Source organism: Onychostoma macrolepis, chromosome 24, assembly GCF_012432095.1.
Source record: "Onychostoma macrolepis isolate SWU-2019 chromosome 24, ASM1243209v1, whole genome shotgun sequence".
NCBI lineage: Eukaryota > Metazoa > Chordata > Actinopteri > Cypriniformes > Cyprinidae > Onychostoma > Onychostoma macrolepis.
In genome coordinates, this window is record NC_081178.1 from 22,962,560 (window position 1) to 23,034,648 (window position 72,089).

General features: G+C 35.2%; 2 protein-coding genes across 4 annotated transcripts; both read left to right on the forward strand.

Moving 5' to 3' along the window:
* Window positions 1–4,455: 4,455 nt before the first annotated feature.
* agtr1b (angiotensin II receptor, type 1b) lies at window positions 4,456–41,285 on the forward strand. Of its 3 annotated transcripts, none has more exons than XM_058765883.1 (2): window positions 4,456–4,569; window positions 38,959–41,285. In XM_058765883.1, exon 2 carries the CDS (start codon window positions 39,067–39,069, stop codon window positions 40,150–40,152), a length of 1,086 nt encoding a protein of 361 aa, XP_058621866.1. In that variant the 5' UTR covers window positions 4,456–4,569; window positions 38,959–39,066; the 3' UTR covers window positions 40,153–41,285. The 3 variants fall into 3 exon arrangements, with proteins under 3 accessions (XP_058621866.1, XP_058621864.1, XP_058621865.1); XM_058765881.1 differs by lacking the exon at window positions 4,456–4,569 and adding an exon at window positions 27,984–28,255; XM_058765882.1 differs by lacking the exon at window positions 4,456–4,569 and adding an exon at window positions 27,984–28,157.
* Window positions 41,286–41,327: 42 nt separating this feature from the next.
* cpb1 (carboxypeptidase B1 (tissue)) lies at window positions 41,328–46,692 on the forward strand. Its single transcript, XM_058765880.1, has 11 exons — window positions 41,328–41,594; window positions 41,722–41,797; window positions 42,317–42,441; window positions 42,634–42,733; window positions 42,843–42,944; window positions 43,167–43,271; window positions 43,356–43,466; window positions 44,329–44,419; window positions 44,613–44,815; window positions 44,901–44,985; window positions 45,834–46,692. Exons 1-11 carry the CDS (start codon window positions 41,530–41,532, stop codon window positions 46,019–46,021), a joined length of 1,251 nt encoding a protein of 416 aa, XP_058621863.1. The 5' UTR covers window positions 41,328–41,529; the 3' UTR covers window positions 46,022–46,692.
* Window positions 46,693–72,089: the final 25,397 nt, after the last annotated feature.

A 72,089-nucleotide genomic window follows, 5' to 3' on the forward strand; every position in this document is an offset into this window, starting at 1 on the left:
TTTGTCGGAGGTATCTTGCACAGCTAACTACTCTTCTAAATGAGTAGCCTGACTATTTTAAGTTTAACTCTACACAAGTATAACTATATTTAACTATGAATATCTTCATAGTAGCATTAACCTAAGCACACAAGGCAATCCCTGCAAACAATAGCCTGTAGTCTAGTGTCACATTTCTAAATGAACTAGAAAAATCAAAGGAGAGAAAGCTGTCATTTAATTAGGCCAATCTTCTTCTTATTTAATCCAGAATGCCATGGTGTCCAGCTGCGTCATTCCTGACAGGCAAAGAATGTTATAGCCTCAGCAGTTTCCTGTCTTCACAAACAGGAGGAGGGCATGACAGAGAGAGAGAGGCAATATATTTCCAATTTGCTATTGAAAACACAGTTTACAGAAATAGATGAGTTTCAAATTAGAGGCAAATAGACAACCTATTTACAGCACGGCATGACAGCGAGCAGATTGCTCATAGTGAGATTTGCCTATTGCCATGGCTGGTTAATATTTCAGAGCTGTTAACCTCGACTGTGTGTGAAGCAACTTTAGACTGACAAAATCTGCGAACGGTCTCCCATTGTTACAATATCTAAATTTCCAAAATAAAGCTGATTTTAATTTTTTTTCATGTGCTGTTGGTGATGTGGTTCCTAGTGGCCGTCAGATGAGACGCAGTCTGTGGTGCTGGGTTCGGAGAGGTGGGGCGCAGTCATGTGCACGTTGGAGGCGTTTGATTGGCCTGCCAGGAAGTCAGTGGGAAACTCTGATTTTAATTTCTGTGTTACAGCTGTGAGCTGCATGACAAAACTTTGCTACCTGCACGCGTCTTGAAATAAGGATGCTTTTCATTTAATTTTTATATCTAGCCCACTGACATGATAAAATTATATTTTATTTACCAGATGTCTCAAATTCAAAGAAAATGTTTAGTACTATGTGACAGTAAATCTATTAGATATTATTTTGTAAGTTACTTAGGTAAGTTACAGTAGCTACTGCATAAGGTATCACAAACTAAAAAAAAAAAAGCAAACAAACAAAAAAAACAAAACAATACTTTTACATTATTTATTTATGTAGGTTAAGGTTAATGTTCATTTTACAAAAAGCTAATATATTTTTAACATTTCAAAAGGTATAAACAATGCTTATACAAAATGCTATAGCCTATTTACAAATTAAAATGAATATTTAGTAGTTATTTAGCTAGCCTTACCTAGTCTACACGTAACTAAGAATACCGCAACAGTATTAGAAACTTAACTGCCATCTATTGACGTTGTTCAGCATAATGTCCGAATTTTATGTAAATTACACTGGCACTAGTGAGTTTTAGAAAGCCTCTTACACAATAATTAATTCCCTTATGTACAACAAAGAAGAAACAACTTAACTCACATAATCATTTTCTCCCTCACCATGCCGATGTTTATGCTCGTACTTTGTCGGGTTTTCTTCTGGCTTCCTACCTTTCCTGCTTCTTTTCCGCACAGGTATTGATTCTCCTGTTGTCTCTGGTGGTAAAACGTGATAACAAGCATGTTACATTGTCTAATTTTCACTAGAAGAATCACAAAACGGCACTAGCCTACTAGCGTATCTAGAGAAATTGGCGGGAACCATTGAGCGCGACGATTATGTCCGACGTGTGAAACAACGCAGGTCATGTGATTTCAAAATGCGTGCCATTGATCCGTGCCATATGTAACTACACACTTTTTACACAAAACTACACAGTAGGCTACAGTTTTCATCTCATGTGAGTGTATGCCATTCAGATGACTTTTCACAAAAACACTATTTATTTCTTAATGTGTAAAACTTTAAATTAGCATCATACTTACTGTACATTTAATGTAGCGTAAAATATACAAATATGTTGTTCATTGTTTCATGATAACTAATGCAAAATGTAAATTCCTCATTTTAATTCAGTACATCTTTTTCGAGTACAGAATTTGTTCATTTTATAATGAATATTAAAGGAAGTAGTAGCACAAGCCTGTTGTAAATCAGATTCAGTCACATTGCAAGTCACCTGAGTTTACTAGCAGCTGTGCTTTCATTGTGGTCTCTCTGGTCTTCACCGCAGACAGAGGAGCTGTCAGTCACGTCAACACGGATCTGATGGGCATGTGGCAGCTCTCAGAGGAACTCCTCAGCATCCCGGCTCATTCCCTTTGCTGGTCTCTGTAGACATCACTAATTACTGCAATTACACAGGCAGATAACGCTCAGAGGTGTGCTGATGTCACTTATGATGTTCATACAGGACTAAATTTGAATTCTTACCAACACTGTTGCTAATCGGCTGTCGTGAACAACTACGCAATAATAGCGTTCTAAAATCAGGGCCATTTTCTAGGCAATCGTCACTATTACTATAGCTTAAATTATGATTACAGATTTAAACAAACCTCTAACATTAATATATTATTATTCATAGTATTATTATTAGTAGTAGTAGTAGTAGTAGTAGTAAAAGTTGTTGTTTTTGTACATATTTGATGATAATAATAATAATAATAAATTCCTTACATTTACAGTATATATCACTTGTCTGGGCACTTGAAGCGCTTTACATAGAATGGGGGAATCTCCTCAACCACCACCAGTGTGCAGCATCCACCTGGATGATGCGACGGCAGCCATATTGCGCCAGAACGCCCACCACACACCAGCTTATTGGAAGGAGAGGAGACAGAGTGATGAAGCCAATCAGCAGATATGGGGATGGGTAGGAGGCCATGATGGTCAGAGGCCAGTGGGCTTTTTTGGCCAGGATGCCAGGTTTACACCCCTGGTTTTTTTTCAAAGGACGTCCTGGGATTTTTAATGACCACAGAGAGAGGAAATAAAAATACTGTAAATACTGTGAAATATTGTTACAATTAAAAAGACGTGTTTTAATATCAATATATTTTGACATGTAATGAATTTTTATCAAATAAATACAGAATTGGTGAGCATAAGAGACTTCTTAAATAATAATACTACTAATAATAATGTTATTATTATTATTATTATTATTAACCTTTATTGTTATATAATGGCTCGACCTATCTTGACCACCTATCTACCCAAAATGCAGTAGCCTATTTGGCAACCTTTCAAAACATTCTAGCATTTTTATAATTTTTTTTATAGATCAGTATAATGCCCATATTTAATATGAAATGTAATGATTGCAGAGATGAAGCAAATAATAGATTGATGGGGTAGTTGGTGGGGCTGGGGTGACGAATTAATTCATTAGCACAGTATAACTTGGTTAATAAATTTGCACTGAGATTTTATTACGTCTCGCACAGAGGGCACAATATCACAGGCACTTTGGAGCGGCTGTTTGTTAAAATGTTCTATTTTATTACAGCCCCTCTAATTTACTGGCGACAAGCCTGCAAGCCACCCAGTTAGTGTGTGTGTGTGTGTGTGTGTGTGTATGCACTTGGGTGTTTGGGTGCTCATGCCCAAACTGTGCCGGGTGTTGCTGGAACTTTTCCATGCATCATAATCGTTTGCTAATTCACTATGCTAATTAAGTAATTAATTCTAGAACAGGAGATCAGATGCAGCACAAAACTAAATAAATAAAGAATTAAAGTGATGCGTGTTACCGCTGGGCTACCGTTTCAGTCAAGCATTAGAAATGCAAACTGTCTGGGATGGAACACTTGATTTGCCCAAGGCCAACACTGTGATGAGAGCACACACACTTACACACACTCAAATGGAGTTAATGTGTGTTTGAGGAAGTATTCTGTTCACTTGCTAATTAGTGGTGTTGCTAAGGCAAGCATCACTATTGCTATTGCTCATACCTAATGTTAAGGTATTTTTGATTCTAAATATTAAATTATTTATATTTTAGCATGTATTTTGTTCTCTAACGGCTGAGCTACAGACTTGAATGATACCTCAAAGTGTAATTATAGAAAGTACTGGAATATACCGTCCAAAAACCACATGGATTTGCATTGTAGAAGGGACCCATTTAGGAAACAGAAAATCAGACTGAGACTCATGGGTGGGCCCTTTTGGCTTGGACCAGTAAGCAACCACCATAACAACCATACACAAATTATATAAAATACCTCAGCAACTGCATAGCAATGCTCTGGTGCCACGTAAAACATCCTAACATTTTCTTCATAAAATATAGAAATAGCCTACAGCTACTGTAGTCTCAACGCTGTGGCTGACCTATATAACATATTAATGCCTCATCAATGACTTTGTAAAATGTTTTATGAATGCTTATGAAGGTTTTCATGTTGACTTCAGTAAGAACTGCAGTCCTTCACAACTTTAGTGCAACCACTAGATGGCAGCAGTCAGTACTCTAGATCAGGGGTGTCCAATCTGCTTATGGAGGGCAATCACTGTGCAAAAAAGAAAAGAAAACAAAACACACACACACACACACACACATATTATATTATATTAAGGACACATATTTTGTACATGATCACCAGCAGGGGCTAAAGAGGCCATATAACCAGAAAACCATTCCCTCGTGCATTTTTAAGACTGGCAAAGATCTCCAGGCTACATCCTGCTCTATTTAAGGTCAGTGAAAGGGCTCTGCAATGGTACAATACATGTTCACAGTGTTTGTTTTCTTTGTGTTTGTTTATCTTGACTTTGCTAGGAGGGAGCTTGTAGAAATTGTATCAGTGGAGACCAAGAGTCGAGTGTACAACTCATAAACATCCTCTCTGATTTTATCACAGGGGATAAGATAGAATAATCACTGCAGCCATCGGTATGTCAGCTAGGACTGTCTGCACATGATGGCATATTTGTGGATATTCTTGTGTCATGCAGCGACTCCAAAATGTTGGATACTGAAGACAAAAATAATGTCATCATTCAAACAACTGAGAAAAGCTAAAGCATCATTTGTTTGCAATTTTATTATTTAATGGAGTGGCATTCAGATAATTTAAATTATGACTACCCTTAGAGAAAGTACTTTTAAAAACAATGCATCTTACAGAAGTAATATACTTTTCAATATATATATATATATATATATATATATATATATATATATATATATATACTGTATATACAGTCATGACCAAAAATATCAGCACCATTGATAGATATGATCAAAGAATGCTGTGAAAATTAATCTGCATTGTCAATCCTTTTAATCTTTTATGTAAAAGAAATCACAAAAATCTAACCTTCCATTGGATAATGAGAATTTAAAATGGGGGAAAATATCATTATGAAATAAATGTTTTTTTTTTTCTCAAATACACGTTGGACACAATTGATGGCACCCCTAGAAATTCTTATGAGTAAAATATCTCTGAAGTATATTCATATTCACAATTTTGAGCACTCCAGGGTGATTATGAACAAGAAATTATCCAGCCATGGCTTCCTGTTTCACATAAATATAAATAGGAGGGAAAACAAAGCCCAAATGCTCTTACTCATCCATCACAATGAGAAAAAACAAAGAATATATCTCTGATGTGCAGCAAAAGATAATTGAGCTTCACAAATTAGTGAAGTGGCTTTAAGAAAAGCTACAGCAGTGAAAATTCCCATTTCCACCATCAGGGCAATAATTAAGAATTTCCAATCAACATAAAATGTTAGGAAACTGCCTGGAAGAGGACGTGTGTCTATATAGCACGGTGAAAAGGGGAGTTTGAGTGACTAAAGACTCTCCAAGGACCACACCTGGAGAATTGCTGAAAATAGAGTCTCGGGGTCAGAAAACCTTAAAAAAATTGTCAAACAGCACCTACATCACCACATGTTGTTTGGGGGGGTTTCAAGAAAAATGATCCTTGCTCATCCAAAAACAAACTCCAGCATATTCAGTTATCAGACACGACTGGAACTTCAAATGGGACTGGCTTCTATGGTCAGATGAAACTAAAAAAATAGCTTTTTAGCATCAAACACTCAAGATGGGACATCTTGTTTAGACACATGGCATCATGGATTCTATCAAATACCAACAGATAAAAAATCAATAAGTGACTGACTCTGTTAGAAATCTTATAATGGGCCATGTTTGGGTGCCGTTAATTGTGGCCAATGTGTATTAGAGAAAAACATTTATTTCATAATGATATTTCTCCCCATTTTAAATTCTTATTATCCAATGAAAGGTTAGATTTTTGTGATTTAAAAAAAAAAAAAAAAAGATCAAAAGGATTAACAATGCAGATTAATTTTCACAGGCTTCTTTGATCATATTTACCAAGGGTGCCAATATTTTTGGCCATGACTGTATATATATAAAATATATACTTTTATATTTAAAAAATAAATAAATAGTCCACCCAAAAACAAAATGTTGCTGAAAATGTTCCTTTAAGTCTTCCAAGATGTAGATGAGTTTGTATATTGCAACAGATTTGGAGAACATCACTTGCTCACCAATGGATCCTCTGCAGTGAATGGGTGCCGTCAGAATGAGAGTCCAAACAGCTGATAAAAAAACATCACAATAATATCACAATCCACACCTCTCCAGTCCATCAATTAATATCTTGTTAAGAAAAAAAGCTGTGTGTTTTTATATAAGAAACAAATCCACCATTAAGGCATTTTAACTTTAAACCATTGCTACCAGCTAATGTATTCCAGTCCTCTAATTGTAATATTGCTTTCTCCAAAAAGTCGTCTTGCCTTTGTTATGCTATGCTAAATTCTCTATCTGTTCTGATAGAGAACAAACTGAGGGTGAGTACATTTTTTTATTTATTTATTTTTTATTTTTTTGTGAACTGCTCCTTTAAAGGTGAGAAACTGTCTTACAATTTAAAAGTATTACAGTGCTTTTTGACCCACGTACTGTAAGTAGGACTTAAGTACATCTTCAAATGTAATTTCATAAATATTTGTCTTTGAAATATGGATAAAGTGTACTGCTGAATATACTGAGAGCATTTATAGTAATTTAAAATATACATGGATGTCTTGTCTATTGAAACTTGTGATGCATTTACATATTTGTAATTATACATTTGTAATGATATTGTAATTTAGTACATTTAATAATGTATTGAATAACACACTACAGTTAAATTCATATTTGAGTACTTTACATGTGCTTTAGTATGTTAGTCAACACATCAAAATAACTAGGCTATACTTCTTTGAAGCACAACTAAAGTGTATTAAAACATAATTTAAAATGTATAGTAAAACTTTTGATATTTATTACAAAGTGAACTAAAGTTTAATATACAGTATATAGTCATTAAAGTACTATTTAAGTACACTAAATCAGTGTACTACAATTTTGTTTCATTCATATTATATTTAAATATAGTTGTTTTTTTTTTTTTTTTTTAAATATACGTTTTAAGGTATCAAGTATACACAGCCAATACAGTTAAGGGTAGTTAGGGTAGTCGTGGTCTAATGGTTAGGGAGTCGGGCTTGTAACTTGAAGGTTGTTAGTTCGATTCTCGTGCCGGCAGGAATTGAAGGTGGGGATTGTGAATTCTTTGCCTTTGATAACATGACAGGTGCCCTTGAGCAAGGCACCGAACGTGTGTGCACTTGGATGGGTTAAATGCAGAGCACCATTTTGAGTATGGGTCACCATACTTGACAATACGTCACGACTTAACTTAACTTAATCACATTTCTTTTTAACAAGTTAGGATTCTACTTTAATTCATTACTTATACAAGGACCTGGAACCAGCCATTATTATGCACTTCTTAGCAAAGAGAGCCATTAAAAACAGTTTGCTTTTTGACAGCAAAAATATAGAAAAACTATCTATTTGCATTGCAGCTTGTATATCACAAATCGCATTAGTTCCAGTTTATTCCTGTTCTTTTTTTTTTTTTCCATCTGCCTGTCCCAGAAGCAGCACTATTAAAGGTTATTTATCACATTTCTCTGGTTTCCAGCAGTGTTCTTCTTTGAGCTGTGTAACTGATACAGCAGCTCTTACTGGCTCCAGATAAACTCTGTGGATGTGTTTGTGTGAGTGGTAATGCACTCTCATTTAAATCTTATCTTGCTGCCAGACACAAATTTCTCTCAGTGGTGTTTTTTACGCAGTCCCATACGGCTCGGTTCTTGAATCATTACCGTTGTATATTTCAGTGTATACTATATGTCAGTAAATAAATCCCAGTATTCACATTTCCCACTAGAAAATTGTTTTGCTGAAATAAAACCTCTCGTGATGAATGCATACTTATCCTCAGACTTAGCAGGCTGTTGCTTCTCTCGCTCTGTTTTCTTTTTTTTTTTTCCAGCGAGTTCTTCTTGATCTTTCTTGGTTAATTTCAGAAAACATTTGTGTCCCCGTTGCTTACAGGATACACACTTTTTCCTCCTTTTGCTGCTTGCTCAGTTAACTCAGTTCAATTTCTTAGTTATTTTGTCCTAACAAATTTGCCAAATATAAGTAGTCAAATGTAATGAAAATGACCAAGTGTAATTTTGTATTTAAATTTGTAAAATTAATAAAATGTGTTATCATTTTAACACTTTTTTTTTTTGTAATTTATTTATTTTTCACAAAACATGGAATTATACTAGTCTTGTCTAAATAATCTATTGTATTTATTTATTTGTTTGTTTATGCTTTACTAGTCTAAAACATCAACTTTATTTTTATGCAATGCTTTTCTACTTTTTTTTTTTTTTAATACAAATAATGTGTGCTATTTTACGGCTATATAATGTATACATACAAAAGTATAATTTCTTGGAAGTAGCAACCTTTTTTTGTTGAAATCATCAGCCCCTTACATTTGTCTATATTTATCACAAAAAAGAGGTTCTTGATTGTTCAATTCACCTCTACAATCTCTTGAAAACTATATATATATATATATATATATATACACAGTATATATAAATCATTCATCTTGCATTTTAAATGTTCACCATGACATGTCAGTGCAACAAACTTAAAAATAAACAGCTCTGGCTCACATCACTGGGTGGGATTGCCAGGAAGCATTTGGATGGTCCTGTGAACAAGAAGAACGTCCCCTTACATGAGCACTATTCACAAAATCTATAGTGAAGTGAACTACTAAACAACCTTCTAGTCATAACATCCATCTTTGGTAATAATTGGGCTTTTCTGTGGGAAAATGATTATGAGTAACCAGTTTCTCCAGGAAAAGTTGCTCAATGTGACCCAAATTAATTTCTCGGAATATATTTCCTGTTATATTCCTAAAATACATACCGTGATATTCAAAAGTTGTCTCATGTGGTGTTAAAATTATAAAGAGACTACTGATGACCAGTAAAATACCATGTGATGATCTTGTAAAAACATAAAGCTTTTATATTTAGAATTGCCATGTGACCTCAGATTCCATAAACATGCCAGAACACACAAATATTAAATCAGTAAAGGAAGATGAAAACAATACAGTGTTTTTTATTATTTTTTTTTTATTTTACTTTCTAATCAGAAAGTTCAGAAATAGCAGAATGGGATGATTATAAATCAAAAACCACACAAGGGTTTTAAATTGACAATTCTTAGATTATTACCCCAAATCCTAAAATGTAAGTTAAGTACCTAATCCTAAAGCATTACATTATTTCAACCCTGTCAACATGTTTGGAATTCATATAAACTAAATACATAAATTCTGGCAGTATCACTTGTAATAATAAATTGGTTAGAACACTAGATATGAATTCAATAATTTTGCTTTTAAATTATGTTTTGTCTGATCCATATTACAAGTAACATTAATGTTGCAAGGTTGAAATAAATATTACACTACATTTTTACAGGCCATTTTTTTTTTTTTGGCTTTTTAAATACATTTTTTAGTTAATTGTAGGCTATTTCATTTCATTCTATTATTATTATTATTTTTATTTTATTAATTTTTTTGGCAATATAATTAGATCACTGTCTTTTTTTTACTCTTAAAAGTTACAGTATATGACTGTAATAGCTATATATTTTAATATAAAGCATAGTGAAATACTGATAAAGGCTGTAAGAGAAAAAAAAAATATGATATTAGAAATTAACCAGAGAAATGTATGACACAGCTAAAGAAAAAAATATGAGAAAGTGAGAAAGTTAATTGTTCTTTAGCTTCATGGTATGTTACATTTTATTGAATTTTGTTTTTGTAATAAATACGCCAAGTAAGAAATTAACAACAAATGGACAACCTAAATGCCTGTTTGCACCAAGGATGATAACTATCACGATAACAATAAGTAGTTTTAAAAATCATAGCAGAGTCCACACCACAACTATGATAACCGTAGGAACAGAGGAACAATATCATTGGAATCACTTTCAGAATGATTATTTCCAACTGATGAACAATAAAAAATAAATAAATAAATAAATAAAAACATTGACAGCCAATCAGAATCAATCCTGCTTTAAAGAAACTGAGAATTCAAAGCAGCAGACAACAAAACTGCAGCATGGGCTTAAAAGAAACATAATGTTATTGTCTGTCAGTGTGGATGATAGCGTAGTTATCATTTTAGTTATCTTTATAGTTGTAACTTGTAATTATTGGCATGAATGAACCTTTACTCTCAGGCAGGTTTTGGTCCGGTATAGCATGTCCCAGCATAATCACTAAACACTGTTTTCTAAATCAGCCTGATTTCAAGTTCATCAAGGACATTTTTGGAAATAAATCTTATATGATAAATGGAACTCATGTCTAGCCAAAACAAAATCACAGTACCTTTCAGACAGGTATCAAGAGGAAAACATTCATACATGAGACCAAATGAAGGATGGAGGCTTCGTTCATGTCAAGAGTGTCAACTCATGTTAAGTCAATCAGTGTCTGTGCCATGAGTCCAGCTCAAGCCAAATGAATCACAACTGCAATTTACATCAGCACTGCAATTTTTCTGTTTTGATGAAAACTGAGAGGAAATGGAACCAAAATAACATTCTCTGAGGAGAGAAATACATTTAAAGCTTCCTTTTACGTTCTTTCAAGTTAGATTTGCCACTGTTACACTCATTGTCAACTGTTTTTTGGAAGAGAAGATCAACAAACATGGGTTCAGCCTTCATGTGTATGACAAATGAATATGTTGTTTAAATATTGTTAGGGCTTGTTGGTGAAGAGAACAGAGAGCTGGCATTGGTAAAGCGCTCAGTACATAGATGTGTAAAGTAATTTGATTTCCACATGGCTTGTTTCTTCACAGATAGCCATGTGTGCCAGCCCCGCAGCCATCCCAGCAGGCACAGTGCCTCTGATTCAATATAAAGAGTGCTCGTTAATCTGCCTGTTCACCACAATATTTCCAATGCTTCTGTATTTTTCTCTTAAACAAGTTTGTGCTGTCTACAGATTGGCACAAATGTGGGACTGTTTCTGTTTTCAGAAACCCTGTTTCTGCCTGAGAATGAATATATATATATATATATATATATATATATATATAATTATAATTATAAAGTATGTGTCCAATAGACAAGCACGGACAGAAATGGTTGCATTACTGATAAAGATGGCAAGTATTCAGAAAGCCTCTTAAAGGTTTCATGGCTGGTCAACTGCTTTATGGAGGATTTAGATCTTGGTACTAAGCTCACACTCCTGTTGGACAATTAGGTGACATGATTTCCACATATGAGTGAAAGCTAAAATTACATAATTGACATTTAGAGGAAACAAAAGGCCAGAGATGGCACCTTCAAATAATCTCTGCAAATAGAAGAAGCCTGTGTCCCCTTACTTGAGCACTATACAATAATCTAACTCTTCTGTGGGAAAATAATTATGAATGAAACCAGTTTCTCCCGGAAATGTCGCACAGTGTGACCGAAATTAAATCTCACACAATCTTTCATTAAATCTGCAGTCCGTAAGTTTTGCCTCTTTGTCGCCATCTAGGTTTGAAAACCTGGAATTGCAAGCTGCTTGCGGAATTATCTCACTTGCTTGGGTTGTGAGTTGGCACGGCTCTAACGCGGATGAATCTAATGTTCTGAGGTGAATGTGTAGCTGTCAGTCACCGCACCGGTGTGGATGTATTTCACAATCACAGATTCTAGCCTATGTCTTGGAATATATGACCCAAATAAGAATTGTCACCGTATATTGCCAACTGAACAAGTAACAAGTCTGCCATGTTTGTTCTGACCAGCTGAGGAAAAAAGCATTACATAAATCGCGCTAAGAATGGTGATTCAATCTAAAGATCAGTTAGCTCATATCACATCAAACCGTGCAAAGTATTATTATTGTTATACTTTATTCTCAAAGTATTAATATTAACAACATCAGCATTGCGTGACTATGAGTATAGTGTGTGTAGATTTCAATTTCTGTACAGTCTAATATCTAATTGTCACGCCATTCGGATTTCATATTAAGACATTTTTTTAACCCAAAAAGCAAATTATTCTCCCTTTGAACTGGTTTTCTTTAAAATACAAATCTTGTGTAATCCCAGGCTATCTGTAATCAGAAGCACATTTAAAGCTGAAATACAATTTAATTTCATTCACATGTGTTTCATAAACGCATAATCCTTTCTGGATTACAATCCTCCATCAAAATGATACATTTAATTATACCAGCTGCTGTGAGAAATGGCTATAAACGATTCTCCACCTGCAGGATCCTCACATACTATAGCATACTAGCCCGGGTAACTTCTTTATGTTTACAGATGTGACGTAATGACGCAGTCCCATGCTCGAATTTCCTGCGAAAACCTACCCGTACCACTCAAATTACAAAACATTATTATAAGCTAACTGTTGAGAATCGGGCTAAAGTAAGGTGATAGTTTTGAACACTGGCTGGTTATGTACTTGTTCAAATATTAATTTTGGATCATTTTTAACCAAAATAAATTACGGACTGCAGCTTTAAGTTGTATTCCCGAAATTACATACCCAATGAAATTTGCATTGTCTTATGTGGTATTTAAATTACTCAAGACCAGTAAAGTGCCATATCCATGTGAAAGCATAGGATTTATATAAATAATTGTCATGTGACCTCAGATTTCATGTATTTCATGCAGACTGAAACACTATCAGAGCATATAACAACATTTTCGCTCAAGTGCGAAAAGGGTTAAAACGTGCTTTTTTGGGGGCGGTAAATAATGCACAGATACCAGTAAACTGAATACCGCAATACTTAGTAAATCATGCTGCATGATTCATTTAAATAATCTCCTCCCGTCTGAAAGGGAAACTCCTACAAATGCATATAGGCTGCAATAAGGTCAGCAATTTTCATTTTCAAAGGCTAATTTTCAACCTTTTCATCACATTTTTTTCACTAGGCACATTAAAGGGGTCATGAACTGCCTTTTTTTTTTTTTTGTACTATTCTCTGATGTCCACTTATAATATTATATATATATATATATATATATATAATTTATAATATATTATAATTAGGGATGCACAATATGAAATATTTTAACTGATAACCGATAATGAAGTCCTTCTCATGGCCGATACCGATAACTGATACAGTTAAGAACTGATGAAACTGATATTTTAGTATGCTCTAGCCTAACTATAATAGCAAACCATCAGTCCTGACTCTTCAAATGTTTTTATTTTTTTGTGTAAGGCACCACAATACTTAGTAACAGAAATGGTTCAACAGAACTATGACAGAACTATGGTTTATCTGCAATTAACAACTAATTAACAACAAATTTATATTCAAATATTTCATGCATAAAGAAATGCATCTATTCAACCTTTTTAGTGCATGAGGATGAGGAAGTTATATAGTAACTTTAAGCAACAGCTGCGAATGGAACGGCTACGTTGACCGGAAGCTGTTACACCGCCGTAGCCGAGAACATAAAAATCATTAAGCAACCTAAACAAGACGGAGCAACGTGACATTCAGTCATTTCATTTAAATACAAATGTTGAATTATGAGGAGGATGTTTAGGCAATAATTACATTGTTCTCTTAACATATCTTTAGTCTCAGTGCTACTTGAGGTGCTGTTGCTAACAGCAGACATATCTTTGTACAAACTAAAAAAATCTTTAAAATTAGCTTAAGTTTAAAACATAATCAACACAGATTAAATGAAAGACTAATGGTAGAATCGTATACTGATGGAATTAAATGGTATATATACCATAAAACACAACATTTAACTACATAAGCTGTCACGTTGTAATGACTACGGCTAAGCAGCTGTTCTCCGCTAGTAGACGGTTACAGTGGAACGCCACGAAGTAGCAGCTGAAGTCGCGAACACACAATATGCCGTTGCAATGCCGTTGCCGTTGCAGCAGTGGAGGCTGCTTAAAGTCCCTAATTATTATTTTCTTTTAATACAGCTTCGCCGCGATGTCGACCTTTCAAGTGAGATATAAGATTTGTTGTGTTAAAACTTGATGCCTTTTTCCCTCCTCCCGGAATCCTTGCTCAACATGCGTTGCAAATAGCAATGGTATTGTCCTCCTCTGCCACAGAGAAAAACTTCCAGACCGGCGAAGACATGTTCACAAATGATGAGCGCGACACAAGCTGAGAGTCACTGCAGTTTAAAGCTGCAGTCACTTGCACTCCGAAAGTGGATGACTCTCAGATAAATCAGACTGATTGATTCATTTACCAGCAAGCGTACTTTATCGGATCTAGTTATCGGATTTCATTTATTTATCGGAGCGATAAAAATGATTTAATTTTCACCCATATCGGTCGATAATTTATCGGTCCGATAAATATCGTGCATCCCTAATTATATTAATTATAATTTAGAAGTAATAAGCTATTTTCTGTCCTGTTTTTAACCCCCCTCATCAGAACGCTCTGTTTGAATAGGTGTGGTGGATTGTAGACTCTGAAGTAAATGCCCACTGCTATGAAACAATCTGTAATAACAGACAAAACAATAGTGGGGTCACACTTTATATTAGGTGGCCTTAACTACTATGTACTTACATTTAAATTAATAATTTGCTACAATGCACTTATTGTGTACATACATGTGTTTACATTGTACTTATATTTTTAAAAATACCTATATGTAATTACATCTGTAATTAATGTCTGTAATTACATTTAGAATTAAACTGTTGACCCATCCCTTACACCTTAACCCACCCTTAAACCTACCCATACCACCAAACCTGTCCCTTACCTTACACGTATCCCACCTCAATAGCAGAAAATGTGTTTTGCAATACAATGTGAACACAATAAGTACATTGTACTTATGTTTTGATGTAAGTACATAGTAGTTAAGGCCACCTAATATAAAGTGTGACCCAATAGTGACCACGTAATCAAAACAGTTACTCACACTTGTGTTGTGACATTACTGTCAGATCCAATATAGTCGGCACAGCATTGTCTTTTAGTTTCAAAGTTTTTGAAAATCTTGTGTAGAATTGTGCATTTTTTTTTATAAACGAATCCACTTTAAAATGAATGAACAAAGGACCGAGTTCTTACTGACACAGTCTGGATCTTCATTAAAAATAAAGTTCATTCACTCATGGGATCAGAAGGAAGGAAACGCAAACACTGATTTTCCACAACTTGGCACTGCAGTGTCTTGTCTTTGGAGCCATATTTATTGCTTGGTTTCTGCATAGACCTGTGCGTTCACCTCTCTCATAAACACTACATTTAAACACTACACACAGTTAATTTAGATATTACCATTTTTATTTTCAGTGTAATCAGAACATATACAGTACAGATCAAATAATGAAATGGGATGCTTAGAAATCATATATATATATATATTTTTTTTCAATTGCTGATTCTTAAAATATTATCTTCAATCAATCTCATTCAATTTCTGAATCTTTTGAACTTGCTATAAAATGTGTATAAAACATGTTTGATGTATTTTATCCCTAGTGAAAAAGTACACACAAAAAAAAAAAAAACGCCTTATTACAAAAACAATTCGTTTTAAAATATTCTTGAGTGCAAACTTAACATAATATTTTTGGACACTTAACTGCATGTTAATTACTATTTAATTAAAATGTATTATAGTTTAAATTCATATTGAATGCAATTAGCTAAAAATTACAGTGTTTTTTGACCTATAAGTAGGACTTCAGCACATCGTTATAAGTAATTTCAAAATTACATCTATTGTCTTAGAAATGTGGTTTAAGTGTACTGTTGAATGTACTGACAAGCTTTTTTTTTTTTTTTTACATTATTGAAATGTGCTTTAATTACATTTCTATTGAAACTTGTATGTAATATGTAAATATATTTGTAATTACATACATTATAATGATGAAGTTGCAGTTTAGTACATTTTATATATAATATTTTAATGTAATTTTATAATCGGAATATCTATTAATATAATTGTCAGTCCTCTGTCGTGTGTCATGTGTTCCCACCTCTTGTTTCCATATTTGGTCATGTTCCTGTCCTTGTTAAGTGTGATTATTAGTTAAGTCTTGTCCAGCTGTGTTTTAGTAATTATCTGTGATTGTCATGTGTATTTAGTTCCTGCCTGTTTAGTTAGTTTTCTGCTGGTCTACTCGTTATTCCCCGGGTGTTCCTGTCTGTATAAGCCTTGCCTTGCCTTGCCTTGCCTTTTGCCTTTTGCCTTTTGCCGTCATCATTAAAGACTATTATTTTGAAGTTTATCCTCGTCTGTTAAAATTAAAATGAAAAAAATTTAATATTTGATCCCCTGCTGATTTTGTATGTTTGCCCACTGTCGTGGATGGGTATTCCAGCATGACAATGACCCAAAACACAAGCCAACAAAGGAGTGGCTCAAGAAGTATATACAGTATAAAAAATACTGTACTTGGGGATAATATACAGTGGGGGGAAAAAAAAAAAATATATATATATATACTGTATATATATATATATATTTATTTATTTTTTTCCCACTGTATATTATCCCCAAGTACAGTATTTTTTATACTGTATATACTTTTAAGATTTGAAGTACACAACAAGTACACATTCAATACTTCTTTTTCACAAGGGACATAATGGTAGCTTAAGTTGTTGCGTATTTAGAGACATGCTAATAACCACTACAACATTCTGGCAAAAGGACACAACCCAGACTCAAACAACATTTCCCATGTGCAACATCTGCCTGGCCAGTCTCCAACAGCTGAGATTTAGGGTTGATTTCTAGTCTGGCAGTTATAAGGGTGCTTCAAAATCTACAGTGAGTAGATGCAAAACAGGCTCTCCAGTGTTTGACCTTTGACCCCGATTTGGCTGACTGAAGTTCTGCTGGGCTTCAGTGACTGTCTGTAATGTGTGAGGGAGGGTGTTGATCAGAATAGCAGTGGTCCTCCCCTGGTGTCCCATCACTGCTGTCCTGGGCTGACACTTCCTTATAGTGTCTATGCTTAATTAGAGAAAGTGAGCTGAGGCTTGAATCGGGGGATCTGTTGTGTCTGGAAAGGGAGGGTTGATAATGTTTACTTGAATGGTCTGCTTGGACTTTTATTAAACGTGCCACCAAACACCCTCTCGCCATTGCACTGCCATGCCAACCTTGACTGGGAGGAGTCTGGATGCTGGATCTTGGGTGGCTCAAGGATAAACCTCAGTTCAAAGTACACAGTATGTACACTTTAGGTACAATATGTACTTTTAAAGTACTATTATGTACCTTAAAGTACTAATATGTGCCATTTAGGTGTACATAAGGTACAAAGATGTACCTTAGACAGATAGTTTTATTTATTTATTATTATTATAATTATTTATTTTTTCTCGTAAAGACACTCTGGGGCATCCATTCGAGCGAATATATATGGATGCTACATTCCTAAAAAATATTCTATACACTACGTTTCATTGATAAATTTTTGTGGATTTACCTGTTAAATTGTTATATTTTAAGGTTATTTACATGAATCTGATCTATGGGGGGGGGGATCTTTAATACATATATTTTTTATAAAGATCATTTGACCTTTTTAATGGGGGTAAAAATGTTCCACCCATTTATTAAAAATGTGATAGGACTTAATACCCATGTGTCAGATAGTCCAAATTCAAATTTTGAAACATTATAAAGTGATGTCACATCTGATGTCATAAGGCTGGCAAACAGCATTACTGTACGTACAGTAATAAGTTGCAAACCAAAATAGGACACACACACCTCTTAATTTAGAGAGGCTTAATTTGTAGTATTTTCAGTTGTGTACAGCAGAGTTTCAAAAGGAAAGGTGAAAAATGAGGCCTTTTTTGTAAAAATATAATGACATGTAAATATGATCGTCTTATAAGCTATTTCTATAGTTAGAATATTTTCAATTTAATATAAACTGATTTTCCTCTGGGACAGGCAAATAACTAACTAACTAACTAACTAAATAAACCAACATGCTAAACTGCAATATACTGTATAGTGCAATTTATATTATTATGACATATGAATTGAGTAAACTTCTCAATATTATCAAGCCTGTTAAGAGAACATAGTTAAGTTAATGTCACGACCCTCACTGTCTGATTGACACGTTGCACTGTGTAGTTCTGTGAGATTTCCTGACCAATTGTTCCCATTGTCTCCTTTAAACAGGGTTTCATAGACCCTCCTACAAACAGGATATGGGATAGCATCCTTCTCCATTCTTGTGAAAGTGGGCACCAAACAGTGTCCAACAATTCAGTTAAAATAATTTCCGTTGTCCACAAATGCAATGTTTGGATTCTTGTGCATCTCTGCATCTTTTGCAGAAGGTCGCCATCACTGAGCAGAGACACTAACGCTAAACCTAACAACACTGAAAGAATGTTCTAGAATGACAATGAAAGCACTGTCAACAGGATACGGGACAGAAATAGTTAGCCAAGGGGGGGTCTGTCTTGAAAGCGACACAACATTTCCTTTTGGCAAAATCCCAAATGTCCTCTTAAAGTGAAGACATACTGTATCTCACGTTCACTTTTCACATTTCTTTTTAATTACACTGATTCATTTTTTAAATGCACTGACAAACATTGCAACAATATCAAACACATAATATGCATGCACATGACATTGCCGTTTTCACAAATCAACATTTTCATAAAAACACTGTAACGATGATGGCATCACTTTCAAAAACTTTTTTTTTAGACCCCAAAAGCAACATTGTTGTGTAATGGCCAAATGGCCAGAACACATAAAAAGTTTTCCATAAAAAGTCCACCCTGAGATATAGTGAATGGTCAAAGCCAGCATTCTTTGTTGTATAGATCTGATTGTTGCTCTCCTGCAAAACATATCTACATTTTTCATGTGTAAAGTAACTGTTCATTCAGCCTTTAAAATACTATTTTAGCTCTTCACAATTAAGTTGTTTTTCTTTCTAGTCAGGCTTGGCCAAGCAGTTTTCCCATTTGTATTGTTCTAACCATGTAGTTTAATATGACTTAAATGTTTGTTAAAGCGATGAGTCTCTCACAGCCCATGGAGAAGATACACGAAGAGACACGTTCCCTCTAAACCACGGTATTCTGGTTGGATTCTGTCGATTCAGCTGAGAGGAAAACTGGTCCAGAGGCCCAGTAAGAGGTGGTGGACATGTGAGCTGAAACTGAGTAGGTCACGGCTGAAAGAACCAATTCAATGACCCCACTGTCCTGCTCTTCTCAAGCATTACAGAAAACAGGTTGGGAAACACAAACACATACTAAGATTTTAACAACATGGCCTGCCAAAAACACCAGAGTAAAAATGGCAGTGTACTTCATTTACAGATATTGTTTTCTCAAAATATGAAACAATGCTCAGAAATGAATCTAATAAATTAATTAATGCACTGAATGAATGAATGCATCAAATTAATGAATTGCACTGAATAAATTCAAGTATAGGATGCATGAATGAATGTGTCAAATGCATCAAATAAATTAATGTATTGCATCAAATGAATGCATGCATTGCATGAATGAATGCTTGCACTAAATGAATGAATGCGTCAAATTCATGAATTATTGCATGAATGAATGAATGAATACATGCATTGATTGAATGAATGCATCAAATGAATGCATGCATTGAATGAATAAATGCATCAAATGAATTGCATGCAAGCATCAAATGTATGAATGAATGTATGTATGAATGAATGCATGCATGCATGAATGAATGAATGAATGAATGAATGAATTAATTAATTAATGTATGTACAGTATGTATGTATGAATGAATGATGCCCAGTTGGGCAAAATGTAATGGCACATCAACTTCAAAACTTTCCCAAACTGTGACCAGTAAGTTGAAAAGTTCATGATAAGGTTAAGCTTAACTGTTGACCTTACAATGTCACAACATCACAAATTTATGGATATTGCTTATAAATTTACATGTAGTAGAGTCCTCCTTGTTTATATAAACATCTCAAAGAGAGATGCAACATCCAAACATTTTACTAGTACTAGCAGTCATTTTTGAATTCAGTATGAACAGACAAATGTTTGTTACTGAAAATGGTTACATCAAGCCTAGCTAGGATATGGGCCTCCATATACAAGTATAGATGAAAGAAATCCTTATTTTCTCAGATTTAGGCTTTACACGTCAAATTACACATAAAATTACACATATTTAGTTATGTTTGTCATGGCACAACATGAAACACAACGGTAAACATAGTGGAATTACATTCTAAATTGTTATATCAATCATTTTTCAGTTCAGTGAACCACATGGATTATCTATAAATATATGCATGAATTATAAAACCTCAACATCCATCATACCAAACGAATATGATTCATTTTAAAAGAGCCACAATCATAGAGAAAGTAGTGGTTAATTCTCTTCTCCTTCCCAGTGTCTTTCCCACCATTTCCCCCAATCTCTCTTTCCTGTTTGGGATAATAAATTTGTGTTTTTTTGACATTTGGGAGACTGTCTCTGCAAGCTTTAGTGTTTTAGAAACATTTGTTTTAATCTAGGGTCAGCGATTTCCATAAACTAGAAGACTTGTTTCAGCCTATTGCACAGACTGTTGTGGAATACTGACCCTGAAGTGCGCGGATATACGCTGTAATATCTCAAATGTCACTGTTCTTCAACCCAAGCTGACTATTAGGAAGGCCACACAAATACAATCACTTTCTTTGAAGATGTGTGGACCTGGGATTTGGTCTCTAATTGCCTTTCATGTTGGTTTATGGGTCGTAACACGTGGCTTGATATGAGCCATCTGAAGATAATGCATCATAGTAACACGACCCAATAAAACATTCCAGTTACCGTCCGTTACAGAAAATAACGGATGTCAGGCAGCAGCAGCTAAGCTAACAACCTCTTATGAGCCCCCGGTGAAAGTGGTTGTAAATATTTTCAGAACCTTGGTGGCTGGAATAGGACAGAGAAAAGTATGTGTCCTTTGTCATTAACATAACACATAAAAGTAACAATGGAAGATTTCCAAACGAGTTATACTGCCACTAAACAGACAGCTTTCATAATGGTGATAGCATATAAATGCTTCCCATATTCATTGCCAGGAAAACAACATATCGTTTCAATGAGAAATTATAAGAAGCATAGTCACCCAAGCTTGTACTCGTTTTGCCTGTCTCATTTTAATAGTACAACTGCATATGGCACTTTAGACTTTAGAAGCAATAATAATAATAATTTATCTACAAGATGGACATTATGACAAGATGACAATTAAATAAAATATGAACTAAAATGCTTATGGTTCAGCTGATTTTTATTTTTTTTTCTTCACATTGTATGTGAAGTTTTCTTTTATGTAACAAGGGTTGTTTTTAGGGCACAGGCCGGGGTCTGATCAACCTTGGTCGGGTCGCCTGGGCGAGGGTGTATAATATTTGAAAGACCCGAAAAACACCCTGTGAACCCAGGTAATATCACTGATGATGTGCCATAATGTAGCATCAAAAGATGTTTTTAGAAGAGTCGATGCTCTCATTCAATATATATATATATATATATATATATATATATATATATATATATATATATATATATTAGTGCTGGGCAACGATTAATATAAAATATTAATCTAAATAAAAGATTAAAATAAAAGTTTTTGTGTACATAATATATGTGTGTGTATTGTGTGTATTTATTATGTATATATGAATACACACCCATGTATGTATATATTTAAGAAAAATGTGTTATGTTTATATATTAAATATATTTATATATCATATAAATTATATTAATAAATATATACATGTAAATACATGTAAATCTTTTCAAAATATATACTGTATGTGTGTGTCTTTATATACACATAATAAATATACACAGTACACACAGATATATTATATAAACAAAAACTTTTATTTTGGATGCGATTAATCGCGATTAATCGTTGCCCAGCACTAATATATATATATATATATATATATATATTAGTGGTGGACCGTTATCGGCGTTAACATGCTGCGTTAACGTGAGACTCTTATCGGGCGATAAAAAAATATCGCCGTTAATCTATTCACAAAGTTGGGTTGGGAGCTGGGTCTATACTACGCAAGCTATGATGACTTTCATCTTGATATTTTAGCGCGGATGTATACCTAGCCGAATTGCACTGTAGGGGGCGAGAACGAGTCTTGAACCTGTGTGTATGCGTGCTAACATGGATGCAGCTATGAAGCCGGGTTTGCTTCAGGAAAATTTATTTTAAGAAGCTTCCCAATGGAAATCGGCAAGTCATTTCTGTCTCTACGTTACATGGTGGCGCTCTCTGTATCGCGCACAGCGGAGTTCCGCCCGGTTCGCACACACACACACACACACACAAACAAACATAAGCGCACACACAAGTGAGCACACTCCCTCCTATTTGTAAATATTAAGCCGCAAAACGTCTATTTAAATATGACTTCTGTGTGTCTCTGTGTTAATGTATGGCGCAGACGCGGGTTTGTTCACTACTCATACAGAAGACCGCGTGGCGCTTGCGGCGATATTAACGCGTCTTCGTCTCACTAAATGAGGACATAAATACATGAACAACATCTCCAGAACTGCTCTGAGAGTCACTTCATGAGCATTCGAGCGTTCATTTGAGAAAAACTATCCTCACGGCAACCCGTCAAAATAAAAGTTCAGTTTCACTTGAAGATATTGGGCAGAACGTAATAGGCTACTACTACTAAAACTATTAAAACCTTATCTTTAAGGAATAATCATACAATGTCTTCGATGTTATTATCAATATTAAATTCTTGATGACTGCTAGTTGTTTACTACTAGTAGTAAACTTATTCTGATCTACTTGGCAGAATTCAAATGAGCCATTTTAATCTCGATTAATCTAGATTAATTCCAAGATTACAGTGAGATTAATCTAGATTAAAAAATTAATCTATGCCCACCACTAATATATATATATATATATATATATATATATATGTATAGACAGAGAGAGAGAGTAAATTTTAAAGCATAAACATTAGTGTAAATTAGTGTAGCGTGTCAAGCAAACAAACAAACAAACAAACAAACAAAGGTGAAAAAAAATGGAGTATTCATATCATTTACCTGTGTTGGCAAATATTTAAGCATGTGCCTTATCGAATCTTAAGCAAACTTGTCCTCATTGTTTGAGCCACTGACCTCATTGGTTGTTTCCTTTTTTCTTATCTGCTATCAACTGAATCCACACCACACACACAAGTTAAGAGAGATACGTTTGCATTCAACTACACTCATGAAGGGATGTGAAAAACTTTTGGGAAGGTGATAAAACCAACCTTCACATCCTTGCAGAATTTATTTTGGCTGGGTTTAATGCAAAGTGCCAGTCTCCTAAAATGCAATTGTTTGTAATATGCAGCTGCTTTTTCTCAAGATTTGCCATTGTTGATATACCTTGTTTTTTGTGAGTTTTTGTGTCAGAAGAGACCATATCTTGTGCAATCCACTCTGTTGCTGTGCTTTGGAAAACTGAATCTTATTTCACACTTTAGTGTGGAAGAAAACAAATATATTAACATTAACATTTTCAAGTTTAAAAAAGTAAATAGACATCATAAAAAGTCTTATGGATTTGGAATGGCATGAGGGTCAGTAAATGATGACTGAATTATTATTTCTGGGTGAATTTAACCTTGAGATACCTGTTTCCTGGAAAGAGAGCCAAAAACTTGCTTTTCTTCGTCTAATCAAGTTGTATACTTCGGTAATTAACGTGGGATAAAATTAGTCAAATTACCATTCATAAATTAACACTGATGTCAGTGGTTGTTTGGTTTTGGTTTTGTTTGGTTACCAACATTCTTCAAAATATCTTCTTCTGTGTTCAACAGAAGAAAGAAAGTCCTACACGTTTGGAACAAATTGTGAGGACAACATTTTCTTTTTTGGGTGAATTATCGCTTTCAGATCTCCATAAAATATCAAATTTATTTATGTTTTTTATTTATTTTATTTATTTATTTTATTTTTTTCCCAAGTGGAGCATAATTATTCTAACATTGTTGTAATTATTTTAATTATTTGATTATTCTACCATTACCCAAAGGTACGGAGAACAAACTGCTGTGATTATCCAATTATGTCACACTTTAGTTTGGGGACCAATTCCTACTGTTAACTAACTAAAGTGTGGGGGGGGGGTTATTTGATCCCTTGCTGATTTTGTACCGTTTGCCCACTGACAAAGAAATGATCAGTCTATAATTTTAATGGTAGGTTTATTTGAACAGTGAAAGACAGAATAACAACGACAAAAAAAAAAAAAAAATCCAGAAAAACTTCAAAATTTCAAAAAAGTTATAAATTGATTTGCATTTTAATGAGTGAAATAAGTATTTGACATCTTCGCAAAACATGACTTGGTGGCAAAACCCTTGTTGGCAATCACAGAAGTCAGACGTTTCTTGTAGTTGGCCACCAGGTTTGCACACATCTCAGGAGAGATTTGTCCCACTCCTCTTTGCAGATCCTCTCCAAGTCATTAAGGTTTTGAGGCTGACGTTTGGCAACTCGAACCTTCAGCTCCCTCCACAAATTTTGTATGGGATTAAGGTCTGGAGACTGGTTAGGCCACTCCAGGACCTTAATGTGCTTCTTCTTGAGCCACTCCTTTGTTGCCTTGACCGTGAGTTTTGGGTCACTGTCATGCTGGAATACACATCCACGGTGCAGTTTTCCTGTCCCCTTAGCAGAAAAACACCCCCAAAGCATGTTTCCACCTCCATGTTTGACGGTGGGGATGGTGTTCTTGAGGTCAAAGGCAGCATTCCTCTTCCTCCAAACACGTCGAGTTGAGTTGATGCCAAAGAGCTGGATTTTGGTCTCATCTGACCACAACACTTTCACCCAGTTCTCCTCTGAATCATTGGCAAACTTCAGACGGGCTGTACAAGTGCTTTCTTGAGCAGGGGGACATTGCGGGCACTGCAGGATTTCAGTCCTTCACGGCGTAGTTTGTTACCAATTGTTTTCTTGGTGACCATGGTCCCAGCTGCCTTGAGATCATTGACAAGATCCTCCCGTGTAGTTCTGGGCTGATTCCTCACCGTTCTCATGATCATTGAAACTCCACGAGGTGAGATCTTGCATGGAGCCCCAGTCCGAAGGAGATTGACAGTTATTTTATGTTTCTTCCATTTGTGAATAATCACACCCAAGAGAGTGCTCCTAATCTCAGCTCATTATCTGCATAAAAGACACCTGGGAGCCAGGAATCTTGCTGATTCATAGAGGATCAAATGCGTATTTCACTCATTAAAACGCAAATCAATATATAACTTATTTGAAATGCGTTTTTCATTTTTTTTTTTTTGTTATTATGCCTCTCACTGTTCAAATAAACCTACCATTAAAAATACAGATTGATCATTTCTTTGTCAGTGGGCAAACATACAAAATCAGCAGGGGATCAAATAATTGTTTCCCCACTGTGTTAACTGTGACTTTTGCCTCAATAAAATCCTAATTTGCTGCTTATTAATAGTAAGATAGTTAAGCTTAGGTATGGGGTAGTATTAAGAAATTTAAAATATGGTCATATAGAATAGGGCATTAAAGGGGACATGAACTGAGAAACCAAAATTCCCTTGATCTTTTCACATATAAGAGGTCATTGTACTATAAAAACATCCTTTACTATTCAGAACTCAAAACTAAAAACAACTTATATTGAAGGCAGTTTGCCAAAACAACAGCTTGTGGAATGTACCACTCTATGATGTAATAGTGTGGATAAGCACTGCCCCCGCAGAAGAAGATCAACGCCTGCTTTGACATCACTGCCTGTTTAGCCCCGCCCAACGATTTGTGCATGTAGTGTAAATAACAAGTGGCGAATGCAGGTCTACAAAGAAACCAAATGATCAAGATGGCTCCGAAGACAACAAGTTGCTGTGCAGTGCCAAGTTGTGGAAAAAATAGGCATTGCCTTCCTTCTGATCCCAACGTTAGGAAAGACTGAATGAACTTTATTTTTAGTAAAGTTCCAGTAGGAGCTTGGTCTTTTGTTCACTTCATTTCACTGTGGGTTCGTTTACAAACAAAGCACAATTTGACGCAGGATTTTCAGAAAGATTGCAACTAAAAAATGATTCTGTGCCGACTGTTGGATCCGACAGTAATTTCGCAACACACAAGTGTGAGTAACTGTTTAACTGTCTGTTAAACAGATCATTTGATATGAGTATTTATGCGGTTTTAACCTAAACCACCACAGCATCCATCTGTGAAGAACATACGCTGTCAAACATACACAAGTGTTAGCCAATCATAGCAGTGGTCGTTTACTTCCGAGTCTACAATCTGCTATGCCTATTCAAACAGAGCGTTCTGATGAGGGGGGTCAAAAACAGGACAGAAAATAACCTATTACATCTAAATTATGATGTTTTTTTTTTATAACTTTCTTATAAAAAGAAAGTTATAAACTTGTTATAAAAATCTTATGACATTATGAGTGGACCTCAGAGAACAGTACAAAATAAAAGGCAGTTCATGACCCCTTTAATATGTGCTTAATACATACAAATTAACAGCCAATATGCTATTAATATGCATGCTAATAAGCAACTAGTTTATAGTGAGAAGAATTTGTCCCAAAACTAAAATGTTACCATAAAGAAATTAAAATTGTGCCATTAATTACTCACCCTCCAGTCGTTCCAAATCATAGACAGCTACACAACTGACACGTTCAAGGCCCAGAAAGGTAGGAAGGACATTGTTAAAATAGTCCGTGTGACATCAGTGGTTCAACTGTAATATTATGAAACTACAAGAATACTTTTTATGTGCAAAGAAAACAAAAATAATGACTTTATTATCCTATGGCCTGGGTTTAGGAAGACATGAGAGTGAGTGAGTAATTAATAACAGCAAATCCATTTAATAAAGAAAGCAACTTATGCAATACTTCAGAAGAGTCACACGTCTCCATCAAGACACAAAAACTCCACTGTGTTCAGCAGAATCAAAAATATTTTGAGAATACAGTTCTTAACAGAACCAACAAAACCATTTTAAAAAGTTTTTTTTTTTTTTGGATTCACTGATCTGAAATCTTAGCACACTCAACTTCCTGCCCACACTGATCATGCAAAAATAGAGGTAAACTGGATTTGAACTGGCATGAAAGAACATCCACCGACTGCAGAATTGGATCAGATGATCTGACCTCAAAGGTCAGTCCATCTAACTCTCACAAACAAGTTCTCCATGTTCTTTCTCATGTCTACACGCAGCCAGCTCCAACCTTCCCAACAGACCTCTGCTCCCCTACTTTGTTTTCTTTTCCTATCCTTCTCTGTCTCAGATGTCAGATCTGATCATCAAGCCTTCCAGTTGACGTTCAGTGACGTAACAGCCATATAGTATAGAGTTTGTACTGCATGTTTTTTTTGCGGAGCCCGCAATGGAAAAAAGTCACATTTGATCTTGAAGGACAGAAGAGGAACAGGAGACAACCAATTTCCTCTCCATCTCCGATGTCTCATGTTGGTGACAGTGCTATTAATATATCTTTGGGGGAGGCCAATTAGAGATGTCATGATTTGCCTTTGCACGATTCATGGCATGGGAGGATGACATGAAATAACTGACCGCTGAGCTGGAGATGTGCCACTCAGATGGGAGGAGTGTTAAAGCTGAGTGGGTGTATGCTGGGGGTGGTGGTCTTAACAAGCAGATTCTGTGGAAATGCATGAGACGTGATCCATGTTTTCATCAGTGGGGGGTGGACATGCTGTGTGTTCGTACATGCTGATGTGTGTGTAAGTGTCAATAGCTTTGACTGGTTCTCGTCTAGTTTGAACAGTTCATGCACTTTGGCTCACACTCTGAAACTGTGATTTCTTATCCACTGCATCAGGTAGGACCAATTCTGGTTTATTTAGAGTTTTGAATGTGTTTGTATGTCATTGTAAGCACGTAAAACGTACTAAAAGCTAATCATGTTTATTGAGCATGTTTGAATACTTATTCATTCATTTGGATACTAAACTAAATTCATGAGTATGCAGCACAGATCAAAAATCCTTATTTAGATGCTTTATTTGGTAGCCATTTGTAAAATCATGCATATTTGAATCATTATTATTTCCATTGCATAGTTAAGATTTTGCCATACATATTAAACTTGAAGAAATAATTTAATTAAAACATCTCTTCCCGCTACAGACATGAGTAATACTGAATAATAATGCAGTTTATTAAAGAGAAGTGTGCTATTATTTGTGGTTGTGTTTTTAGCATGGTGGATGATTGGGGGTGGACCTTTTGGTCAGTTAAGCGACACCTTAAAACCACCCTGGAACATCCTACACTGAAAGATTAATCTTAATTTGTTTGTTTTTACTTAGAAACTGAAAGAAAGAAAAAAAAAATCTCTCTCTCTCGCTCTCTCTCTCTCTATATATACAAATATATTAATATTAAGAAGTGATATTGTATATGGGGTCATGAAAAAGCCATTTCTTTGAATTTTGTTGAATGAACAAAGTACTTGCAGATATGATGGTTACAAAATGATGCTAAAAGCCTGTTATGAGACTCAAAGCACTTTGTTTAGTCTGGTGCGTTGTTCCCATTATGCTGCACATACAGTAAAGTATGGCATGGCTCATTTAAGAAGATGGTCGTTAACATACACATTTACCTTGCTATCTAAATGAGGACATACCATAGTCAAGTTTATTGCTATTCTAGTCATGTACATACTGTATAAAGAAGAACAAAATTTATGTTTGTTGCTGGAACAAAATCCATCTGCGCTATACTGTAACTTACAGACAGTGTGATCAAGACTGACTCAACGCTATTGCTTCACTGTAACAATAAACTACATAAAAAAGAAAAGAAATAAGTAGTCATTTTCAAGCCGCGTTCATCTGCAACAAAGTGACCAGTGGCCAGCTTCATAAAACACTTAGGCAAGTTAGTTATCTATTAATAATATTATTTTGTTTTTCTTTAAGACTGGTCCTAGTCCACCTTGTCGAGTCCGAGTCTTTAACCAATTGAGTTTGAGTGGGAGATGTTTATAAATGTCTTCTCAATTTTATGTTGTTTCTTCTTCTTCTTCTTCTTCTACTTCTTTTTTTAATTATTTCTCATCTTAAATGTGACGTAGATCCAACTGTACTTCTGAGTCCAAAAGGTCAGAGTCCGTGCCACCCAAGAGCGTCCAAGTCTGAGTTCATTCATAATTGCAGTCCAAGTCCAAGTGCCCTGACTCCACTTAAAACAGTCTTAACATAGAGGCTAAGTTTATGTAAATGGTCACTGAACCCATTTATTTTCAGCTGAAAAATTTCACAGATGTTACATTAACCACTGCTGATAGGATGCGGTCATGTTCAGTTACACAACAAAACTAAGAAATGATTAATTTTATGTTGGAGCCGATAGCCTCGTGGTCAGAGCTTGGTAGAGATTTTGGTGAGAAAAGTACAAGCCCCAGCTTCTTTGTGCTCTATTATTTAAATACATTTTTAAAAAATGGGGGGGGGGGAGAAAACTATCTTTTTTTTAAGTTTAAGTTTAACAAATACATAGTGATCTTGAGTCAGTGACAACCAATGGGATTGAAGGACATGGAGCTCACATGGCATGACCTCTGACAGCAACTGTAGTCGAGAGTCCGCAATATGGTGTTAAAGTTAGCCAAATCAATTTTTGATAGAGGATAGAAGAGTACCACATTTCTGATAAAAGTGCCAATATTTGGATCAAAATATATATTAGGTGAAAAGCAGTAGTATATACAAATTCACAGCCTTTATAAAACAGTAGGCAAAAGGAAGCTGGATGATCTACCACTTCCGGCGAAACTCTGAAGTGCATATCTGATGGACACTTTACTATGCCATGAGGCCATGAGGAGTTGTGAATAGCAGTATAGCGATGCAATGGATGTTGTATGTCTGGATTACATTCAAACTACACATATTCATACTATATAGAGCATACTTTTTAACGTTATAATATATAATACAATACCTAATCTTTAATACAAATACATTAGCTGGCCTAGCCTGAAAATGTTTTGCGCGTGATTTAAGAAGCACAATTTATGATACCAGTTGTCAGATTATATTCCCAATTTGAAATTTCATTTAAATGCAACAGTGATAGAACAGGTTCATAAAAAAGCCCACAGACATGGCCACCAAGTTAACCTTCTTTCTTTACAAAGGACTTTGATAATCAGTACGCAGTACTGCCGCTCCCTATATGCAGAGTGTGTAGTTTGCGTAGGGCACCAACTCCCAGCGGGGGGCCCCATCCAAGTTGCTCCAAAATAAAAATAAAAATTACAAAAAGGGACGCGCCGTTCCCGCATCTACACCTGCGACCGCTCGCACCTCATGTTTGTGGCTGAATGCAAATGATGAACAACTATGCCCTTGAAAAGACATGAGCAATCCGGTGCCAAGAAAAGAAAGGAAAAAAAGCAACAACAAAAAAAAAAGCCTGTGCGTCACTTTCAGGTAGGCTACATTCATAATCCTGTGAATCCAACGCATCTATTCTCTCCGAGTTTCAATGTTCACTAATGAAAGTTATCCATGGTTTTAACACGAAAAAAAACAAAAAATAATAATAAAAAATCATGGTTCTTGTAGCCATGGTAACTGCAAATTAATCATGGTTTTGTTACTTCAAATTATAATATACAACGAAGTATTAAGATAATATTTTTTCAGAATGAGCTTTATTGCCAGGTATGATTACACATACGAGGAATTTGTTTTTGTGACAAAAGCTTGCACAGTGCAACAGAATGACAGCGACAGAACAAAAAAAAAAAACAGAAGAAAAAAACAATTAAAAAATAGAACAAGTAAATAAGGAATAAAAATATACAAATTGACAAATTTCATATTTTGTGGTTATAAAAACAAATCGAAGCCAACAACAGCCTTAAAAATGACTTAAAATGCATTATATAAAAACAATGAGGCAACCCTGCAGAAAAAAAAAACAAAAACAATAGAACCATCACAGAAAATCCTAATACCATCACAAATAAATCACAAATACTATTACAAAACATCAATTTTTATGTGAACCGTGGCACGTTTTTATTACGTAGATATCCGTACATATTGCTGTTTTTTTATTACGTTGCTTCAGATACATATTGCGGCGGTTCAGAATTCAAATATCCGGGGACTGTCGCTAAAGGTTAACGCTCTATCGTGTTGGAAATATGCCCTACACCAAATCCAACCCTAAACCTACCTGATAGTGTTAACAATTGCAAAACTGATATAAAAAGTATTTTCTGTTTTAACTGTGCCAATTGAACTTCCTTTTACACAGATTTTAACTGCTTTGCCGAACCGTAGTAACCCGGGATTCGAACCGGTGTTTCTCGTCTCCTAAGTCCGTCTCCGTACTCCGTGAGCTACCGCACAAACTTGTCATTTATGAAAACCCATACATATGAAGCTGGATGTGTGCGATCTCTCAGCATATTAGTATTGTTTTGAAGTCACAGCATGATATTCTTCAAGTAATTGTGCGAAAATTACGCTTTATTAATCGCAACTCTGTAAATTTGTGTGAAAGTGTTCATTTATTTTGGAAACTGCAGTGATATGTACTTATTGGTACGTATTTCATGTCACGCTAAAAAGTGCACCCAGGTACGTAAATGCCATGAGACCAGGTAACATATTCCATTAGGATTTATTGGTTTTAACAAGCCACCAATAGACCAATTACCAGTAGAGACCAACAGGGTCCATTACAGTTTCCAATAAAACCAATACAAGTCCCATTATAACCAGTAAAACCATTACACATTTTGTGATGGTGTCTATTGTTTTTTTGCAACATTACATGTTATTACAAATTAATAGGCTATTGACCAAACATTTAACTCAAATATCCACTTAATATTTAATTTGTTGCCACCTTTTTGCTATAGATGACTCAGCCTCTATAATTTATTCAACAAAAAACATGTAGACATCAAAAATGAACCATGGTTTTCGTAGCAAAACTGCTTAATTTTCTTTTGCGTGATTTATGGATGCTTTCCCCCACTCTACCCTACTTTATTATGTTAGCACATCAACACATCAAAATAAGTGTACTTCTTTAAAGCATGATGAACGATTATTAAAACAGCAAAAACTGAATTACATTAAAGTGGCATTTTATTTCATTAGGATATTATCTGCAAGTACAGACTTTTTTTTATTTTAATTAGTTTTTCTTTTAAGATTTTAAGTGGACTACAAGTGCACACTCAGTGCAGTTCACAAAGCATAGGATAGCATAGCATTTAGGATTGTCTAATCCAAAAATGATACATGTGATGCTACCTTTGAATTAGCACTGCAATTATGCAACCCGATCTCACGAAAGTGCGTACAAATACCACAATATTCTATTTCTATTTGGAGTACTATTTATACGCAGAAATTGACTATGGCGTGCATATGATATGCAATGGTTAGGAATAGGGGTGTGTGCGTATTACATGTATATGCATGCCAAGACATTGCGTATCATATGCACGCGAAAGCTACGTATTACATGCACGTGAAACACATGCGTACCATATGCACGCCAGAGTCAATTTCTGCATATAAATAGCATGCCAAATAGAAACCGAAAATCGTGCTATTTATATGCATTTTCATGAGACCAGGCTTTTAGAACTAGTTTCGAGAATTTATAATGCCTTAAAATGCTGCCTCTGCAAGCAGCTCACTATTTCAGCACAAAGTGATTGTGCTATCTCTCATTGTTAAAAATGATCATCTCTTCAGCTCAGCCTCAGACAAACCCTATGTGTTATTGAGCTGCAGTCTTAAGGCTGACTAATATTTGTTGTCCACAACTCCCATGGCGGCAGCTTTCATCTATCTGCTGAGAACTTAAACACGATAACAGAAGCTAAATTGCCGTGTTGGGCTTATGTTTGTGCTCGGCTAAACAAAATGTCCGACAGATGTCCGTGTCATTCCATCTGCTGTTAATCCAAACAGCCGTTTTCTTTAAAAGCCCAGTCAACAGAAATATATAAACCCTGTCTCTGCTGCCCCAGCGGGAGAGGAGAGAAGATAATTGTTTTTTAGTGGCCACAGTCGTGCTGATGAGGTGAATTTGACATGGTACCTCTCCGAATTGAGAGAGAAGCAGATTGAGTGAATCTTTAACTAGATCAGAGACGACTTTTAGTGGGCAGTTTAACGCTCTGCCAGATGGTGGTGCTCACGCTACACTTCTGATTAAACAGAGCTCATTTTAGACAGCTGCAGTTGTTAGGTAAAGTAGCAAGTGAATAGTTGAATCCAATTAAAGATACATCCAGGTGACACGAAATCAATCTCAAAATAAAAAGAAGAAATGAAGAGTGCCATCTGAAATGTTCATCTAAAATTAGCATTTTTGAAGAAAATTTCAATGATCACTTAGAGCACTTTTGCATCTGAACTCTTCAAATTATACCACACATCCATGATTCTCAGCTTTTTGAACATGCATTAATTGCTTATTTTAAGTATATATGCATAATTTATTGTATATTTTACCTTAAAATACAACAATCCTTCAGCAATTAATCTTTCTTCAGATGTTTCTTTTTAAATTCCTTAAAGGAATCTTTCACCTAAAAATTAAAATTGGACTTCAAATCAATACAACACCATTATGTAGGCACCATTATCACAACATAATAACTACAGTAATTGATCATTGCCCCCTGGGGGCGTTTTACTCCACAGACTATGTTGAAAAAAAAATCATTCTGAAAATATTATTATATTTTTTATTAAATAACATGTACTCCCTATCTACAGGCCCTACTGTTCTCACATCAAATATAAATGTGATGTTCCACAAAACAACAAGGTTTAAAACACTTTTTTATTATTATTACTGCTGAAAATGAGATCATTTACTGTGAAATCTGTTTTATCTCCGGTACATCACCAGTGTAAGCTTCATGGTGAAAACTGCTACATCACTCTCGTCAATGTAATCCATAGTTACAATTAAAATGTATATTGACTTTGTCTTGTGGTTATTTTGGGAAAAACAGGGAGGCATTTTACCCCACTCTACTGTTTAACGTTTAATAAAGAGTTTCAGCAAAACATCCATTCAGTTTCAAAATATGTTCCTACTCTGATTGGTTCTGGTGAAAACAACTCTATATCCGTGCAATAAAATCATGGTAAACATAATTGCTCTCTCGTACGCCATCCCACACTAGTCCATTAAATGGTGAAATGCACCAATGTTCTTTATCTGCTATTTAATAGCATTTGGCAAGCTAATATAAAAGTGCATTTCTGCCTTTTACAGTCTCCATTTAAAGTCCATTTGCTCTCTATTTAACATAATGCCGTCTGGGAGAAACAATTAAGATTATTATCAAATTATGATCTAGTTTAAGAGTAGTTACGTTGGTGTTGTGTGTTCCTGTTTTGTGCTCTTGTGTGTTTATGTACAGTGCGTTAAAGTTCTCCTGCAGTTCGAGATTTACGAGTTGGAAAGTCGTAATTAAGACATTAAGTGCATGCGCTCAAGTCACTATGGTTGCAACAAAATGGCAATGCATCTTTTTCAATAAGATTTTCAAACTCTGCTTCAACAAAATGACAAATAAAGAATGTGCATGCATGTGCTTATGATGCAACTCGTAGACAATTATAAAAATTTCATTCATTTCAACAAATTTACCGTCAATGCAGACACTGCATCCATTGAATCTGAAATGTTTTCTCGCTGATACACTCCCAACTAGGAAACTCTGAGCTTAAAGAAAGTTCTGAGTTTCCCACTCATAATGCTGTCTTTGTGGTGTTGTTCATGTGAGTTCAACTCCTAAATATGATCTTTCTTACATGACTTGCATCAATATTTGTTGTATTGCATTGAATCTTGATTCTCAGTAATGTATTGTCATGTTATTAAAGTGAATCCAGAGAAACAGCATTGGAACACATGCACAACTAAAAGTGAGCCTGTCTCGCACATTTAGCTTCTGTGTTCCCTGTACAGTCAAATGTACAGCCGCCTACTGATACACTCATTTAAAAAAGAAAACAGGACTAAATCAAATGGTGACGTGTGGAACTGCTTTACTGCAGCAGGCCTGAGGAGGAGAAATGCAGAGGTGATGTTTCATTATCCTGTTACCCTCGGCACCCTGATGTTGTGCTCCTTTCACAATGAGCGCCACATCTGCAACTGATATGGATGTTCCTTTTACAGAAGAATGCATGCTTTTAAAATGTCCCGACTGAGAAACTAATGAAACCTACATTCACTTTACATATAAATCAAATCCCTCTAGAATGTGAGGCGAGTAAATGATGAATTGTATGATCAAAGAGTGATGACTGATTGATCCTGAACAAATTCATTTATTTCAATATTTTAGATGTTTTACATTATGTTTTTCGACAGGGCTGTGCATACTTTGGAACTGAATTGATAGACTTTTACATTGCAATTCAATTCCTGAATCTGGTTAGAAACAAGGTATAACTATAATTTAAGCATTTTATGAAATTAAATCATTTGTATTATTGCCAAGCAAATGTATGTTCAATGAACTGTTGTGCACTATTCAGAATGTGATTAAAACTTAATTGAGAATTCATTTAAAAATTCCAATTCAATTCCTAAATTTGTAATTCAAATTTGAATAAAGAAATGTATAATTGCGATTTGAAAGAATTAGAAATTAAATTGAAGGAAGTCTGCATAAGTGATACAAGTTTTTAATTAATGTTTGTTCTTTATGTATTTACTTTTTAATGAATTATCCATGAACACAATACATACACAACATATGGGATATTTCCAAAAAAAAAAAGTCAATATGATACATTATGCCCATAGTATTTGTTATTTATTTAAATTATGTACTAATTATATTTAATAAATTAACTTTTTGCACCAGAAATGCTCTAATTTATACCAAAGACTTAAAAGATATAAGCTTACAAGTTAAAAATATAAAGGATATAGAGAATATTCCTGAATATAGATGAATCTAACTGATAAACATAAGAGTGAATAAATAAGTAAAATTAGTGAAAATCAGTTTCTATCAGTAACAAAATTTCTCTGACTTGCAGTACATACAGTAAATTCCTCTTTTTGTAGTGCTGGAATAAATTGAAAGAGAACCGCTTCCTAAATTTGGATTTTTTTGCACAATCCTGGTTTGTATTTAGATTTTGTTTAAATTTGCTGCTGAAACCATGTATTGTGCCCCCTTGTGGCAAACCAAAGCTTATATTGCATAGTTAATTAAGTATGCAGAATGTGTTTTACTATTGTAGTTTTGAACATTTATAAACAATGTTCTAAATGGATAATTGTTCCTCACTCTATCCTGGTAGCAGCAAGCTTATTTTTTTTTTTTAACCGCAAACAGGTTTGATTTTCTCACAGGCACTTTCCACAGCCTAGACCCCTGGTGACCTGTTTATTTAGGTGTGTGCTGATTAGAAATTCTCATGCTGAGCTCCTTTCAGCACGCTGTGTATGGAACATAACAACTCTGCGATGCTCTAATGCACTCCTCTCTCTCCCTCTATCTCCTACATCAATTAATGGTGTAGTTAGAAAAGCACGTTTACTGCCATGCCACCTTCATGAGCACAGGCTCTGCTAGTAAGTACACTAGCAGGTAACGGTTTCCATCCATCTGCTTATAGTATGTTCAAGACACACACTTTGATAACAGGGCGTCCTGACTTTGAGCAATGAATTTCCTTGACTTTTCCGTGACATTTAAATTTGTTTGTGAGTACTGATAACAATTTTTAGGTGGATTTCCATATGTATGCACAAATGTCTCAAGAAAAAGACACTGCGAGATGTGAAGGTGATTCAGGACATGATTTGCCTTTCAGAGCCTCCATGCTCCCTTCAGTTGTGAGGACAAGCTTCAAAATTCATTTTTGAGATGTATCTTAATTGAAATAAAGAGCAAACACAATTGTACATAAATTTTCATAAAGGTTTTACATACACACACACACAAAGAAAATGTTATTTTACAGATTTTTCCTTGTTTCAGTTATGATATTTTACTTTAATTTTACGGTTTTTGTTTGGCAGCTGTAGCTGCCAATCATTTGACCATTTTTTTACAGGAGTTTTTTTTTTTTTTTTTACAGTGGTTCATTCATTCATTCACTAATTCATTCATTTATTTTATGTGGCACAACCTATAAACCATGATTCCACCAAAAGCAGAACAAAATAGAAATACATTTGTGATATGCAAATTCTGTCAGCTGAATTGATCTGTTTGAAACAATTATTCATTCATTGCCCTTTTTCTTTAAATAATACTCATAAACATTTGGCATAACACTGCATATATATATAGCGATGCCAAGATCCTTGAACGCAATGTAAGTTGCTGTGGATAAAAGCGTCTGCTAAATGCATAAATGTAAATGTATTTTTATTATTATTATTATTTTGTTTTATTTTTATTTATTTTTATTTTTTTTATGTTTATTTATTTATTTGCATCTGAGAGAATTGACCCATAACTTATTGAATGATGATTAAGGGAAAAAGTATTCTCTTATTTGAGAAAATGTAAAAGCAGGTTTCACTTCAATGTAAATTAATACCTCTGAACTTAATTAGCATCTAGCCAGTTAAATATTGTATCCGAGTAAAACATTTGTGGGCCACTCAGAAATTAATTAAATTTTAATTAAGAATGCATTTTAAATTAAATTTCAATTCCTGAATTTGCCATTCAGATTTAAAATGCACAGCTATAAAACAGGAGAATAACAATAATAATAAAAAAAAAAACATTCACATGACATATTTTAAGGAACAAAGTCTTGTTTGACAGTTTTGCGAAAGGAAGAAGAAGAAGAAGACAAAAAAAAAAAAATTATGGTCTTTAGACAGACAGAGCTTTAAAAAAAGGTTTAGCATTAGATCAAAGATGAATGTCAACTCCGATTGTACCTCTGGTCTGATCAACCCAACAAGCTCCAAGAACAATTTAGCATCCACTGTTAAGACATCTTAAGTGCAAAATGCATTGCTGAGATTCTGTATTTATCTGTGTTTTGGGATTTTCAAAAGGTCCTACAAGATATTTTTTGATCAGCCAACATACTTGACTAATGCACTGCCACACACAGTTCTGCTAAAAAAACAAACAAAAAAAAACAGTTAGATGTGTTACCGCATCAGCAACAGTGCTAATTAATCAAGGGAGCAACAGACAGACAAACAGAAAGACAGTATCCCTGAACTTTTTGTTCCGTGTTCCGTGACAAACATCATTTTAGAGAGCATTTTAAGGGGTTCCTGGTGGACAGATTAAGTGTAATTTCAAAGGGCTGATTCATCAAGCATCTGTTTTTAAGAGCATCTTATTTAGCAGAAGTAGCGTGATGAGTGAGGACAGTTTTAATGTGTAGAGCTTAATGAGAGTGCGTAGCAGGAGCTCTTTCATGGCCATGTGTCACGACCACTGTTTACGGCCTTTGGCTGTGGTAATGATGCCTCTTCCCCTGGACTGTGGCTGATATTTTTTGTTGCTTTCCTTTATAGGTGTCAGTGAAGCCTTTACCCTAAAGCTGGTTTGGGTTACCGCAGACATACCCTGTGGATAGTGGAACCCATTTGTAGTCACATAATCACCACAACTGGAGACCAGAAATGGAGAACAAAACATCAGGAATGAGCGAGGGCCTCCATGTGAACTGCAGTATGTCTGGAAGACACAGCTTCATCTTCACCTTCATCCCCGTCGTCTACGGATGCAATTTCGTCATCGGGATCATTGGCAATAGCATGGTGGTGGCTGTCATCTACCGCTACATGAAGCTGAAGACAGTAGCAAACGTGTTTGTGCTCAATCTAGCCATATCAGACCTCACCTTCCTTATTACGCTACCTTTGTGGGCCACCTTCACAGCTACGGGGTACCATTGGCCATTTGGGACCTTTCTGTGCAAGGCAAGTGCCGGATTGGTCATCTTCAACCTCTATACTAGCATATTCTTCCTCACCGCTCTTAGCATTGATCGTTATCTTGCTATCGTACATCCAGTGCGCTCCAGACGCCAGCGCACGCTTTTCTACGCCAACCTCACGTGTGTGCTCATATGGCTGTTTGCCTTGTTCCTCAGTGCACCTACAGCACTAAGCCGGGATGTGTACGACATTGGGAACTCTACATTGTGCGCTGTGTGGCACCGCAGTGAGCAGATTAACTTGCTAGTTACCCTTAGCGTGCTAAAAAGCGTGCTAGGTTTCCTTGTGCCTTTCCTCGTCATCATCACCTGCTATTGCCTGATCGGTCAGGCACTTATGGGTTCCAAGGGTCTGCTGAGGAAAAATGTTCGCTCTCGGGAAGACGAAACTCTCCGTATGATAGCTGCTACTGTGCTAGCTTTCTTTGTTTGTTGGGCTCCTCACCAAGCTTTCCACTTCGTGGAGCTGCTGGCCACACTTGGCGTAGTGGAAAACTGCCAAACACTGGATGTTATTGACACAGCCATGCCATTTACCATCTGCATCTCCTATTTAAACAGTTGTGTAAACCCCATTCTTTATGGGTTTGTAGGACACAACTTTCGCAAGAACCTACTGAGGTTACTAGGTTGTGGGTCTGGACAATCTAGCAATAACATTAGCATTAGCTCAAAGATGAATGTCAGCTCCCATTGTAACTCTGGACTGCTCAACCCAACAAGCTCCAAGAACAATTCAACATCCGCTGTTAAGACATCTTTAGTGTAAAAGGCGTAGCTGAAATTTTGTATTTATCTGTTTTGGGATTTTGAATGGTACTATAAGATATTTTTGATTAGCCAGCAAGATACAGCACTTGGCCAATGCACTGCCAAAGCATAGTTCTGATAAACATGAGTTACTGTATCAGTAACGATCAAAGGAGCAAGAGAATTGCATTCAAATGTCAGTACCATTAACTAAGATGTGTTATTCTGCTATAAACATATTCACTTTAACTAACTTACGTTTCAAGATTCTTCATCATGACTGCAGATAAAACTGAACGGTGTATGCCAATATCTATAAATAGCAGTCTGCTTCTCCGGTAAGTTTTCTTTTTCAGGTCAAGTGTACTTTCATTTGACATATTTATGAATGCAGACTGAATAATGCAACTAAATTGGCATTTGACTACATGCACTGAAATATTTTTTGTTTAAAATTTTCTTTAAAATAATTTATTTTCATAAAAACTGACCACATTTAACACACAAAACCATAAAAATACCAAATAAAATTATTAGAAAAAAAAAAAGAAAAAGAAAAGGTATTGCATATTGCAAAAACTATGTATAGGTGATACTGTGTGTATACTGTACTTATCTCGGTCACTCTTTTTTTCCCCACTTTAAATAATGTATTTTACTAAAACCACAATGTATATAACATATTTTTGAATGCAGTACGACAGTTTGAAATGCTAAATTATAGTTGTGATCTAAGTGACCTAATTAACTCAAATACTTTGTGATAGTGCAACTGCAACGTTTCAAGACTTTTTCAAGAGTAAGAAAATGTATTGATAACTGTAGTGAGATATTAACTTCTTCTATATGAGATATGAATATGAAAACCATACACACTGAACATAAAAAAAAAAAAAAAACTTTTAAATTCTTGAATGTTTTTGTTTTGCTATATAATTTCTAATTTTGCAAAGACGTTATATAATAGCATAATACATATTTGTTTGTTTGTTTGTTGTGGTATAGAATTTACCCTTTAAAAATACATTATTTTCTCTCTCTCTTTCATGTTCATTCCATATTTGTACTCATCTACACTGAACATTCAAAAAGCACTAAATGTGTTTAGGACTACTTAAATAAAAGCCAGTTTTTTTAAACGATGGCCCCGATAAGTTTTTCTTTTCTTTGTTAACATTTTGGTATCTGCCTTTTACCAGGTTAATGATTGAAAATAATGTATTTGAAGCTGTTGTCACCTCAAATCATAGCTAAAAATATCTTCAAAAGCATGTGCAACAGGTGAATTATAAATGATGCATATGAAGGCATTCTGGAGAAGGTCAGGACTGGGCGGCCCTTAAAGGCCTGGCATTATAAAAGAGATCTGTGTGGAGAACATGAACATACTGGCAAAATGAAGGTCCTTTTGCTCTTGGGATTGGTGGCTGTTGCTCTCTGTGAGCCAACCAAATTTGTGGGGTAAAATCTTGTATATATTTGTATCTCCTTAACCAGAAAGATTACAATATGTGGAGCTAATATCTAAGATGGTGAAAAAAAAAAAAAATATATATATATATATATATCTCTCTCCACACTTCTCTAGAGATAAAGTCCTCCGTCTGACACCTGGATCCGAGGAAGATGTGACAGTCATCAGGGAAATAGGCCACAAAATCAAGGTAAAATTAAAAATACAAACTCTTATTTAAGATGTGTTACATAATATGTTTCATTTTTTTTACTTTGTTTAGTATTTTCTATAGAAGCACTGAGCGGCAAGGTTAATAATAATAATAATTTGTAACTTTTGAAAATTATTATTATTTATTTATTCATTCATTCTAAAACATATTTTCTAAAAAAAAAATAGGCAAGACAAAAATGCAAGCTAATAATTATCATGTAAGACCAATCTTGGCCACCAGATGGCACTATCAACTAATTCTTAAAAGGCATTAGAACATTTTCTTTTTTTTTTTTTTTTTTTGCAAATACAAATCTAGAGAAAACGCAGCCTAACAGCATCTTCTAAATATTTCAATTAATTAGATTACAGTGCACTTTTCTTAGACACTGCTTGAAAAAAAAAAAAAAAAGATAATATTTGTTCTATACAATGATTGTAGTGATTTGATTTTCATTAAGACACGTTTGCACATGCACTATTTCAGTAAGTGTACACGTTGCACCCTCTGCAGGTGGATTTCTGGAAGCCTGACAATCCTGACGTTGTGACCATTGGCATGAATGTTGACATTCATGTTCCTGCAGCCCAGCTTGACATGGTCTTTACCATTTTACAGCAGAGTAGCATGGAAGTTGAGTAAGTATTTCACATATACACACAAGTTGCATTAGGCTTTGAAATTAATACAGTATAACATGCGGGTGCTCTACCTGGCACTTGTATATTATGGTTCAAAATGAATATCTTGATATACCAACCTATGTTAGATAGTCTTAGGATTTTTTAACTAGTATAAAGTTTTAAAATAGGTCATCATTGTCTTTGCAGGGTCATGTTTGAAAATCTTCAGGAGGCTGTGGAGGCTCAGATGGACGACAAGAGGGCGACAAAGGCCCATGACTACACAAAGTACAACAACTGGGCAACGGTACGATTGCCAGTGCACTCATAATAACCTGTAAATATAGATATTTTTATTTATTTATTTATTTTTCTCCATCCCAGGTGTTTCAATTAGTTTTTTTACTCACCTACAGATTAATGATTGGGTAGTCTCCATCAGCTCCGCCAATGCAAACCTGATCAGCAGGCAGGTGATCGGGAACACTTATGAGGGACGTCCTATGCACCTTCTGAAGGTAAATCCCTGCCTCTGCTAGTCACTTAACAGAACTCTGTATACCCTTGTGAAAAAGACATACACTTGAACATTTACAGAAATGTTCTCTCTTCAAGTACAGTTAAGTGGCCTTTTGTTTTCAAAATGACCTGCAATGATTACCAGTACAATAACGTTGTTTAAATAGTTATATATGGTTGGTTTTGACAATAAAAACACTGTAATTGTTCATTTTCCACAGATTGGGAAGAAGACAGGCTCTACTAAGCCAGCCGTCTTCATGGACTGTGGCTTTCATGCCAGAGAATGGATCACTCATGCTTTCTGTCAGTGGTTCGTAAAGGAGGTACAGGAAAAACTATTTATTTGTAAACTGATGTCTTTCATTCAAGAGATCTATGAATTTAAACTTTGTTTTACTTATGTTTAGGCTGTGTCCACCTATGGCAGTGACTCTGAGATGACCAACCTTCTGGATAGAATGGACTTCTTTGTTTTGCCTGTCTTCAACATCGATGGCTATGAATACACCTGGACCAATGTATGTTCACAGCATTGCTACATGTTACAAAAATGTACAAACATACATTATTTACATTGTTCACTACTTTCATATATGTTCTAGCTACACACACACACACACACAGTCAACATATTGAACGAACTTAACTGAATTTATGTTTCTCATCTTTAAAAATAACTTTAAATGCTCATGCTTAAATGTGCTTTCAGGTTTTTTGGGGGGGTTCTTTTTTTAGCTAGCGTTAGCACCTCTGTTCTGTTTCGCTTTTGTCTTTTGTCTGTGTTTCTTTCTCATGGCTTCAGCTTTTTCTTCTTCTTCAGTTGTACAGATACTGATTTTCCTCTTCTCTCTGGTGGAAAATGCAATAATAAGTTTGTTCAGTTATGTAGTTTTTACCAAACAGCTACACTACTAGCGTATTCAGGCGGCAGCCAATGAGCGTGAGGATTCCCTCTGACGTTTAGTGTAACAAGTCACATCGCTTTAACATAGCAACCCGTAACATACATAATTAAATAATTTCATATATATATATATATATATATATATATATATATATATAAAGAGTGCAGTTTTTATTTGAGACAATCTTGTTTTAGTCTACACTATTTCAATGACTCTTCTCAAAACGTATTTCTTAATTTTGTAGACAAATATAAATTATAAATACTTGTATTATTTCATTGAAATATTTCATACCATCTCTTTCTTTCAATTCTAAAATGCGGAGGGAAGAATTAATGTCATAGTGTGCATCGATTTAGGCGATATTGTCAATTGGCATTACACAAAAACAGACATAAATATATAATATACAATATGTATGGTCAAGAGTAAAAACAAAAAATATGATCTGAAAGGTCTTGTTTTGATCCAACAGGACAGGATGTGGAGAAAGACCCGATCCAGGAACAGTGGTAGCAACTGTATTGGTACTGACCCCAACAGAAACTTTGATGCTGGATGGTGCAGTGAGTACTTGCTTCCTATTAAAGCTATTAAAATCAACAGCATATTAGAAATTAAGTTGAGTCTCCACACCACATTGCTTAACTAGCTTAACCAGCAACCAATCTTGGGAAGTGGTCCTTTTTGACAATCACAAATAATGTCATATTTCCCTGTTTCATGAAATATGTTTGATGTATGTCATTCACTTCCCAGCCATTGGAGCTTCCAGCAACCCTTGCAGTGAAACCTACTGTGGAAGCAGCATAGAATCTGAGATTGAGTCCAAGAATTTGGCCAACTTCATCCGCTCCAACAAGTCCATCATCAAGGCCTACCTGACTGTCCACTCATATTCCCAGCTGCTCCTTTTCCCCTATTCCTACAAATATGGGCTGGCTGCTGATCACTCAGAGCTGGTACGTTTGCATTGAAGCACACTACAAAAATGGCATGTGCCTTTGAGGTTTCTGACTGACATGTGTCTTGTATTTTCTTTGGTAGCTGAGTGTGTCTCAGGGAGCTATTGCAGCTCTGCGCTCCCTGTATGGAACCAAATACACTAGCGGCCCTGGTGCTTCGACCATCTGTGAGTATAAAGAGTCCAAGATAAGCTCTTACATGTAGTGAACTGCCTACATCCTTCTAGGCATCTATCTTCAGTGTTCTCACTGGAATGGACTGATTTGAAATGCTCTATAGGCAGCAACTCGCAAGGTGTGACTCACAGTTGTTTCCAAAAGAAGCTGGCATGTTCCTAAGATAACAATGTAATGCTCTAAGTATGCTGCAGTGAAGTTTTTATTTTTTGTTTTGTTTTGTTTATTGGCTTTTGGATTATAGCAGAAAATATGCTCTATGACCAACAAAGATTTATGATTCTGACAGTTTGTTCAGAATGATAATCTTTACAAATGAACACACACTTTTATGAAAGTTGAAGCCTAAATACAATCGCCAGAAGTAAAAAGCTAAGTGTAGGACTATAAATGAACTGCTTCACAGTTGCATGACTTTAACATCACCATCACTAAGCTTAGGGCAACTCTTTCAGTCTTTTTAGCATGAAATATTTTTTACTGAAAGTTTGAGTTATATTTGTTTTCAAGAATGTGATTATAAACATAATTCAGCTGTAAAAGCGGACTAGTGAGTAGATTACTTTATCTGTTCGATATGAGGATGCTTAATGTCCTGACAGCGCCTGTAGTCCAGTTTAGCCAATTTTTATTTTATGTATTTTTAAATTATATATTTTTACAAAAATGTAAAACTTCCAGCACTGAGTGGTGTAGCTCACCTTCTGTCTTCGCTATGCACTCCTGTGGTGGTACATGTACTACAGCGTGACCAAGAAAACATTGTTTCTTTCAGGAGCCATTTAGCATGTAGTGAGCAGGTTTTTGCTGATTTGTTTCGTGACTCTTCTCATTGCAGATCCTGCTGCTGGTGGCTCTGACGACTGGGCTTATGACCTGGGCGTGAAGTACTCCTACACCTTCGAGCTGCGTGACGAAGGTCGTTATGGTTTCCTGCTGCCTGAGTCTCAGATCAAGCCCACTTGTGAGGAGACCATGCTGGCTGTCAAATACATCGCTAGCCATGTGCTCAAAAACCTGTACTAAGAGGGAACTGTCTGAAAAAGCTTTGCTGTGGCTGTGCATTCTGTGACATCAATTCACTACACATCTCAAAATACCATGATCAGTAAAGCAATAAAACATAGAAGACTGTTTGTTGATTCGTATCTGATACTTAGTACACAATGATGGAGACATCAGTTTGAAACAAGCAGTTAAATGCAATTATCTATTTATAATAGCACACATCTATGTACCATGTACCAAAATATAAAGTGTCCCCAAAGAGTATTTGGATACTTGCGCACACACACACACACACACAAAAGTCTGAATGTCATTAGATTATAATATTAATACACACACACACACACACACACATGTTGGTGTTTGTGGTTTACGGGGACTATCCACAGGCGTAATGGTTTTTATACCGTACAAACTGTATGTGCTATTGCCCTACACCAACCCTAACCCTAACCCTACCCCTTACAGGAAACGTTGTGCATTTTTAGATTTTCAAAAAGACACCATTTAATATGTTTTTTTTTTTTTTTAAGCCTTTTTTTACCCAAGTCATTAAACAAATTTGTGTCCCCGTAAACCACAAATACCAACCCACACACATACAGTATATATAAAGTAGCATCTGCAAAAAAAATGATTTGCTGTTCTCAGAATTGACTTCCCTTTTCAGAACCATTATTTTATATTTTTCATTTTTAGTGGCTGTACTGCATGAATTAATTTTATTTTTCATTTAAATTTTATTTATAGGTGCCTTACATGACACTCAAAGACACCTTACAATAAAATCAATATGATCTATGAATGAAAGAAAACTGTCCAAACACATTTTGTTCTAATTTAAAAAAAAAAAAAAAAAAAACATCTGTTGTTGCAAACATCTTTTTACAAAACTTTTGCTTGAAAAGTGTGTTTGTGCTTATTTATTTTAAATGAATGGCACTTGTTATATAATGTCAATGCTTTCATACATTGTTAATGTTGCTTACAGAACTGTATGTAGTAGAATCCATAGTAATAATTACAGTGTATAGCTGTACATGTAAATTTGTTGCAGCGTAATCCGACCTGTCTGTGGAATTTTATACTCGCTCACCAAACTTACTTACAGATGTTTGGAGGGAGTGTGGCAAGGAAACAGAAGCCGTACGCATCATATATAAAACATTGCATATATATACTGTATATATTAGGGCTGGGCAAGTTAACGCGTTATTATCGCATTAACGCATTAATTAATTAACTCTGACAATTATTTTATTGTGTGTTAACATAGTTAACACAGTTTCACATACAGACAAGCAATGGGTCACAGGAGGGGTGGGATGTTGATAAGTACTGGCTTGGGACGGGTGTCATCACGCGTCTCAACTAATGAGAGTATTTGGGGTGGGCTTAAGGCTGCAGAATACTCATATTCCCAGCTGCTCCTTTCCCCCTATTCCTACAAATATGGGCTGGCTGCTGAGCACTCAAAGCTGGTACATTTGCAGTGGGAATATATATACATATATATACAGTATATATACAACCCAAATTCCGTTATTTATATTTGAATAAAATGAAAAGTAAAAGAATTTCAAATCACATGAGCCAATATTTTATTCACAATAGAACATAGATTACATAACAAATGTTTAAACTGAGAAATTTGACAATTTTATGCACAAAATGAGCTCATTTAAAATTTGATGCCTGCCACAGGTCTCAAAATAGTTGGGACGGGGGCATATTTACCATGGTGTAGCTACTCTTCTTTTCAAAACAGTTTGAAGATGTCTGGGCATCGAGGTTATAAGTTTCTGGAGTTTTGGTTTTGGAATTTGGTCCCATTCTTGCCTGATGTAGGTTTCCAGCTGCTGAAGAGTTTTTGATTGTCTTTGATGCATATTTCGGATAATGATGCGCCGAATGTTCTTCATAGGTGAAAGATCTGGACTGCAGGCAGGCCAATTCAGCACCCGGACTCTTCTACTACGAAGCCATGCTGTTAGCTGCAGTATGTGGTTTTGCATTGTCCTACTGAAATACACAAGGCCTTTCTTGAAATAGACATCATCTGTAGGGGAGCATATGTTGCTCTAAAACCTTTATATACCTTTCAGCATTCATAGTGCCTTCCAAAACATGCAAGCTGCCCATACTGTATGCACTTATGCACCCCCATACCATCAGAGATGCTGGCTTTTGAACTGAACGCTGATAATATGCTGGAAGGTTTCCCTCCTCTTTAGCCCAGAGGACACGGCGTCCGTAATTTCCAACAAGAATGTCAAATATGGACTCGTCTGACCATAGAACACTTTTCCACTTTGAAACAGTCCATTTTAAATGAGCCTTGGCCCACAGGACACGACGGCGCTTCTGGACCATGTTCACATATGGCTTCCTTTTTGCATGATATAGCTTTAGTTGGCATCTGCAGATGGTACGGCAGATTGTGTTTACTGACAGTGATTTCTGGAAGTATTCCTGGGCCCATTTAGTAATGTCAATGACAGAATCATGCCGATGAGTGATGCAGCGTTGTCTGAGGGCCGAAGGCCACAGGCATCCAACAAAGGTCTTCGGCCTTGTTTCTTAAGCACAGAGATTTCTCAAGTTTCTCTGAATCTTTTGATTTATGTTATGCACTGTAGATTATAAGATTTGCAAAGCCTTTGCAATTTGACATCCAGGAGCATTGTTTAAAGTATTCTGCAATCTTTTTACACACTCTTTCACAGATTGTAGAGCCTCTGCCCATCTTTACTTCTGAGAGATTCTGCCTCTCTAAGACATCCCTTTTATTGCTAATCATGTTACAGACCTGATGTCAAAACTTATTTAGTTGCTAGAAATTCTCCCATCTGAATCTTTTCAGAATTTATTGCTTTTTCAGCCCTTTGTTACCCCCGTGCAAACTTTTTTGAGACCTGTAGCAGGCATTGAATTTGAAATTAGCTCATTTAGTGGATAAAACTGTAAAACTTCTCCATTTAAACATTTCTTATGTTATACTATGTTCTACTGTGAATGAAATATTGGCTCATGTGATTTGAAAGTATTTTAGTTTTCATTTATTCAAATTTAAAAAAACATCCCAACATTTCCGGAATTCGGGTTGTGTGTGTGTGTGTGTGTGTATATATATATATATTTATATATATATATATATATATATATATATTGTGTGTGTGTGTGTGTGTGTGTGTGTGATGCGTTCATCTGAAGAGATAAAGTGATAAATATCTGGGACGACATGAGGGTGAGTAAATGGGTGAACTATTATCATTGGGTGAACTATCTCTTAGAAGAGCAAGATGTGATGCAGAGGCCAGAAACATATTTTAGACAGAATTCAAGCATGTGTTGAATAAATGAGGAGAGTCATAGAATTAAAACATACAACATTAACACTTTAAAAGGCCATATTCTGTGTTGTCTATTCAACCTCAATGTCTAAAATGATAATTAATCTTTTAATTGTTTATTTGGGGCATCTAGAGTTTTTTTCTTAGCAAACATTGATAAATAATTATGGTAACACTTTATTTTAGGGTCTCTTAACTAGTTGCTTATTAGCATGCATATTACTAGAATATTAGCCATTTATTAGTAGTAATTAAGCACATATTAATGCCTTATTCTTCATGACCTTATTCTACATCCCTAATCCTACCCAATACCTAAACTTAACAACTACCGCACTAACTATTAATAAGCAGCAAATAAGGAATTTATTGAGGGAAAAGTCATACTTGATAGTTAATAAATGTTCCCTATTCTAAAGTGTTACCATAATTATTTGCGACTAGTTAGATTAATTGATGAGCAAATCATGTCATTGTTAAGATTGAAAATAAATATTCATTGACACATTATTTGACACACTGTCCTAATTCCTACTCAGTGTGTCAAATAATGACATATCAAAAACAACTTTCCATTACCTGGTAAGAACAGCACTAAGCATGGATTATAATTAATTTAATATACAATGTTAATTTAAACACTTTTTTGGAGATTTGCAACATTTAATAAAAAAACAAACAAACAAAAAACAATCGTTCCCTCAAAAAATATCAATTGTATTTAAATTGTCATCACTGATTTTACTTGCACTTAATCTTGTGCATTCATCCAGTATATTAACTGAATGCATATAATGAATATAATAAACATTTCTTTTTTTTCTTTTTTTTGGAAAAACACAACTTTGCTACCTCAGTATGCTTCCTCAGATTTAATGGTGAACTTTTGAAGCCAGACATTTACCTGATGAAAATCATAACTGAAGTGGATTGATGCGTGAAAACAATGATCATTGTTCCCCACGTCAAGCGTGCATGTTTGAGCTTCAGTTTACCATATTTTTTTTTTCTTCAGAAATTTAATCAAGTAAAAGTACAAGTAGTCCGTTTAAATTGTACTTGAATAAAGTACAAATCCCCCAAAATAATACTTAAGTACAGTAATCAAGTAAAATTACTCAAGTATTTTACACCTCTGCTTAAACATAATATTTTCATTTAACAATTAAAATAGAACAAATAATTATTGCTCCAGATCTGCAGTTACAAAAAGGACACAATTAGACACAAGTTACAAACACACAACCTAGACACAAAAAAAAATTGTATTAAAACATATTGACAGCTTCTAAGAAAAATATTAGGCCATGTATAGGCTACTAAGCTTTAAATTATGATTGGCTATGCGCATACTTTTTTATAATTTTTTTAATTCAGCTTTACATAAATAATAATTTAAAACATTTCGACATTCTTATTTAACGATTAGTTGATTCCTCCCGATCTTTAGTTACAAAAACAGAGCTTAATCACAAGAAATTAACACAAAGCATATCGACAGCTTCTATACGAATGTGTTGGGTTCTATTATTATGCACACAGAACCACCTTTAACTTGGTTTAAATTAATAGCACATACTGTATCTGGCATTTTTCCTTGGAGATCAGCGCCTATATGCTCACTGGAGCTTATATTATGTAAACGTCCTGCGTTATTTGCCAGAATGGCGTTCTGTTGTGAACACATGTACAACAGTTAGCAGAAGATAGAGATTTCTGTTTATACAATTTTAAATATGGATATTTTTCTTACAAAAATGCATTGATTGTCTTCAGGAGGTCTTTATTCACCACCCGGAGCCATGTGAGGCACTTTTTAGTATGGATGGATGTGCTTTATTAGACTTTTTTTGGACTATTGAAAAATAACACCCATTTACTGGCATTATAAAGCTTGGAAGAGCCAGGATGTTTTTTTTTTTTTGTTGTTGTTGTTTTTTTTCGTCTGAAAGAAGAAAGTCATATACACCTAGAATGGCTTGAGGGTGAGTAAATCATGGGGTCATTTTCATTTTTGGGTGAACTATTCCTTTAAGCAGAGACCTTTTATCATTGACCAATTGCTAAAAAGTGAGACTCAGGCCCTGTTTGGAGCTCACTATTAAAAATGACTAATATCCTGATGCTGATGTTTTGACCCTCAGTCAAAAGAGGTGCAATACCATGAATAAAATTCATCTGAAATAGAGATGGCATGTTAAATTTCATGATTTGTCCCCATCTGTCTTGAACTCTGAGAGTGAATATATGTTGGAGAACTGTAACATTGCAGGATTGTTTGTAGAGTATAAGTTTCACCACCTGATGTCTTCCTTGCACTACAATCTTATTAAGGCAAATGTCACTCCTAATGGAAAAGATCCTTTCTGTCACTGCTATTGACACATGCCCTGCTGCACAGTACTACTCTGCGTAAATACAGACTAAATGCTACTTCAGATGCGACTTCTGTGTCAATAGCAAAGCAAATATGGCTTTTGATGATTCTGATTACATTTTATTGGTAATAGCATTTCAAATTTCTTACGTTATCCATCATTTTAATTAGAATAATACTATATGTCTTACAATTCTAATTTCATTGATTGATTAAATTGGGGGGCAAACACAATTTTAATTTAAGATAGGCTACATGACTCTAATGTCATACAGTGGTCCTATATGCAAATAAAATGAAATCAGTTTTAACAAATAGCCATCTTTGGTCTGCCGAGGTGGCACAGAAGCTGCATCTGGCATTTAGTCTATATTTCATTCAGTCATTTTCAGATTTCATGCTAAATGACATTTTACCTCTTCTTATCCATTTACCATGGACTGCTTTTGTCCTTGGGCAAACATAATTTATATGCACACAGTGCCCTTCTTGTAAGATATGTGACTCTGACGCCATCTAGTGGTTTCACTAATCATTGCCTGAAATTTCCATCCTGACCAACTGTGAGTACAGTAACAGATAGCACAGGAGGACAACATGCTTTCAATAAACACATGGATAATTACAGTTTTGTAGTCGTTGTATTGAAAATTAAAGTTAAAATTAGTAGCACCCTTATTAAATACAATCATTAGGTTATAATTGAAGCTAATCCAGCTGGCCAGTTAGGCAACGTGTCATGGTTAAGCCCTGCCGAAGGAGTACGCTAATCCTTTTTACTTCTTCCCTTACAAAAAAATTACCATGGCTTAGTAAAAGTGTAGTAACCATGTTTTATTTCTTTATTTTATTTTTTTGGCGTATTGATTTCCATTTGTACAGGTGCATCTCAATAAATTAGAATGTCGTGGAAAAGTTCATTTATTTCATTAATTCAACTAAAATTGTGAAACTCGTGTATTAAATCAATTCAATGCACACAGACTGAATTAGTTTAAGTCTTTGGTTATTTTAATTGTGATGATTTTAGCTCACATTTAACACAAACCCACCAATTCACAATCTCAAGGAATTTGGCTACAGTTGTCGTATTCCTCTTGTTAAGCCACTCCTGAACCACATACAATGTCAGAGGCGTCTTACCTGGGCTAAGGAGAAGAAGAACTGGACTGTTTCCCAGTGGTCCAAAGTCCTCTTTTCAGATGAGAGCAAGTTTTGTATTTCATTTGGAAACCAAGGTCCTAGAGTCTGGAGGAAGGGTGGAGAAGCTCATAGCCCAAGTTGCTTGAAGTCCAGTGTGAAGTTTCCACAGTCTGTGATGATTTGGGGTGCAATGTCATCTGCTGGTGTTGGTACATTGTGTTTTTTGAAAACCAAAGTCACTGCACCCGTTTACCAAGAGATTTTGGAGCACTTCATGCTTCCTTCTGCTGACCAGCTTTTTGAAGATGCTGATTTCATTTTCCAGCAGGATTTGGCACCTGCGCACACTGCCAAAAGCACCAAAAGTTGGTTAAATGACCATGGTGTTGGTGTGCTTGACTGGCCAGCAAACTCACCAGACCTGAACCCCATAGAGAATCTACGGGGTATTGTCAAGAGGAAAATGAGAAACAAGAGACCAAAAATGCAGATGAGCTGAAGGCCACTGTCAAAGAAACCTGGGCTTCCATACCACCTCAGCAGTGCCACAAACTGATCACCTCCATGCCACGCCGAATTGAGGCAGTAATTAAAGCAAAAGGAGCCCCTACCAAGTATTGAGTACATATACAGTAAATGAACATACTTTCCAGAAGGCCAACAATGCACTAAAATTGTTTTTTTTTTTATTATTATTATTATTGTTGGTCTTATGAAGTATTCTAATTTGTTGAGATAGTGAATTGGTGGGTTTTTGTTAAATGTGAGCCAAAATCATCACACTTAAAATAACCAAAGACTTAAACTACTTCAGTCTGTGTGCATTGAATTTATTTAATACACGAGTTTCACAATTTGAGTTGAATTACTGAAATAAATGAACTTTCCCACGACATTCTAATTTATTGAGATGCACCTGTATAACCACTACAAACAAGGTTAAATTATGGTTAGTGTAGCAAAACCATAGTTTTTTTGTTTTTTGCATGGTTAATTTTTGGACTCTGTCTAAGAACAATTCCCAATTCAAACTCTTGCCATCCTCAACTTAACATTAGTAGACCAGCTGTTTTACTCTTTTCCAGTGTAAATCTGTGGACATTCTATGCATTTGTATAGTGTACACACATAAGTGGATGCATTTAAAATATTGATGCTTTTACATTAAGACAAATATGACAAAGTAATCCAATGTATTTAGGCCTAATATTAAATCTCTCAGTTCCAAGTTGTTAGATTTAGTTAGTTTAAGATTAAAATACAGTGTTTTGATTTCATTTTGAATTACCTGTTTATAGCCTGTAATGTGTTAATATAGATTCTATTGATTGAAACTATTATGATGTTTGTTTAGTAATTTGAGATGATTTCTCAAACCTTTGTATTATCATGCTGCTACTTCACCTGAAACCAGAGCCTCAAGACTGGTTAAACTTACTGGTTAAAGAAAGTGTATCAACATGACCGAGAAGTCAGAATGGAATGTTTATGTATGACAAACATTTGTTAGAGATACTGTATCACTTCAGTGCACACCAAACCTTTCTGTAATGTAAACTATGTCTTTTTTTCAGCTACACTTTCTCAAATGATGTCGATCCTCCTGGTGAGTAGGTGAGCAAAAGGAGTGCTTGCACATGAGATGTGATGAGCAAGCAGCTGGGATAGGGACTTCAGCTGCAGCTGAGCCAGTTCAGAGACAGCTTCAATGACGGGACGTATTTCTTCAGCTGGATCTAGTGGCTCAGTAGCGTTTGTCAAATTCTACTTGCTAGATAGCCTAGGACTTTCCTAGTTGATTCTTTCTAAATCTTCAAAACTCTTATCTTACTTTATTTTATAGCTTTCTGATTCATCCAGTCATCTTTGGAGGCCTCTGGAACAGGCTATTGTGGGAATTGGAGTCTGACTTCATCAGCTCCATCTCCTCTTCGAAAATGCATCATTGGATAAGGTTGGACATATGCTATGAGAAGGGCAGTCCCACATCTTATTTTTGTTCAGTGCACCTCACAGAACTCAAAATGCCAGATAATGTTTCTATGACAATATAAGCCATAGTTGTCTGATGAGTATGAGGAATCTCAGTGCTTGTTGTTTATGTGAATGTTCCATTTTATTATTTCCCAAATAAGAATTTTACTTTTGATTGATCTCTAAGTCATCTTAGATGAAAATCCATCTGCATTGTTAAAAAAAAAAAAAAAAGATCCATAAATGTATAAACAATTTTTGTTTACACACTACATTTTTTTAAAGACCAGACAACTTGAAATGTTCTATTAACATTCTGTTACTAAAATAATGATTGTTCATAACTTTTAGGGAACCTTTCACGAACCTTCCCTTTCAGCTGGATAGATACATTGGAGAAAATGAGCTGGAAGAATGCAGATCTGCTGAAAGTTGTATTTTTAGGTCAAAATTTAGATATAGTAATCTATAGGTAAATCCAAAAGTACATTTTTTAGCTCCAAATGTATTTAGCTGGTATTATAAGTTGTACAACCACAAGATGTCAGCCGGCTTTCAAAAACAACTTCTGCAGATTTAATTTCAGACAGTAACCATTAAAGGAAAGCTAAATTAAAATAATATTTTGCAATTAGGATCAAGACAAAAACTTTTTCCATGGTTAGAACACACCTGCCTGTGATCTTCAATCCTGAATCCTGAAGAGCGTAATTATGTTTGGAGCTAAACTCTAAGATTTAAAGTTTGACATCCCTGCTGTAGAATGTAAATATGTGCCATGCTAACCTCTGACCAGTAGGTGGCAAAAGAAGACAATAAATCAACTAGCAGTCTCCACAATGCATTGATTTTCAGACAGCCATGACTCAACATGTTGCTGATTATCCATTTTAGTTGCAGCACATTCATAATAGATGCATAGCATTTTATAAATAATTTCTGTATTCATTAGTAATGCCGCTCTGACTTGCACCTGACCTCTAATACATTAACAAGTATGATAGTATAGCACATAGATAACCGAAATTCTTCCCTGGGCCACCTATCTATTAGATATTTATGCGTTCTGGAGGAGCAGTGCCCACACATAGTACTGTAGTAGCAGCTGACGCAAGACAGAGCAAAACTGTTCTGCAAATGCTAACCAGTTCACATGGAATAAAGATATCTTCATGCACCCCATTGTGTATTTACATATTAAAGAAATCTAAGGAACTAGATTGAGAAATACACATAGAAACAATGAACATTTTTATTGGTTTAGGATTCAACACATTCTGGGGGGGTTGAAATGTGTCTTCTCTGAAACCACAGATGTTTACCTTGATCTCACCAGATCACTGTTAAAATATTAAACTCTGGCATGCTGCACTGTTTGTGTTACAGACAGGAAAGATATCTCAAATTGCGTGGCTTGTTGAAGAGATGTGCTATTACTTTCTTAAGTTACTGTCTCAGACTTACAGATTTTTACAATACATGCCCTTTGAGAGCAGAGGCAATTTAAATAAAATAAAATAAAATAAAATAAAATAAAATAAAATAAAATAAAATAAAATAAAATAAAATAAAATAAAATAAAATAAAATAAAATAAAATAAAATAAAATAAAATAAAATAAAATAAAATAAAATAAAATAATAGTAAGTAAGTAAAGAAAGAAAGAAAGAAAGAAATTAAATTAAATACAATGAAAATAAATGAAATAAAAATAAAAATTGCAACGTCTTCATCTCAGAATTCTGACTTTTATTTTCACTATTCTGAGTTTATATCACAATTCAGTGTTTTTATTTTTGTTGTTGTTGTTGTTGTTTTCTCTCTCCATAATTTCTTAAACTCACATTCCAAGGAGTCATTACGGGACAATCAAATAGTAACAAGGATTAAATCTACAAAAAAAAAAAAAAAGAAGTACATATTCACATAATAATAATAATAATTAATTAAATAATAATATATTTTCAGCACTCTGAGAAAAAAATAATGAATTGTGAAAAAAATAATGAAAATAAAAATTGTGAGACATTATAACCTTTTTATTTTATTATTATTATTTTAATCTCATAGCAGAAACAAGCTTATAGAATATAGTTAAAAGTGAATTTTATGGGCAATAGTGGGACTTTTTAGGCTCTGATTGAAGTGGATAAATGGCCTTTCTCTCTTTTTTCCCAGAGCCAGTGGTTTCTAAAGCACTCCTGATTAGTGATAAACCAGGGCTAAATAATCTTTACATAAGACTTTGGCTGCTTTTGTTGGCCTGTGAATGCAGCCCTCAGTGGTTTGTGAGGTCAAGCTGTTTATAAACCTTGGATCTGTACTCATTCTGCCCAATTTACCCTTTTAATTCCCAGAGAACCTAGATATTACACTCTATTGATTTAGAATATGATTTAAAGGACAGTAAAAGGAGAGGAAAATAAATAAATAAATATATATATTTTCTTTATGTGTGCTATCCTTAGCATGTGTAATTTAAAAATACAGTTTGCCAAACAGAAATTGACTTTTTTCTCTCTCTTTCTAACAGGTCCCCATTTAATACCATGGAATGGCAATATTGCTACGACAGCCTAATGAAACAAACAGATGTAGTTCCATGTGGTGCCCCTAGCATGAAATGTTAATTCACTCAGTCTGTTTTGTTATTATTAAGAATTATTGGTAACACTTCATTTTATGGTATCTTAACTATTTGCTTATTAGCATGCATAATACTATAATATTAGCCATTTATTAGCAGTAATTAAGCACATATTAATGCCTTATTCTTCATGACCTTAATGACAACCCTAATCCTACCCAATACCTAAACTTTACAACTATTTTACTAACTATTAATAAGCAGCAAATTAGGAATTTATTGAGGGAAAAGTCGTAGTTAATAGTGAATAAGTATTACCAAATTATTTATTTATTTATTTATTTACCTTGTACATTTTTTTATTTAAATAACATAACTCAATCTTGTGAATCTGGTGAAACACTTTTCTCAGGTGGTGCATACTAGACTTCTCTAATAATTTAGTCTGCTTAAACCCCACCCCCTTTTTTTAAAAATCAACTTAAAGTTTGCATTCAGACAGCTGTGCCAGGTGGCATAGTCCTTTTTCCCCTGACCATGCTGACCAAAGGTATGATGGGAAATTACTTTCTGATGATGCAACTTAATACTCTTTGGTGTGTGATCTTTTGTTCTTTTTGTATACATTAAATGTAAAGGTTTCACTTTATTTTGATGGTCCCTTTAACACATTCTATTGACTATAATTAATGGTGCACCTACATTTCTACTGACTCTCATTAGAGTGTTAGTAGTGTATTAGTTGACTGGTAGGGTTAAGGTTAGATTAAGTTGACACGTTCTTGCAAAGTTACTTATAGTCAGTAGAATATCTGTTGATATGAAGCAGACAGTCTACTAATACTCTTATGAGAGTTTGTTGACATGTAGTTGCAACATTATTTAGTGTCAACAGAATGTTCAAAAGGGACCATCAAAATAAAGTGTTACCAATGTAAATATTACCAAACATTTCAATAGTACAATAGTTTACGGATAGGTTATTGTTGTCATATTTCTAATATATATATATATATACACACACACACATATATATATATATATATATATATATATATATATATATATATATATTTAATGTGTCTTTTTATTAAACTAAAAATGGATAGAAAAAAAAACACCTCTATGAAAGGAAAATAAGTAAGAAATGTGTGTCTTGTTGGTTTTATATTTATTTCCATTTAAAAGCAACTGAATTAACACCACATTAAACATGGCTTATCCAGTTATATTTCATATTTTATTAATATTTTGAGTCTTTTGTTTTTAATGTTATGTTAGATAACATTTTATTATTTTAATTTTGTTTAAGAATAAATAAAGAAAACAAATAATCAATGAATAAAAATCAATCAATCAATCAATCAATATTTAATGATACGCAATTTTGGTCATACCTCCCAACCCTTCCTAAAAGCCATAACTAATTACCCAAAATATGTCATTAATGAAGATCTAAGGCACATTCCAGTTCTTTAGAATGGCCACAGGTTCATGAGGGCCTCACTGTAGCTATTCTTCCTACAATAATCTTCTGCACAGCAACATACTCCCATTCCAGGATTCTATCGCTCTCTCTTTTTTATTCCTCCACCAACCCCCCTCAGTCTCTCTCCCCTCTCCTCCAGCATCTCAATGGGCAATGACAGCTATTACGGGCCTCATTAGTGTGTTACAGTGGCAGAGAGGTTCAGCGGAGGGGGCCAGAGCCAACGTCAGCTCCCCAGCTGTCAGGTCCCGAGACATGGGGAATAAAGCTCACCTCTTCCCAGCACCACTTCATCAGAGCTCCAAACAGTGGGCCAGGCTTCCTCCTGGCTAATGAGAATGTGCAGGAAAGTTGATTTCATACATATTGGACCCAGAGCAGGGGGAAAACATTGCTGAGGCCGCCACAGAGTAACAAAACATCATCTGGAAATGCAGTGGAAAAAGCTGCCTGACAAATTTAAAATCCATTCCGGTCTATTATTTATATCTTGCTCTCACCTTGCCTAATGCACTTATTTATTTGTCTTGAAGCTTCAACTTTTAGAGAACATTTCTCAGAGTTATGTCCAATAAACTTGGTTTGAATCCTTGACATTTTGGAACAGGCGTACATGGCACAAACATTTCATTGTATGAGGGATAATCCATTCTTACCTCACTAACTGTACAGCTGTTACAGCCTAATGAAATCACACTGTACGCAGCGCACTTAATTGCCTTCTGTTAACTGCTGACAGACTGCGCACAAGCCATTTTTAAACTTGAGACAGAAGGTTTCATAACACCTTAGATATTGTAAAACAGAAGAATGTTCCGGATTCAATAAAAGAAAAAGAAAAAAAAAGAAAAAAAAAAGAAAAAGAAGGAAAGGAAAGGAAAGGAAATATCTTACATACATTTACAAAGTGTTAATTCAAAAATAATATTGGATTTTTGGGAAGTGGCACCACATTTCCACCTTGTCGTGGAAAAATATATTTTTTTTTTATATATGTCTGTATGTACTGTATAATAATAACAAATAAAAAAAAGTGTTACTGACAAGTTAAATGCTTCCAAATTAATTATTTAATAATAAAATGCAATAAAAATAGGGTGTAAAATTATGTGTTAAAAAATGTGTTAACCAAAATAAAAAACCTATAAAAAATTACTTAAGGCCTTTATATATAATGCATTAATTATGCCTTGTAATGCGCCTTATAATGCATTGTATGATCTTATGAATAATTGTAATAACAGTTATAATATATTATAATTAATTGTTAAACCTTTAGAAAGTATAATGCATTACAACACATGACAAACCAACCTTTAAATATTACAATGCATTTTGGTTACAGTTACGAATGAAAAGATGTAATGCATTACAACGTACATTATGAATACCTTTAAAATGCACTATACTCTACTTTAAGGGTTATCAAAAAGACTCTTCTGCTATTGGTCGGAAAAACAAATAGCCCCACACCATTGGCTGAGTTGTTGCTGTGTCAGGCGGGTGAGGATGATCAAACAAACAATGTTTTGAAAGCACCACAGTGTTTACACTTTTCAGTACCTCAATCTGCAAATGGTTTACTTATACTTGTGACTGCTTATTTAAGCCAGGATAGGAGAAAGTAATGAAATAATTACCCAAAGTGCCTTTCAAAACTAGTAATCTATGGATTATAGAACTGGCATGAGCCCTTGAGTCAAGGCTGAAGAGACAAGGAACGACTTCATCATGGCAGAGAGAATTCCCCCTCATCCCCACCCTCCCGCTTCCATCTGCCGACGCTTCTGTTTGAAAGTATGACGGATGGGGCTCGTAAATGTGTTTCAGTTATAAGCGGAGCTCTCTGTTGGGCTGTATTTCAGAACTCCATCCGGTAGAGTCACAGCACGGCTTTAAGAAGAATGTGACTATTTCCTCTCTGGAAAAACGCCAGAGACATCCATCAGGAGGGAACCTTCCCACAAGACGACGATTCACTCGTTGTACTCCTTTCTTGTTTCTTGTCCTTTCTTGATCCTTCTCCCTTCCCTATTTTAACGTCAAACTTACCATACGTTAAACACATTTGCTGTGACAGGTCTTTGGCACGATGAGAGGTTGCAGGAGCGCGTGAAGTGTGTGTGTGTGTGTGTGTGTGTTTAGAGTCCTCTCATCAGGGAGGGTGAGAGAGCTGTTGATATAACTCAAAACCATGGCCAGGCAGGAGTATCTGCTAACTGTATTAAGCGGAGCTTCCAGAGCACCCATCCCCCTCCGCTCGCCAGCTTCACGGCTCAGCCAATCCCAGTGAGCCATCAATCTGAATTTAGCCACCAGGGTCTGCCATGGAGCGCAACAAGCTGTCTCAGGTTCCCCGCAATTCCCTGCTGGAACCCATGCAGAAACTCCAGCAGGAAAAAAAAAAAAAACATCCACCCATGGCGCAAAGTTTCAGCAGATGTGAGATATCCAGTCAGGTTTCCCAGAACAACGTGACAGGCCTCAGTCTCCTGCTTGTAAATCACGGCCACGTCAGCATGGACCAAGCTGTTTGCATGCCAAAGAGGCCGAACGCACGCCTGGTTAAACCAAACACGCACCGACTCTCACAGCCTGGAAGTGCCTTCAGACAAGAGTTGAAATATACGCAGCTGGCACAGACAGGGATACGAAGCTGCCTCACATTCACTTTCCAAGCCATCACCACACAAGTAACAAAGTGCATTTGACAGTGGACAGAAGCATGGAAGTTTCAGCTCAGCATCTGTTTGCGTCTAACTAGCATTAACTTAAACATGATGTCCAACTTGATTAAGGCCCGATGTGTTGTTGTGCACGCAACAAACATAAAGTATCAAGAGTCCATTTCAGAAATAAATGACTCACAAATGTCAAATGTCTGACAAACTTTTCTAAATTGTGAGTTTTTTTTCAGTCATCTTCAGTCATAGTTCTCGACATACGCAAATATCAACCGCAAGCCATTTCTTTTGTCACGCTATCTTCAAATGAGCAAATTTGTTTGATACATTTTATGTCAAATTTACTGATTTGGAATTCAAATGACAACATTCACATTCAGTTTGGTGCAATGAAACTTACAATGCTAGCAAAAACATGTTTTTGTTGTTGTTGTTTAGCAATTTTATTTATTACATATCCAAGTTGTGCGTGCCTCCTCAATAAAACTCAAATAGAAAATCTAATCAAACCATTAAAAATAGGAATCAGAAGCATGATTGTTAAATTCCTTACGATTCCAATCACTGAAAGGAATTTGTAAAGGTCAAGCCAGGTAGAAATATTTCCTAATCAACCCAGCCTTATTGGAAAAACATGCCTGTGACGTCATTTCTGCAAAATCATATTACATCGCTTCCTTTTATGACACATTCAATGTGAAATGTCACTAAAACCATGTCCAGTTTTACCCGAAACGGATAAATGTGGCAAGTGTTTATTAAGAAATGAAAAAGCTCTTGAAAATAACTTGCCAAGTACACTAAAACCTATCCAACAGTGAAACGTGAGATAAAAACACATTAGTGGAAGCAGCCATGCCATTATAGCTTGTTTTTATGGGTTTTTCATGACTCGTGTTTCACAGGACATGTGTGTTGGAGCTAAATTCTGCAGGAAAGTGGCCCTCCAGGAGCAGGGGACCCATGCATGTCCTAACACCAAAACGATATAGTTTTACAGTATCTAGATATGTCCACCAGGAGGAAGCATTTCACTACTCTGTGTTCTGTTGTGTCTGTTGTGCGTTGAATTCACCTTCAAATTCATTGTGAACAGGGTGGAAAGACTGTTAACAAAGTACAGCAATCCATCAACCCTTCCTGCCAAATATCGCAGTCTTGTTTCATGAATGAAAGACGCTTATTTAAATAGACACATGTGTTAAGATGATTTGCTGCTTTGACATTGATTTGAGAACTAACTTGTTTCTTGCACATCCGACATGAGTTGAATTTGTTTTGTTAAAGGCAAGGTTTTGTTTATGTCCCAACAGGTTGGTTGAGTTGGCTTCCTGTTTGAGATGCAGGACTTTACTGCTCGCCGCTGTGTTCATTCAATGTGAAGGTTTATTCTGAATCCCTGCGGCAGGCTACTAGCTGGCCTCAAGCAAATCAATATATTCAATCAAAAGATCTCCCTCGAGAAAGGTGGATGAGCGAGAAAGTTGAGGAAGGGGGCACGGTTTGTTTTTTGTATTATTAATCACCTACTGGCAGTAACAATCTTAAAATGATCCGCTACATGTGTTTGGAATACTTGAGAAGATCAGTCATGATTTATCAGTTTGACACAGGATAAGGTGATGGTGTGTTTACTTGTGATGTCTAACTAAGCTATGAAGTATTCATAATTTATTGATTCTCCCTAATTCTTCTTGTTCATATTTTAAAATTCCCTTCTAAAATAGACTACCATTTATATACATTCAAAATGTCTTCCAGTTTTGTGGGCATTCGCACAAAGATTAGTCATTTATTCAGGTGGATATAATTGCGCAGAAAACTGAGAGGCCACAAATCATAATTTTAATTTTAAATAATATAATATTGTACCATATTAATATAAAAATATAAAGAGAAAGCTAAATAAATATAATTATTTATTTACATACTGGGGTCCTGAATGAACTGCAGGGTAAAAAAAAAAAACAACAACAAAAAAAACAATAATAATAAAAAAAAAATTAAAAAAAAATGCGTTCATTAGTTGTTGATACAATGTTGAAATGTTGATAAAACACTTCTTAAATCAATGTAATGAACCAGCTAGGTCTAAATTAATCTAAAAGTTATCAAAATGTAGTCTGGTTATATTACCTAAAATGTCTAGTGTAATGAATTACATAACTGCAGTTTTTGTCATGTAATTTGGAATCAGTAACAGACTACAATTTGTGAGTAAATTGCAACATGGCAAAGCTCGTCTTCAAATAGCTTAGCTGGACTTTCAGCCAAGCTGGTGTTTAGCTGGATGGGTCAGCAGGTCTCCCAAAATATACCAAAACCCCCTAAAACCCCTCCAAAACCAACCACTGGAGCAGTCTGAGCTGGGTTAAGATTTTCTTTCTTCAGATCTTTCATTTACTTATCACAACAGACACAATGGAGTGTGATTGACAGTGATGTGATAACATCAATCCAGTAGGGCTAAGATGTAATTAACATTTGCTGAAGAGTCACAGAATCACACATGGTTTATTTCAGAAAGATTTGTGGCCAAGGTTTTTGTGCATGAAGCAAATTATACAATACTGTCATCAATCCTGAATCAAGTTTGTTAGATGTTCCAACCCTCAAATGAGTCTAGAACAAGCTAGAGTTTGCACTCAGATTTATGTTCATAGTTTTATAATCCTTTTTTTTTTCTTTGTATTGTAGGTCTCTGTCTGCTCTGGCTGTCGGCCCACAATGATGCAACAGTTGGAACATGTACAAGTCAATCAACAGGCAAACATGAGGGAGAGATCAGTGCTGTGGGTTTAGCGAGACTAATTGTGAACTAAAATAAACATGTCAGTTACACCTTTCACGTCGTCATGTACTTATTGAAAGCCAAATGGGTGTGCGTAGGTCTACGATGCCAAGTAGATGACAAGCATTTGTTTGTGTCTAAGGGTTGTATTTGTTTATATATAATATGAATTCCTTTATCAAAATGTGGGTATAATTAAAATCAGTGCCCAGAGGCAGGTTTTTAATTGGATTTGAAATCGAGAATGCAAGTAGTAAGATAAACATGTACTTCTAAAAATATCTAAATAAATCATAAATTTTTTTTTTTTTTAAGTAAAATAAATATACTATGACTGATTTAATATCAGTCTACAATTTACCTGAGAAAATATGTTAGCAGTGAAGGGCCCGGGGCCCCAGTCATCTGCTCTCACTGTACAGCTTGTGCTGAGGGCCCTGATGGGCAGATTTCTTTGGCACATTCAACAGGAGGCTTTGGAGACCCCTCATAATATCAGGGTCCCAAGACACTGGCCCACATGTCGTGGATAATAGTCCAGCCTTTTTTCTTTTTTTTTAGATAACAACTGAAAATTTAGATTTTTGTAGTTTATAGGAATAAACAAATAATGTGATTTAGATTTATGATATCATCTCAAACTTGTGGTACCTTTCAGAGTTACATATTATTTTGATAGTCCACATTAGACATTCTACTAACAATAAGTTAAATTTGCAATTACATGTCAACTAGCTCTCATTAATTTGTAGTAACTCTTATTAGAGTATTAGTAGACTGTGAAGTTACTGTTAGAGTTAAAGTCTACAAATACTCTAATGACTGGTAGTTAAAAGCTACTTATATTTAGTAGAATGCCTGATGTGGACTATCAAAATAAATTGTTACCCACTTGACAATTATTATAACAATAACAAGCAATTATTATAACAATACAAATCACACCTATCCTGAAAAAACAACAACAACTCTATAATGTAAGGTATCATTCATGTCCATAGCATGCATGTTGTGGGATTAGTTATGTGCCAAATTGTGGGCATAATATATACATGTATATATATTACGTTTGAGTGTGTAATTGTATGTGGCTCCACAAAATAATTGCACATTATGTACATGAAGTTCGTTAATTTTAGTGAAAAGTATTTATTTATACTGCATTTTAATACAATAATACAAATACTATAAAACCTAAAAAAAACAAAAAAAAACAAAAAAACTGGGTCCCACTTTATATTAGGTGGCCTTAACTATTATGTACTTACATTTAAATTAATCATTTGGTACAATGCACTTATTGTGTACATACATGTGTTTACATTGAATTTATATTGTTTAATACCTATATGTAATTACATCTGTAATTAATTTCTGTAATTACATTTAGAATTACACTGTTGACCCATTGCTTACACCTTAACCCACCCTTAAACCTACCCATACCACCAAACCTGTCTCTTACCTTACCCGTATCCCACCTCAATAGCAGCAAAAGTGTTTTGCAATACAGTATGAACACAATAAGTACATTGTACTTATTTTTTGATGTAAGTACATAGTAGTTAAGGCCACCTAATATAAAGTGTGACCAAAAACTGTTATAAATATTATTAAATATTATCTTAAAGGACTAGCAGAAATTGTCTGTTTATTTCAGTAAAGCTGACATGAGTGACATTTGAGTGGTGTAAATAGGGACAAAACTGTCATCCAGCATTACCAAGTTTCACCACGGTCTATAAAACAGGCCTACATCATGCCACTTGCACTGTACTTACAATGGCAACGTCAGAATCTTGATTAAAGGAAATTCGACTATCCTGACTTCAAGTTGACAGTCAATTCATCACAGAAGGCTTATCAAAGCTCAGTGTGATCTGATACCGGGGCCCGGGCACTGCTCTCAATCATGTGTCACTTTGGGACATCTGTCATCTTCTTCTAACCTTGTTATGGCACCATTTTCAAGCGCAGCTGGGGCTTATTTGACATATCTTTCAAAGAACACGAGAACAGATTATAGACCATTTAGGGGCACATTTGATCTCATGCTATAGATCATGATCACTATCTGTGACAAACTTATCTTATTGAATTATCTCATCTGCAAAACTTTACCCTGTTTAGTGTTGGTCAAGATATCGAACCAGCAAACTGAAGCTGGTTGAATAATATTATATTTCTGGTTGATCAAGAAAGTCTTGGTTCATCCAAAAAATATCATTCTGTCACAATTTACTCAATCTTGTGTCACTCCAAACCTCCTGTGGAACATTGACTGTCACTGCATGGACACTGCAACATTTTTCAGATTATCTTCTGTGTTTGCAACTATCTCTCTAAGTATTGTTTTATTTATTTTTTTTATTTGTTGTTTTGTACAAATTTCAGCAGTGAGAGAGTTAAGTCATTTTCATGCTTTCCCAGAAAGTCTAAAAATGGCCACTCGCATGCGTTAGTGCCCAAACATATTGCTCTTTTAAATGGAGCAGGACTCTTTTGACGGGCATAGGTGGTATTTTATCATTTCATTTCATTTTGTCTATTTGAGAGCTATAATTACTTACAGAGGCATGGAAGCCTCCGTTTAAAATTACATGTCTCTTCTACTGTAGAACGTAGTGTTTCCCCAACGTATATTTTTACCCGCTCTATTTTAATCCTCTGTTATTATTTTTCATTTTGAATTCTTTTCTTTAATCATTATGTTCTGCTCAGTGTTTTCTTCGACATGCCAAGAGGGACTTAAAGCAAAGTCTTTTTCGGTTGAAGTCTTTTATTTTCCTATATTCGACCTGCCACGGATTGGCTTAGTTTCAAGATTAAGGCACAGACACTGTTATTCAGAACAAGTATTACCCATAATTGGCTTTGTCATTGTGACACTGAACTAAGCTTGAGATTTAAACACTTTATGCATGAAGCCATTCTTTGTTTACACTTGAATGGCCACAAATGAAGATGGGAAGTCTGCATAAGAAGTCTGCCTGCACGTCTACCAACCAAAATATAACAAGGTCGTCCGTCCGCTACACCGCCCTTTCTAATTCTAATTTTGTGTCTGATTTTGAGCCAGTCCACCATCCAACCTCATCACGGCACATTGTGTGACCGAGGGAGGCGCTTGTTGAGTTCCCGTAATTGAGAGGGGAAAAAGTATTAACTGCACACATGCAAGTACACATGCATCCCCACATCACGCATGTACACATATCCCCCGGCTCCTGCATTCACTGACAATTACACGCCCCGCTGGATGTCCTCATATTAAAAGCTTCCTTTGTTGGGTGCCGCCCACTAAATAGCTCGCACGTGTTACCGTTTTCTTAGGTTTATCAAGCGCAGCTGTTGGGGAAATGAAGGGACGAATGGGAGTCATCATTGCATTAACCTGCCCGTTAACCCTGCCATACGCTAACGGGCCCAACAAGGGTGTAGTGACAGAGACGGTTTCGTTTCGGCACGGTTATCCCATGATTAATACCAGTATCATGCCTGCAATGTTCAAGTTAAGGATGGATGCATTGAATTACATGGCAACATACAGCATACCCCCGGTTTCACAGACAAGTCTTAAACCTAATCCCAGACTAAAATCTAAATCTGAGCTGTTTCAACTGAAAGAAACTTGCTCTGACCGATCTTAAAATATATCAAGGCCTTTATTTAGTCTCAAAATGCACACCAGTAATTTTTTTTTTCTAAGGCACATTTATAAAAATTACTTAAATGTCCTAATTGAACTATGGCCTAATCCTGGCTTAGTCTAAGCTCTGTCTATGAAACCAGGTTTAGATTTTCTAGATGCTGCACAGTATAACATCATATTTATAAGTGATGAAGTGAAGTGTGCTTTTAATTTTTTTTATAGATTTTTTTTAGGTCACAATACTCTAGAGGCGACTACACAAGTCATTTTTGTATCACATGTATGATACAATTATATGCTGCCTATAGAAACAAATGTATTTTTTTTGCATTATTAATTTCCCATAATTTTCAATTGAAATTCATATGCAATATACCATTATTCATATTCTTAATGCACTACTTTTTTTTTAGCATTTTGTTCATTTTTATTAGATTCTCTGTGATTCTCTGTCATCCTTCAAAAGATAAATATAGTAATGATGTAGTACAGTATTTTCAAAACAGATGAATGTCATCCTCCCATTATTCATGGTCATTCAGTGGACTGTGTATGCTTCCATTGAACTCTTGCCAAACCGCCAGGGGCATATCAGATCATTGGTTGTTGGACAAGGAAGATTTGACTGAAGAAAGACTTCTGTCAATACAGTTGGACTTCCTCCACAACCTCTACAACTGCCACTGGTTTTCCACTTCTTTGAAGCCTACATTGCAAGGGTAAATGTGCTGCCAGAACCTTTAGCCACATGGAAATGAAGATGAGATAGAAACCTACCAAAATGACCAACAAGATCCGTCAGTTCCATATTTTGAGCAAGCACACTGATTTTCAGTGAATGTGACTAAAACATTGGTTCATTCTTCACACAACTGCTGTTGTGTGCTATTGTATGGCTTTGAAAGACTTGGACATTTACATACATTTAGGATACTTTTATAGTGCTCTTGAAAACATTCATTCATTCACACATTTATATTTATTTACATTTAATTGTTTAGCAGATGCTTTTATCCAAAGTGACTTACAAATGAGGACAATAGAAGCAATCAAACCAAAAAAAGAGCAACATACATTGATTGATTGATTGATTTAAAGCACAACTCCAGTCCACATTCATTGTCATTGTGAATGTAAATGAGCAACCAATACAATTGTTTAACATTCTTTTACTTTGTGTTCCATGTATGAAAAGCAGTGCTATTTTAGTATAATTTTCATGTTAATTTTAGTTGAAGTTTTTGTTTTTATCATAATTTTTAAATGTCAGTATATTTTTATTTCAGTTTTAGTTTTTAGTTATTTTGTACAAGTTGAGAAAATGAGAACGATAAATGTTGCTCTGTGAACTAAGTAAACTAAAACATGCACAGGCACACACACACACATACTTGATTGATTTATTATTTGCATTTACATTTATTATTATTGTATTTATATAGTCAGTAGGTGGGTCCAGAGTAATTAGTCCCATGGCATGTAAAAGCAAATAGTAAATGAGCAAAGACATGAACAAAGACAGCAGCTTGCATATTTCTAGGGCAGCATGTACATGAACATCTTTTTCCAAGTATTATCAACTTTATTAGAGTGATGTCAGTCAGCTTTATTGTTAGATGCAACACTGATAAATATATCAATTAAAACACAAGAGGGAGCCACTGGACAATTCCACCAAGTGATAACACTGTCTAATCTGAAGCTATAAAGTTTGAAAAGCTGCTTGTCACTCCTTATTGGGGGAGTGATAGCTGTATTTCCTATTAAATATGTCAGTAATGTACGATCAAGTTTCCATTCAAATAAATAAATAAATAAAAAAGTGGGAAGAGGGAGAAAAACATGCTTTTATAGCCAAAGTGCCCTTATAGTGAAAGGACCCTGGCGGTTTGTAGTACACAATGCCTAATTAGAGAGTCCGGCTCCTGCGTGCTTCGCTCAGGATGTTGTTCTGAATCCTCAATGAAGTATGTTGCCACGTATTTAGCTTTTTCCTTTCCTGTTTTGTCTTCTCTTGTTACAAGTTCTGTTTTTCTCTCAGGATTGTATATTGTGGTGAGATTTTCTGGTTGAGCAGCTCTCAAAATCAGTGCAAATCTATGTAGCAGGCTTCCACTAATGTTTCTACCTTCAGGACCTTGCCGGATATTGATTGAAAATAAGATGTGTTGTAATAAATAATATCATAAATAATTGAAAAGCTCAGGAACGGCAGCTCAATATTGTTTGCATAGCTGGTGCAGAATACTAGATTAAGGTTCAGCGTTTTCCACAAGCGTTAATGCATATCGGTTTTCAGGTATGAGTTACGTACAGAACTGAAATGGTTTGGAAAACTGTGAAGTCAAATGTCCTTACGTTTCGAGAGGTGAATGGGTTTCCCAGTTGCATTCTTACAGCGTTAATGCTTTCCGAAATATAAAAAAAGTGACAGGAGTGAGTCAGGAATGCAGCCTCCATATGGAAGGAAAGGAAATAGATTAAAATAAGGGGGGAAAGGAGGTTAAACAGGAATACATTGAAGGAACCGCTCTTAATTATAATTGTTTTCAGGTCTTAATGGTACATAAAATTAGCAAAGGGTTAAACTCTGCTCATTTACACTATTTCGGAGGGTTTGCACTTGTGGCCTGTACATATTTTGGTTTTATGAATCGAGCACATGGCTGTAATTTGATCGGGTAGACCTTCCTTTTCCCAGGCCTCTAGTCTGTACAGCTCCTAGAGGGACTTATTAAGATCCATATTTCTCTAGCAGACTATTTCAGAGATTTACACAAGCAAGAACACCTGGTATCTGTGTTGCCAAGTTGGTCATTAATGATCAAGTTTGGTTGTTTGTTAAATCAGACTGCAGACAGTACCTACTAACACATGTATCTAGTCCTCCATCAGGCCCATTTCTGAGAAGGAAAAAAAAGACAAATATCTGCACATATATATATATATATATATATATATATATATATATATATATCATGTTAAAGAATGAGAGTATCTTATCCGAGAGCGTTATCGGAGCGGGATCAGATCATTTTCATAGATTAAAACCTTATGTTTTACTCTCTTCTTTGCATAAAGATAATCTATGGCTTCAGAAGACTTGGAATGCAACACAACTTGTTTGTAATAGTTTTATACTGCTTTTTAATGGTCAGTTTTCGCAATAAATACATGTAACTGTACTTTTATTTGCCTGTTACATGGTAGGGTAGGGGTGGAGTTAGGTGCTCCAATTTAATGTATACATTTATATAAAATACTTTTTTTTTTTTTTTGTAATGTAAACCATTAAATTAAGACAAACAACTGAAAGCAATGGAGGACCCTGCACGTTGAAAAGTGACGCTAAAGGGGTAACTAGTGAGTTAAAAAATTACGCCAAAGGATCCTGACCAAGCGTCAATATGTGACGAGTTGAGAGTGAAAACTTGTTGATCAATCAATCAATCAATCAATCAATCAATCAATCAATCAATCTCAGACATGCATAAAGAATAACTTCCTGTAAATGTTTTATACCATGTGCATTATTTTATCTCTGAAACACCCTAATCACAGAACAGTTCTAAAACGGGTGGAAAAAAAAAACAAAAAAAACTAATAAATAAAGATATTATATAATTATATTTATATATTTTACATATGAAGAGTTCAGATGCAAAAGCCTCTGTGCCATCTGAAATTTTCATCTTAAATAAACATTTTTATCAGGCTCCTATGTTTAGGGTCAGTAAATGTATTCTAATGGTAATAATGTATAGGTCCTTCTCTATGCAATTAAAGTGAAATAACTAAACATAAATATAGGAGCCTGATAAAAATTTTAATTTTAGAAGATAATTTCAGATGGCATTTAGAGGCTTTTGCATCTGAACTCTTGATATTTATTTTATGTATTTACTTTTTTTAATATGACTAATTTTCATATTTAATTAATCCCTCAGTGAAACGTCTGCCCTGAGCTGAAAAGTATCTGAATTTGTTTTCAGACCCTTCTTCCCGAGGCCTTGCTGTTGTGCACACTGTAGGCAGA

What these genes read in the sequence shown, in the direction of transcription:
- cpb1 (XM_058765880.1), top strand. Translation starts at nt 41,530, where the DNA reads ATGAAGGTCCTTTTGCTCTTGGGATTGGTGGCTGTTGCTCTCTGTGAG. An exon ending in CAGAGTAGCATGGAAGTTGA is followed by an intron (nt 42,442 to 42,633) that starts GTAAGTATTTCA and finishes TTGTCTTTGCAG; the next exon opens with GGTCATGTTTGAAAATCTTC. An exon ending in CTTTGATGCTGGATGGTGCA is followed by an intron (nt 44,420 to 44,612) that starts GTGAGTACTTGC and finishes TTCACTTCCCAG; the next exon opens with CCATTGGAGCTTCCAGCAAC.
- agtr1b (XM_058765883.1), top strand. Translation starts at nt 39,067, where the DNA reads ATGGAGAACAAAACATCAGGAATGAGCGAGGGCCTCCATGTGAACTGC.